Below are 60203 nucleotides of genomic sequence, written 5' to 3'. Positions count from 1 at the left end.
GAGGCTATTTTGGACTTTATGATGTGTAATGAACAGGAATTGATAAGTGATCTAGAAGTAAAGGAGCCATTAGGAAGTAGTGATCATAACATGATAAGTTTTTATCTACAATTTGAGAGGGGTAAAGGCAGATCAGAGGTGTCAGTGTTGCAATTAAATAAAGGAGACTACGGAGCCATGAGGGAAGAGCTGGCCAAAGTTAAATGGGCGGATGCCCTGGCAGGAAAGACAGTGGATCAGCAGTGGCAGATATTCTTGGGCATAATACAAAAGATGCAAAAGCAGTTCATTCCAATGAGAAGGAAGGATTCAAAGAGGGGGAAGGGGCCACAGTGGTTGACAAAGGAAGTCAGAGATTGTATAACATTAAAGAAAAAGAAGTAAGACAGGGCTAAGATGAGTGGGAATACAGATGATTGGGAAAGTTTTAAGGAGCAGCAGATCTTAACTGAAAAAGCAATACGGAGAGAAAAAATCAGGTATGAGCTCAGTCTAGCCAGGAATATAAAAGGGGATAGCAAAAGCTTTTTTAGCTATGTGAAGAGAAAGAAGATAGTTAAGAACAATGTTGGCCCCTTGAAGAATGAATTGGGAGAAATTGTTATGGGAAACAGGGAAATGGCAACAGAATTTAATGCGTACTTTAGATCTGTCTTCACCAGGGAGGACACAAGCAATCTCCCAGATGAATGGATGGGCCAGGGTCATAAGATATCAGAGGAATTGAGACAGATTGACATTAGGAAATAAACTGTGATGAGTAGACTGGTACGACTGAAGGCTAATAAATCCCCGGGTCCAGATGTTCTGCATCCGAGGGTTCTAAAAGAGGTGGCTCAGGAAATTGCAGATGCATTGGTAATCATTTTCCAATGTTCCTTAGATTCAGGATCAGTTCCTGAAGGTTGGAGAGTGGCTAATGTTATCCCACTTTTCAAGAAGGGAGGGAAGGAGAAAACAGAGTACTATCGCCCTGTTAGCCTAACGTCAGTCGTGGGGAAGATGCTTGAGTCCATTATTAAGGACGAAATAGTGGCGCATCTAGATGGCAAAAATAGGATAAGGCCGAGCCAGCATGGATTTACCAAGGGCAAATCATGCTTGACTAATCTGTTGGAGTTTTTTGAGGGTGTAACAAGGATGTTAGTTGAAGGTAAGCCAGTGGATGTTGTATACCTAGATTTTCAGAAGGCATTCGATAAGGTGCCACATAGGAGATTGGTGAGTAAAATCAGAGCTCATGGCATTGGGGGCAGGGTTTCAAAATGGATAGAAAACTGGTTGGCAGATAGAAAGCAAAGGGTAGCAGTGAATGGGTGTTTCTCGGACTGGCTGGAGGTGACTAGTGGGGTACCACAGGGCTCTGTATTGGGACTACAGCTCTTTACGATTTATGTCAATGATTTAGATGAGGGCATTGAAAACTATATCAGCAAGTTTGCTGACGATACTAAACTGGGTGGCAGTGTGACATGCGAAGAGGACGTTAGGAGAATACAGGGAGACTTGGATAGGCTGGGTGAGGGGGCAGATACTTGGCAGATGTCATTCAATGTGAATAAATGTGAAGTTATCTACTTTGGAAGCAGGAACAAGAGGGCAGAGTATTGTCTGAACGGTGTAGAGTTAGGTAAGGGAGAAATGCAAAGAGGCCTAGGAGTCCTAGTTCACCAGTCAATGAAGGTGAATGAGCAAGTGCAACAGGCAGTGAAGAGGGCAAATGGAATGTTGGCCTTTGTTACAAGGGGAATGAATACAAGAGCAAGGATGTACTTTTGCATTTGTACAGAGCCCTGGTGAGACCACACCTGGAATATTGTGTACAGTTTTGGTCTCCAGGTTTAAGGAAGGACATTCTGGCAGTTGAGGAAGTGCAGCGTAGATTCACTAGGTTGATTCCTGGGATGGCAGGGCTGTCTTACGCAGAGAGATTGGAGAGATTGGGCTTGTACACGCTGGAATTGAGGAGATTGAGAGGGGATCTGATTGAAACGTTTAAGATAATTAAAGGATTTGATAGGATTGAGGCAGGAAATATGTTCCAGATGTTGGGAGAGTCCAGTACCAGACAGCATGGATTGAGAATAAGAGGTCAGTTATTTAAAACAGAGTTGAGGAAGAGCTTCTTCTCCCAGAGAGTTGTGCAGGTGTGGAATGCACTACCTCGGAAGACGGTGGAGGCCAATTCTCTGGATGCTTTCAAGAAGGAGCTAGATAGATATCTGATGGATAGGGGAATCAAGGGATATGGGGACAAGGCAGGGACTGGGTATTGATAGTGAATGATCAGCCATGATCTCAGAATGGCAGTGCAGACTCGAGGGGCCGAATAGTCTACTTCTGCACCTATTTTCTATTGTCTATAAATCAGATGTGTAAAGGAACTTTGGGGGTACTAGTGCAGGATTCCCTAAAGGTTAATGTGCACGTTTAGATGGTAGTAAGGAAGGCAAATGCAATATATGTATTCATTCCAAGAGAACTAGAATATAAAAGCAAGCATCTAATGCTGCAGCTTTAGTCAGACCTTATTTGAAGTATCATGAGCAGGTTTGGGTCACTTTTCTAAGAAAGGCTGTGCTGGCATTGCAGAAGCTGCAGGGGAAATTCACGAGAATGATCCCAAGTCTGAAAGAGTTAGGATATAACCATCATTTGATGATCTGGGCAGGTACTCACTGGAGTCTAGAAGAATGAGGGAGCATCGTATAGAAACACATTGAATGTTGAAAGGCCTAGGTAGTGTTGATATGAGAGGATGTTTCCAATAATGGAAGAGTCTAGAACCAGACCACACCCTCAATACAAAGATGCCCCTCCAGAATAGAGATGAGTAATTTCTTTAGTCAGAAGGTGATCAATCAATGGGTTTCTTTTGGAACAGGTGGCCATGAAGGCAGTCGGTAGGTCTATTTAAAGCAGATGTTAGTGGGATTTAGTTACTATTAAGGGCATCAAAGTTTACGGGGAGAAGTTCGGAGAATGGGGTTGGGATGGATAATAAATCAGGCATGATGGAATGATGGAACAGACTGTATGAGCCAAAAGACCTAATCCTGCTCCAATGACTTTAGGTCTTTTGTTTTAATGCTGTGCCATTGTTTAAAAAGGGTACTGGAAACTAGTCAGGAAACTACAGGCAGGATATCTGTGTTGGGGAATATACTGGAGGGGTTTCTGAGGAACAGGATCTACCAACATTTGGTCTGATTCAAGACAGTCAGCACAGCTTTGTGCAAGGGAAATCATGTCTCACAAATATCTTGCAGCTCTTTCAGGAATTTCACAAGTGCGTAGATGAGGTTAGGGTTCTGAGTGTTGTCTATCTGGACATTAGCCAGACCTTTGACTCTGGTCTGGGAGGTTAGTTCTGAGAGATGGAATCCAAGGGAGATAATTGATTGGTTTCATAATTGCCTCAGTATCAGGAGGCAGAGGCTGGTGGGTTGACGGTTATACCTCAGACTGGAGGTCTCTGTTAAGTGGTGTTCCACTGCACACCGGGACCTTTGTTGTTCGTAATTTATATAAACAATAACCATGTGAATCATAGTTCACCGGATCTGACACCTTAAGGAGATACAGTGGTGAAGTTGGTGTTGTTTGACCTGCTGTCCTTCATCATTCATGGCACAAAGTATAAGAGTTGAGAAGATACATTATAGATATACAAGTCTTTGGAGAGGACTGACTGGGGAGACTGACTATAGTTTGGATCACCCTGTTATAGCAAAGATGTTCCTAAACTAGAAAGAGTGCACAGAGAAAAATAAATATCAGATGGTTGCTTAGACCTGGGGAGTCAGAGTTAGAAGGACAGGTTGTATGGACTAGTGTTACGAATGAGGAGCAACTCTGATGGGCAGAAGGGTGCAATGTCGCCCCCCCCCTCTTTTTGACAATCACAAAATCACTACTATTTTGGGTCTGATACCAAGTAAATGAAAGGGTGACAACGCAGAGATTCACAAAAGTGGAATGTCTCCTCCTAACAAAGCGGAACGGAACCACTGATTACTGCTATTGTCTCTTGGAGAAGGATTGTGTATTGAGTACTGTTCTATTCATTGAAACTCCTCAGGGGGCAACCAGAGTGGTCTGGTTGATGGGTTGTATCATCCCAACCTGATTGACACCTGAGACCCCGTGAGTGGGGATAAAAGTAAGGTCTGGGGAAACACCCCTCAGACGCACCAGGAGAGACACTACGAGACCAGTGGGGGCTTGTGTGTGTGTCCACCCTTGCCTGGGTGATGAGTCCGCCACGGAAGAACGGTCTCGCTAAAGGACGGAGGGGTCATACATGAATGCCCACAACAACAACGCATCGACAGATCAAGAGCGAAAAGGGAAGTCAGCAGGTCAATAGCTGTTTCTCTCTCTCTCCAACAATTGCAACATAGTGACCAACAAACCACCGCAACCTGCATGAAAAGAACTGAACTTTATATTTCCTTTGGCCAATTCATTATCCCCTAGACAACGATAGAGCTTATTTCTTATTGATTATTATTATACCCACACTTTTAGGTTTAGTATTGATGACATATATTATCTGTATATTTGCATTGATATTATTTTTGTGTTTTTTTACTAATAAATACTGTTAAATCTAGTATCATCAGACTTCAACGGATACTCCTATCTTTGCTGGTAAGACACCCAGTTACGGAGTTCGTAACACTAGTATTTTATTCCCTGGAGCAGAGCAGATTCAGAGGTGATCCCAGTAGAGGTATGGAGATCATGGGGAGCACAGACAGGGTAAAAACACTGTTTTTTTCACAGGAAATGGCTGGTAAAAACAAGAAGGTAGGTGTTTCAGATCAGACATAATGGGCAGAGGGTAGTCTGTATTTTGAACAAACTGCCAGTGATTGTGGCAGACACATTAGAAACATTTTAAAATCTTGTGATCCGAGCTGGTTGCCACATCTCAGGAACGACAGTTTCAGTTATAAGATGAGGATGTACAAACACAGATTGTTTACAAACTGTGTTTGTTCAATCTCCCTTTATGTCTCTTGATTCAAAGGCCTTGCAGAGACCTTTAAAATGGATAAGGCGGACAAGAGTCTTTTACACAGGCAGCCAATGTCAAATACTCAAGGGCAGAGCTTCAATTTAAAAGTGGGAGAGGGATTGGTTCAAATAGATTGAGCAGGTGAGTTTCTATTTTTCTCAGAGACTGATGGCTGCCAGGGAAAGGTTCAAGCTGATACACTGGTAATGTTGAAGAGGTGTTTAGTCAGGCAGGAACAGGCAGGGAATGGAGAAGCCCATTCCATCCCCTCTCATTCTTCCAAAGGGCAGCCAGTACAGACCGACCCCATTTCAGTTTGGTCCCTGCCACCCCGCTGGGGGTGGGGGGGAAGGAAGCCTCAACGCCACCCCTGGGAACAGGGCGTTCCCCCTCCCTCTCCCGCATCCATTCCCGAGGAAACGAGTCACAGACAGAGTGCAACATGCAACAACCGAGGGAATCTGCAGATGCTGGAAATCTGAACTACACACACAAAATGCAGGAGGAACTCAGCAGGCCAGACAGCATGTATGGGAAAGCATGTATCGGGCTGAAGGGTCTCGGACCGGGTCTTCCACTGTACTTTTTTTTTCCATAGACGCTGCCTGGCCTGCTGAGTCCTCCAGCATTTTGTGAGATATAAAGCTGGAGAGATTTGAAAACTAATGCTGAGACGTTTAATATGAACAGACTGATTGCTGACAATTTTAACTACATTGGTAAGGCACAGTGAGTTTTGGAGATATTGTGGGTATTAATGGCAGAAAATAAAGAGTTAATAGATAAAAGACGTTTTAGGCACCAGCCTGATAACATGTGGGGTTTCACACTGCTGGCGTAGCGTCTACAGGTCTGGTCGACACACTGTAGAAAGAAAATTATCACTGGAATGGGTAACCTGGGGCTCTGGTCCCCGTCCCCTGCCAATCCCAGGGAACAGGAATGAACCTCCCTGACAGTGTGGAGCAGGTTTACTGGGAGGTTCTTTGGGATGGAACCAATCTGATGTAAGACCATAAAATATAGGAGCAGAGTTTGACCCTCTGGCCCATTAAGACAGTACTTCCATTTCATTATGGCTGATCCATTTCCCTCTCAGCCCCAATATCCTGACGTCCCCTTAACCCATCATGCCCTGACAAACCAACAATGTATCAACCTCTACCTGAAATATACCCAATGTCGGCCTCTTCAGCTGCCTTTGGCATGGAAGTCCACAGATTAACCACTCTCTGGATAAATAAATTCCTCCTCATCTCCATTTAAATGGACGTCCCTCTAGTCAGAGGCTGTGCCCTCTGTTCCTAGACTCCCCCTCTATAGAAAACATCCTCTTCAGATCCACTCTACCGTGGCCGTTCAACATTCAACCGGTTTCAAAGCAATCCCTTCTCATCCTTATAAATTCCAGTCAGTTCAGGCCCAGCATAATCAAATGGTCTTCATATGATAACCCTTCAATCCGGGAATCATTCTCGTGAACTTCCTCAGAACCCTCTCCAATGTCAGAGTACCTTTCTTAGATAAGGGGCCCAGAATTGCTCACAGTACAAACGAACCTCAAGGAACCTCCTCTGCTACAAAGTTCCTTTGCACATCAGATTTTCATTTTTCTTTCCCCTTAGAGCAATTGTCTATCCTTTTATTTTTTTTACCAATGTCCATGACCATAAACTTCTCAACATGGTATTCCACCTGCCAGATCTTTGCCTATTCTCACAATCTGTCTAAGCCCTTCTGTAGCCTCTCTGCTTCCTCGGCACTGTCTTCCCCCGACCTATTTTGAACTGAAAATGGCCCCGAAGCCACCATTTCTGTCATCCAAATTATTTACATATACTATAACATAAAATGCCATTAGCCATTGTGTCAACCAGAAAAGGCTCCCTTTATGCCACTCTTTGCTTCCTGCCAATCAGCCAAGTCGTAATCCATGCTCGTATCTTTCCTGTGTCATAGGCTCTTAATTTAAGCAGCCTCATGTGTGGCACCTTGTCAAAGGCCTTCTAAAAATCCAATTGCACAAGACACACCCACCCATTGATTCTCTTGTCTATCCTGCTTATTTCTTCAAGCAATTTCAACACATTTGACAGGCAGGATAATCCTCTAAAGTAGTGGCCACCAACGTTTTTAAGCCCAAGATCCCCTACCTCGGCCTTAGTGAAAGGCAAGATCAACTCCAAATTGATTAGTTACATGCAGTCGCACCGGGGCAGAAAGAATGGAAGTAATACCCCACAACCTGGAAGTAGAAATACACCGCAGACTGGTTTAATATTGACAATATTCTTGTGGACCGGCCGACGGGAGGGTGGACGGGATGGGATGACGGGAATGAAGCAGGTTCCTTATGTCCAGTCTATCCCGCAATTTAGTTTTCGCGAATCTCAGCACTTAGCGGATGTCCCGCGCTGCTCACATTTTTTCCTCTGGGAAAAACTCAGTGGGTTCAGGTTTAAGTGCAGGGTGCTTGGACTCAAGGTACCGAAGCAGTTTTGAGAGCTTCATTGCCTCATTAGACAGCCTCCGGGCCCGAACTCCAGCCTCTGCCCTCCCGCTGCCAGACGCCCTGGCCAGGTGCATCCGGTCGCGGGTTGGGTGAGAGGACAAGTTAAGGGCCCGAGGTCCTCGTGCCGGGGACGCGGCGGTCACAGTTAGAACAGAGCGACCGACCGAGTGAGGAGAGCGACAGGCCCGCGCTCGCCCCCCTTGTAGGATCTATTGGCCGACAAAAATTTGTTTCAGTAGATCGCAGCGAGGTAGCTGTTCTGATACATACGAAACCTTGAGCCCAAATCAGGTTGTCTGCTAATATTTTAGCACCGGGTTCCCCACGAACATTCGGTGTGCTAAACAGGTTTAGAGGCGGTTCCCATCTGTCCGCGCTCCAGGCCAATAGCATCGGCGATTCTCGCTGGCTGTGCTCTGGGCCAGCAGCATCGGCGCTTCCCACCAGCCGCGCGAGGCGAACACTGGCGCGAGGGTGTCACTGCATTTAGGCGACTGATGACCTCATGTGAGTTCAAGTTCAAAAGTCAGTGTGACAGGGACTGAGGGAAGGTGCAGCTGACTCATATTGTTTCCTCACGGCCCGGTTGTTGGGGACCACTGGGGACACTGTGTCGTGCGGGGGAGCTATGCGCATGCGCACTGAGCAGAAAGAATGGAGCTAAAACCCCGCAACCCGGAAACAATCTCTCAACAATATTTATGTATTTATTTTTCTTTTCTTTTTTGGGATCGACTGGGAAAGTCTCAAAGATCGACCAGTCGATTGCGATCGACGGGTGGGCGACCACTAATCTGGATGATGGGGTGGTAAATTGGATTAGTAAGTATGCAGATGATACTGAGATAGGTGGCGTTGTGGATAATGAATTAGGATTTCAAAGCTTGCAGAGATATTTAGGCCAGTTAGAAGAGTGGGCTGAAAGATGGCAGATGGAGTTTAACGCTCATAAGTATGAGGTGCTACATTTTGGTAGGACTAATCAAAATAGGACATAGATGGTACATGGTAGGGCATAGAGGAATGCAGTAGAATGGAGTGGTCTAAGAATAATGGTGCATCAATCCCCGACGGTGGATTCTCATGTGGATAGAGTGGTGAAGAAAGCTTTTGGTATGCTGGCCTTTATAAATCGGAGCATAGAGTATAGGAGTTGGGATGCAATGTTAAAATTCTACAAGGCATTGGTAAGGCCAAATTCGGAGTATCGTGTACAGTTCTGGTCACCGAATTATAGGAGAGATGTCAACAAAATAGAGAGAGTACAGAGGAAATTTACTAGAATGTTACCTGGGTTTGAAAACCTAAATTACAGAGAAAGTTTGAACAAGTTAGGTCTTTATTCTTTAGAGCATAGAAGGTTGATAGGGAACTTGATAGAGGCATTTATAATTATCAGGGGATAGATAGAGTTGGTGTGGATAGGCTTTTTCCATTGAGAGTAGGGGAGATTCAAACAAGAGGACATGAGTTGAGAGTTAAGAGGCAAAAGTTTAGGGGTAACACAAGGGGGAACTTCTTTACCCAGAGAGTGGTAGCTGTGTGGAACAAGATTCCAGTAGAAGTGGTAGAGGCAGGTTTGATATTGTCATTTAAAAAAATTGGATTGGTATATGAACAGGAAAGGAATAGAGGGTTGAGGGCTGTGTGCAGGTCGGTGGGACTAGGTGAGAGTAAGCGTTCGGCACGGACTAGAAGGGCTGAGATGGCCTGTTTCCATGCTGTAATTGTTATAAGTTATATATAACCCTTAGGAGGCAGTGATCACAGTGTCATTGAGCCCAACTTGAAATTGGACAGGGAGAGAGTACAGTTTGACATGGCAGTGTTTTAGTGGAGTAAAGCTAGGAACAGTGTTATGACAAAGGAGTTGGCTGAAGTAAATTAGAAGGAGATGCTGGCAGAGATGGCAGCTGAGCAGCAAAGGTGAGTTTCTGAGAAAAATGAGGGAGGTGCAGGATAAATGTATTGCAGAAACAAATAAATACTCAAATGGCAAAACAGTACAAACGTGGCTGACAAGGAAGTCAAAGCTAATGTAAAACGAAAAGGAAGGGCATACAACAAAGAAAAAAATTCAGAATACAGAGGATTGGGAAGCTTCTAACACCTTACACAGATAAAGAGGATAAAGATTAAATCTGCAAGCAAGCTAGCAAATATTATCAAAGTGATTCGTTGAAGCTTTTTCAAGTATGCAAAACATAAAGGAGAGCTGAGACTGGATACTGGATTGCTAGAAAATCAGGCCAGAGGAAGAATAATGGGGTGGGGGGGGGGAGGAGATGGCAGATGAATTAAATGAGTATTTGTCATCAGTGGAAGTTACTAGCCGTGTGCCAGATTTTGAAGGGAGTGAGGGGAGAGAAGGGAGTGCAGTTATTATTATAAGGGAAAGGTGCTCAAAAAGCTGAAAGACCTGAGGGTATATAAGTCACCTGGACCAGATGAACTGGACCCTAGGATTCTGACAGAGGTAGTGGTAGAGATTGTGGTGCCATTAGTAATGATCTTTCAAAACGCATTGGACTCTGGCGTGGTGCTAGGGGACTGGAAAATTGCAAATGTCACTCCACTCTTTAAGAAAGGAGGAAGGCGGCAGAAAGGAAATTATAGACCAGTTAGTCTGACTTCAGTGGTTGGGAAGATGCTGGAGTTAATTGTTAAAGATGAGGTTATGGAGCATTGGAAACACAGGACAAGAAAGGACAAAGTCAGCATGGTTTCCTTCAGGGGAAATCTTGAATGATGAACCTGTTGGAATTGTTTGAAGAGATTACACGCAGGATAAATAAAGGGGATGCAACGGATGACATATATTTGGACTTTCAAAAGGCTTTTGACAAAGTGCCACACACGAGGCTGCTTACCAAGTTAATAGCCCATGGTATTACAGGAAAGCTACTGGCGTGGTTAGAACATTGGCTGATTGGTAGAAAGCAGCATGTTAGCAAGTGGGAATAAAAGGATCCTTTCTGGTTGTCTGTCAGTGGGTAGTGGTGCTCCACAGGGGTCGGTGTTGGGACCACTTACTGTATATCAATGATTTAAATGATGGAATAGATGGATTTGTTGCAAGTTTGCAGATAACAAGAAGGGCAGGTACTGTTCAGGAAACAGGTCGGCTGCAGAAGTTCTTTGACAGATTAGGAGAATTGGCAAGACAATGGTAAAGGAAATACAATGTTGGAAAATGCATGGTCGTGCACTTTGGTAGTAGAAATAAATGTACAGACTATTTCCAAATAGGGAGAAAATCCAAAAATCTGAGATGCGACGGGACTTGGAAGTCTTTGTGCAGACCAACCCAAAGATAACTTGCAGGTAGAGTCAGAGGTGAGGAAGACAAAAGCAATGTTAGCATTCACATCAAGCGGTTAGAATACAAGAGCAGGGATGTGATGCTGAGACTTTATAAGGCATTGGTGAGGCCTCACCTTGAGTATTGTGAAGAGTTATGGGCTCCTCATCTAAGAAAAGATGTGCTGGCACTGGAAAGGGTTCAGAACAGGTTCACAAGGGTGATTCTGCGAATAAAACGGTTATCATACGAGGAATAGCTCTGGGTCTGTACTCGCTGTAATTTAGGATGGGGGGGGGAATTTCTTTTCGAATGTTGAAAGGCCTGGACTGAGTAGCTGTGGAAAGGATGCTTCCTATGGTAGGAGAGTCTAGGATGAGAAGGCACAATCTCAGGATAGAGGGCTGTCCATTTAAAACAATTTATAGTCACAGGCTGCTGTGGAGGCCATGTCCTTGGGTGTATTTAAGGCAGAGCTTGATAGGCTCATGATTGGACACAGCATCAGACTTTGCAAGGAGAAGACCAGGGAGTGGGGATGCAAAGGGCAAAAAGGGTCTGCCATGATTGAATGGGAGAGTAGACTCGACGGGCCAAATAGCCTAATTCTGCTGCTATGTCGTACGGTCTAACTCAGTAAATCCAAGAAAGACCACACCCAACAGGGTGGCCAAATCACCAATGTGCAAACGATAATAACTTGTGTAAATACAAGAGAGAAAATAATAATGTCATAACTAGATAAATAGAGACCATGAGATGCAGAATCCTTGAAAGTGAATTGGTAGATTGTGGGCACAAGGAAATCTGCAGATGCTGGAAATTCAAGCAACACACACAAAATGTTGGTGGAACACAGCAGACCAGGCAGCATCTATAAGGAGAAGCACTATCGAAGTTTCAGGCCAAGACCCTTCGTCAGGAGTAAGTGAAAGGAAAGATAGCAAGAGATTTGAAAGTAGCAGGGGGAGGGGAAAATGCAAAATGATAGGGGAAGACCGAGGGGGTGGGTTGAAGCTGAGGCCCGTAAAGGAGATTGGCAAAAGGGGTACAGAGCTGGAGAAGGGAAAGGATCATTGGACGGGAGGCCTAGGGAGAAACAAAGGGGGAGTGGAGCACCAGAGGGAGATGGAGAACAGGCAGAGTGATGGGCAGAAAGAGAGAAAACAAAAGGAGGGGGATAAACAACTAAATATATCAGGGATGGGGTAAGAAGTGAAGGAGGGGCATTAACGGAAGTTGGACAAGTCAATGTTCATGCCATCAGGTTGGAGGCTACCCAGCCGGTATATAAGGTGTTGTTCCTCCAACCCGAGTGTGGCTTCACCTTGACAGTAGAGAGTTGAGTATCTCTTACTATTTTCCTTTCAGTTAGTCCTGACGAAGGGTCTCAGCCCAAAACGTCAACAGTGCTTCTCCTTGTAGACGCTGCCTGGCCTACTGTGTTCCAGCAGCATTTTGTGTGCATTGATAGATTGTGGGAAACAGTTCTGCGGTGAGTTAAGTGAAATTAAATGCAGTTATCTCCACTGGTTCTGGTTTAGGGTGACATCAGTGAATCTCTTTTTCTGGTAAACAAATAGCCTGTAACTTCCCTTTCGACTTGGAGGCAATTTGATGTGGCAGGACCGACGTCACAGAAAGTGAGGAAAACCCGAAGTACGGTTGATTAAACTCCGGGCTGAAATGGAAAAGTCAGGTACAGGCCAAATCGAGGTGGCGGGGACCAGGCCCGAGATCGTATCAAAGCAACTGAACCCAGTGTTTGGACAACAATTTAGACAAGGGGCCAGATTGAAAAGGTCAGGTTGTTCTGGCCGAGGCCAGGGACAAGCCGGTTCAGTTCGCTTCTCCACTCTGCACTGAACTAAGCATCTGTGCACAAACTCTCTTTGAGCATTTCAGTTCAAAATGCTACAGAATTTGCTTGTGTTTATTGTTTGCAGGATTTGTCTTTCTTTCTGCACATTGGGTGTTTGATGGTCTTATTTTATTAGTGGCTTCTTTTGGCTTTCTTTGTTTCATGACAGCCTGTTTGAAACAAACCTCAAAGTTGTATAATGTATACGTACTTTAATAATAAATTTACTTTGAACATTGATTCAAAAACCTGATGCTTGAAGGATAAAATAAGGACAAAAAATATAAACAACTCAAAAGTGATTCTCTTCTAATTACAGGCCAGGATGCAGAAGAGCGGAAAATGACAAATATCCTTCACCTTTTTAAGAATTGCAATAGGGACAAGACGAGAAACTATACCCTGGTGACTCTTACATTAGTGGTAGGGATATTATAAATTGCTGATATTACTAGAAAAGATATTTAACGATAGGATCAGCTTGCATCTGAAAAAGCATAAACAATTTCAGAGTAGCCAATATCACTTTACATGAGCAACGTCAACTCTTGCAAACATGGCCGAACGTTTTAAGTGACAAATTCAATTGATGAGAGCTGGGTAGTGGGTACAGGATACAAGGACTTTGGTAAAGCTTTCAACAAGAGTCCCACAACAAGATCCACAGCATGGAGGCACATGACTCAAAAGAAATTTGGTAGAGTATTGTGTTGCCTTTATGGCAGTTATTTAGTTTATAATATTTTCGCTTAGTAATTCATTTGTTAGTATTTTCTAGTTAGAATTAGAATTGTTTAAAGTATATTCATTGCCTGTAAAATATATTGGCATGTGATGACGTCAAATCCGGTTTCGCCGCGTCTTGTGGGAAAATACCGGTTTGGGATCGATGCAAGGGCGGGGGCTCGCACGAGGGAGACCAGAGCCAGAAGTTGTTTGTTCGCATTAGAAATCACAGTGAGAGCAATGCTGTAAGTTAATAGATAATCGATATGTTGAATTAAAATGTTAACGCCGATCCCGTTAAAAGTAACGACGGCCGATGAGGTTTATGTTTTCGTTAGTTAAAGAGTTGCGGATAGTTTGTGTTGAAGTGTATTTAAAATGGTCCAAGGCGTAGGTCGATTCCGACTGTATGCTGCACTTTAATGCAATGTAGTTGTAGTTTACCTTTACAAGTATTTACAATGTAAATGTGATATCAAGAAGGGAACAAATACTGTATCAATCTTGTATTGTTTTATCAACAGTTTTCACCATAAGTTAATGGGAAGAGTGAACAGTAAATGGTTAATCTTACTGCGACCTTGTTTTCTTTGACTACGGTTTATCTCGGCATTTAATTTGGCGTTTCATTACACCGGAGCGAGAACGCTACAGTGAAAAAGCGGCATTATCAGGTGTTTCAAGTGCTGCAATGTCATCTCGATCCAGCATCAAGTCGATGCCACCCAGCGACAAGGGCAGTAGGGCATCATCAAGTAAAGCCGCCCAGGCAAGAGCTAAAGCAGATGACGCCCATGTGCGGGTGGGCTACGTCAAGCGAGCAGCAAAATTGAAAATGGAAGCGGCTGCCAAAGAAGCCAAAATCCAGCAGGAAAGGGCTGCCAGAGAAATGGAAGCGGCCACCAAAGAAGTCGAAATCCAGAAGGAAGCGGCTGCCAAAGAAGCCGAAATCCAGAAGGAAAAGGCTGCCAGAGAAATGGAAGCGGCCACCAAAGAAGTCGAAATCCAGAAGGAAGCGGCTGCCAAAGAAGCCGAAATCCAGAAGGAAAAGGCTGCCAGAGAAGCCGAAATCCAGTTGGAAAAGGCAAGGATATCGGCAGAGTTGGAAGTGCTGGAGCTAGAAGGAGAAGAAGAAGCTGCCAAGGTGGAAGCAGAGTACATAGAAGAAGCTGAAGGATTGCAGAATCTGACCGACGTAAGATCTACTTCAGAAAGGACCAGATTGGAACGCACAAGCGACTATGTCCGATCTCAAATAGACAGGAAGGCTCGTCCTTCCTCTCCATACGTATTCGATAACATCCCATGTCATGAGGAACCTCAGGGAGGCCCGATTGCATCACATCCATACGAGGAAGACAATTTACCCTCGCAACTCCGCGATGAAGTCAAGAATGAAAGAGCTGACGACAAATACTTCTCGACACCAAACCTACAAGATTTAGTGAGAAGAGATGCAGAGGTCGAATTCAGGACAGCAAATTCCATAAGAAATGTACGCCCTCAGTAATATACGCGCCATCGTATTTCCCCAGCCCACATGCCACTTACAGTTGGTCTCATGATGCAGTATTTAGCACGACGGGATCTCGTCACTTCGGGACTGTACCAGTTTGATGATAAACCTGAAAATTACCGTACATAGTACTCCACATTCACCAACGCTATCGATGGAGTCCATCTCAGAACAACCATAAGAAACGGAGGAAATCACATTAACATTTTGGATCTTATGGCAAAATGACTGGGAAAAGAATCATGCGAACAGGTGAGACGCATACGTTCAGTGTACATCAACAAACCCGAGCTAGCCTTAAGCAAAGCATGGGAGAGACTTTGGGAGGCCTATGGGGCTCCCAGAATTATTGAAGTGGCGCTATATCGACGTCTGGAAAACTTTCCTAAGGTGTCAGCCAAAGATCACATTAAGGTAAGAGAACTCGGAGATTTACTCATGGAGATCCAAGGCGCCAAAGAAGATGGCTACTCAGCTGGTCTAGTATACCTAGATACTCCATCCGGGATTAGACAAATCGTGGACAAACTTCCATTTGGGCTGCAGGACAGGTGGCTGTCTGTTGCCTCAGAGTACAAGGAAGACCACGATGGTCGTTTTCCTCCTTTTAAGCACCTCACTAGGTTTGTGTGCAAGGAGGCGAAGAAGCGAAATGTCCCTAGCCTCACGGGTCCAGGAAGCAGTACGATTTACACCAAGCCAGGTAGATCCTCTTCGAATACTTTCAACATCAATAAACCCGTCTCAGTGCTCAAGACTGAAGCTTTTACAACTAACAATGACCCTAGCAAGTATTGTCCATTGCATGACAAACCCCACCCCCTCAAAAGATGCAGAACGTTTAGGGAAAAACCCCTTGCAGAGAGGATGGCCCTTCTCAGGGAGAAAAGAATATGTTTTAACTGCTGTTCCTCAACCTCTCGCCTTGCCAGAGAGTGTACGATCGTCCTGAAGTGTCCGGAATGTGATAGCACTAATCACGATGGGGCCATGCATCCCGGCCTGTCAACGCAAACTGACAACGCTCCTTCACCCTCACAACAGGACGGTGGGGAGGGAGAGGCTCACTCCAGGACAACAGTTGTCAGCTCGAGCTGTACAGAAGTTTGTGGTCAAGCTCAGTCAAGCCGTTCTTGTTCAAAGATCTGCCTCACTAAGGTGTACCCTTAAGGAGCCAAAGACAAGGCCATCAAAGCCTATCTAATTCTGGATGATCAGAGCAATCCCTCACTAGTCAGTCCAGAGTTCTTTAAATTGTTCAACATTGAGAGTGAGCAATTCCCATACTACCTTAGAACTTGCTCAGGCAACGTGGAAACTCAAGGAAGGAAGGCAGAAGGCGTCCAGATCGAGTCCCTGGATGGTAAAGTCGTCATCTGTCTCCCTCCGCTCTTAGAGTGCAATGAAATCATGAATAACCGCACTGAGATCCCGACACCAAGTGCGATGCTACACCAGCCACATCTCCACCACATCGCAAAACACATCCTAGAACTGGACCCAAAAGCAGAAATACTCCTGCTATTAGGGAGAGACGTTCTCCGGGTGCACAAGGTTAGGCAGCAGGTCAATGGACCACACGGCGCCCCCTTTGCGCAACGCCTGGATCTGGGCTGGGTGGTGATAGGAGAGGTGTGGCTCAGCAACGTACACAAACCGACGGTTAACACACTCAAGACCAATGTGCTAGAGAGTGGCCGCCATTCAATTTTTCAACCCTGCACAAGTTCCATGTGTATCAAGGAAGCACAACAAGGCGTTAACAAGCGCAAAGTAATCGACAAGACGCTGGGCCAGTCAGTCTTCGCTCAAACGGAGCATTATAATAAACTTGCTCCATCAGCTCAAGACATCTCCTTCTTAAAAATGATGGACACCAAAGTCTTCAGAGATGAAGCAAATAATTGGGTCGCCCCACAACCCTTCAGAGAACCACGCCAGCGCTTGCCAAATAACAAAGAGAAGGCGGTCAAGTGGTTCACGTCCTTACAAAAAACCCTGAAAAGGAAACCCGAGATGCAACAACAATACATAGCATTTATGGAAAAGATCTTCGCTGATGCACATGCCGAGGCAGCACCACCACTGCCGGAAGGCGGGGAGTGCTGGTACCTCCCAACATTTGGAGTTTACCACCCACAAAAACCCAATCAGATCAGGGTGGTCTTCGACTCCACTGCCCAGTGTGCCGTCGTCTCCCTAAATGACGTGCTTCTTACAGGCTCCGACCTTAACAATATTCTTCTCGGGGTCCTGCTGCGCTTCCGGAAGGAGAAGGTCGCAATCTTAGCGGACATCCAGCAGATGTTCCATTGCTTCTTAGTACAGGAAGACTATCGTGATTTCCTCCGTTTCTTATGGTACAAGGACAATGACATTAACAAGGAAGTTAACGAGTACCGGTTGAAAGTCCACGTTTTCGGCAATAGTCCGTCACCTGCCGTGGCCATCTATGGGCTGCGAAGAGCCATCAGAGAGGGCCCACAGGAGCACGGTGACGACACCGTTGAGTTTGCAGAAAGGCACTTCTACGTCGACGACGGCTTGATATCACTACAGACAGAAGACGAAGCAATCGATCTGCTCCGACGTACACAAGCCTCACTCGCGGAGTCAAACCTCCGCTTGCATAAGTTTGCATCAAACCGTCAGGCAGTAATGGAGGCCTTTCCACACGACTGTGCTCCAGCAATCAAAGATCTAGATTTAGATGGAGAAACCATACCCACACAAAGGAGCTTGGGTCTCCTCTGGGAGATAACGACCGACTCATTCACATTCTCTGTGCCGACCGTGATCAAACCATTTACCCGCCGTGGAGTCCTCTCCACTGTCAACAGTGTTTTCGATCCTTTGGGTCTACTGGCACCAGTTACGATTCAAGGAAGAGCCCTTCTCAGAGAACTTACATCTGAGCCCTCTGACTGGGATACTCCCCTACCTGAAGACAAGCTAAGCAAGTGGGAGGCTTGGAGAGATTCACTTCCAGATCTAAAACAGCTTCATATCCAACGTAGATACACTGCGACCTCACCCACCGAGGCAACGCACACAGAATTGTGTGTGTTTTTCGGATGCGTCCACCAAGGCCAACGGTGCTGTGGCTTACTTGAAAGTGGTCGGAAAGGACGGCCAAGTCGAAGTGGGATTTGTAACTGGTAAGGCGAAGCTCGCTCCTCAGTCCGAGCCGACAATTCCAAGGCTTGAACTGTGCGCAGCCGTCTTGGCCGTGGAAATGGCAGACCTTATCCAGGATGAGCTAGACCTAGAGTTCAACGATATCAAGTTCTACACGGATATCAAAGTCGTGCTTGGTTATATTTACAACGAATCAAAACGCTTCTACGTGTACGTTCATAATAGAGTTCAACGCATCCGCCTGTCATCAAAGCCCGAACAATGGCATTACGTACGTACCGAGGATAACCCTGCAGACCATGCATCGAGATCCTTACCTGCATCCCGCCTGGCTCAGACAACCTGGTTCACCGGACCCCCCTTTCTGTATCAGCCACCATCGGAAAGGACTCAAATGAGCGAGACATTTGAACTGATCGAACTTGAGAAAGACTCGGAAATTCGGCCGCAAATACAAACAGGAGCCACCTACCTCGAAGAATCGATACGTACTAACGAACGCTTTCGGCGGTTCTCCACTTTGAATTCTTTAGTGAGAGGACTTGCGTTCCTCATTCACATGGCCAGATCACACAAACATTCATCCCGAAACAGTAAATGTAGGGGATGGCACAAATGTACTTTGCCTTGCACCGCGGACGAATTGGCCCAGGCAAAGGACGTCATCTTTAAAACAACGCAAAGAGCGGCTTTTGCAGGGGAGTTTTCAGCTCTCCAAGTCAACAAACCAATACCAAAGGACAGACCTTTGAGGAAATTCAGCCCGATCCTGAAGAACGATATTATCTGCATTGGAGTCCGGTTAATACACTCCCAACTTCCGGCCGCAGAAAGGAGTCCAGTAATCCTGCCCAAAGACAGCCATGTATCCTTACTGCTCAATCGCTATCATCATGAACAGGGAAAGCATCAGGGCCGTCACCTGACGGAAGGAGCAATAAGGACAGCGGGACTGTGGATCTTGGGAGGTAAAACACTGATCAATTCAGTACTTCATAAATGTGTAACCTGCAGGAAACTGCGAGGTAGATTAGAAGTTCAACGCATGGCGGACCTCCCACCTGAGCGCCTCGAAACCTGCCCTCCCTTTACATATGTGGGGCTTGACGTATTTGGCCTCTGGTCTATCACTACGAGACGCACCAGAGGAGGACAAGCAGAGAGCAAGCAATGGGCCATCATGTTTAGCTGCATGAGTTCAAGAGCGGTACACATCGAGGTAATTGAATCTTTGGATACATCCAGCTGCATTAACGCTCTCAGGCAGTTCTTTGCGATAAGAGGCCCTGAAAAACAGTTAAGGTCCGATTGTGGCACGAACTTTGTAGGAGCATCAAAGGGGATGGACAAAACGGTGCAAATGTACCTCAGTCAGCAGGGATGCAACTGGGAGTTCAACACACCACACGCCTCCCACATGGGCGGCGCATGGGAGCGGATGATTGGGATCGCTAGAAGAATTCTTGATTCAATGTTTCTGGAGCAATGCACCCGATTGACCCACGAGGTGCTGAGTACCCTAATGGCAGAGATCACAGCCATTTATAAATGCACGACCACTCCTACATGTGTCTTCTGACTCAGAGAACCCCTTCATACTCTCGCCATCAATGCTCCTTACACAGAAGGCAGGAGCTCCCCCTCCACCAGGAGACTTCTCAGACAAGGATTTGTACACAAAGCAATGGAGACAAGTCCAAGCTCTGGCAAATAGGTTCTGGTCTCGCTGGAGACAGTAATATCTACCTTTGTTGCAACACAGACAAAAGTGGACAGAACCCCGCAGGAATCTTCAAGTTGGAGACTTAGTCCTGCTCAGGGACAAGCAAATCGCCCGCAACAGCTGGCCAATGGCCAGAATCACTGCTACATTCCCTCGTGGGGATGGACATGTCAGGAAGGTCGAGCTGAAGACTACCGACCAAGGCGATGTGAAAATTTATCCAAGGCCAGTTACAGAAATCATTCCACTTCTACCTAATGACTGATTTAGAGACTAAGTTTTGTATTCTGTTCATTGTGACCTTACGAAGGTCAAGCGGGGAGTGTGTTGCCTTTATGGCAGTTATTTAGTTTATAATATTTTCGCTTAGTAATTCATTTGTTAGTATTTTCTAGTTAGAATTAGAATTGTTTAAAGTATATTCATTGCCTGTAAAATATATCGGCATGTGATGACGTCACATCCGGTTTTGCCACGTCTTGTGGGAAAGTACCGGTTTGGGATCACCGCGAGGGTGGGGGCTCGCACGAGGGAGACCAGAGCAAGAAACAGACCTGTGCAAGAAGTTGTTTGTAAGCATTAGAAATCACAGTGAGAGCAACGCTGTAAGTTAATAGATAATCGATATGTTGAATTAAAATGTTAACGCTGATCCCGTTAAAAGTAACGACGGCCAATGAGGTTTATGTTTTCGTTAGTTAAAGAGTTGCGGATAGTTTGTGTTGAAGTGTATTTAAAATGGTCCATGGCGTAGGTAGATTCTGACTGTATGCTGCACTTTAATGAAATGTAGGTGTAGTTTACTTTTACAAGTATTTACAATGTAAATGTGATATCAAGAAGGGAACAAATACTGTATCAATCTTGTATTGTTTTATCAATAGTTTGCACCATACGTTAATGTGAAGAGTGAACAGTAAATGGTTAATCTTACTGCGACCTTGTTTACATTGACTACGGTTTATCTCGGCGTTTCATTTGGCGTTTCATTACACCCGAGCGAGAACACAGCAAGTATATTCAAAATGCAGCTTGGTCAGAGAACACAGAAGGTAATGGTTGAGGGGTGTGATTCTGACTGGACACCTGTGAACAGAGGGGCCCACAAGGAATTCTACTCTTTGTGAAATGATTTGGATGAAAATGAAGAAGAGCTGATTTGTTGGTCTGCAGAGACACAGAAACTGCTGCAGTTATGGATCGTGAGGAAAGTTGCCAAAGGATTCAGCAGAACATAGAACGGCTGGAAATGTAGGCAGAGAAATGGGAGATAAGTCGGTGTACTCTGGGAAGTCAAATGTCAGAGGATTTCTTTGAAATTCCTCTCCCCATCAGAGTGGCTGGAATTACAGTTACGGCAGTGACATGCTCCACCTCAGGATGTGGGAGTCACTCAGTGTCCCCGATAACTTCACATGAGGGAAGAGCACCGAGGTGCAGCTCCTGACTGACCGTGTGAAGGAAATGAAGATGGAGATGGACAGACCGAGAGTTTCCAGGATGCTGAGACCAGAGATTCATGAGTTGGTCACAACCGACATCAGGCTGCAGATTGCTGGGTGACCACCATGACGGAAAGGGGAAGAGACACGCGGTGCAATGTCTCCCTGTGGCCGTGACACTCAGCAACAAGTAGACTCCTTAGGATACCCCTGGGATGACAAACCAGAGACAGCAGCCCGCCAGGTCGGTGGTACTGAGACCCCAGACCGATGCTCCGTGGGAGGAAACGTCAAGCAGAGCAGTGATGACAGCAGACTCACAGTACAGTGGATGTGCAGGAGATTCTGTGGCAGCCACAGAGATGACACGATGGTGTGTCGCCTCCTGGGTACTGGGGTCAGGTTCGTCTCAGATGTGCAGGATTTCCTAAAGATAAACTTCCCAGTCGAGTCAGTGGTAAGGAAACCAAATGTCGGCATTCATTTTGAGAGGACTACAATACAAAAGCAAGGATGTAAGCATTGGTCCGATCACACTTGTAGTATTGTGATCTGTTTTGGGCCCCTTATCTAAAAAGCTACATGCTCGCATCGGAGAGGGTCCAGAGGAAGTTCACAAAAAAGATCCTGGCAATAAAAGGGTTAATGCACGCGGATTGTTTGATGGCTCTGGTCCGGTTGTCTCTGGACTTTAGAAGAACGAGGGAATCTCATTGAAACAGATCAAATATTGAAAGGCCTAGAATGGAGTGGGGAGGGAGCTTCCGATAGTGGAGCCGTCTAGGAACACAGGGCACAGCCTCACAATACTAGGACATACTGTTAGAACAAAGATAAGGAGCAATTTCCGTAGTAAAGAGCAGTGAATCTGTGTAGCCTATGTCAGGATGTTGCTCATTGACTAGAGCTCAACGTTTAACACCATCATTCCCACAGTCCTGATCAATAAGCTACGGAACCTGTTCCCTCTGCAAATGGATCCTCGACTTCCCAACCGGGAAACCACAGTCTGTGCGGATTAGTGATAATTCACACAGATTGTGTGGAGATATGGAGATGGGCTTACCCCTATTGACATCGATGGATCTGGGGTTGAGAGGGTAAACAGCTTTAAATTCTTCGGCATCAACATACCCGAGGATCTCACGTGGTCTGTACGTACCTGCTGTATGGTGAAAAAAGCACAACAGCGCCTCGTTCACCTCCCAAATCCTAAGAACGTTCTACAGGGGCATAATTTGGAGCATCCCGACCGGCTGCATCACTGCCTGGTATGGGAACAGTACCTCCCTTAATTGCAGCACAGCCCAGCGCATCTATTGTTGTCAACTTCCCATGATTCAGGACATTGACAAAGACAGGTGTGAGAAAAGGGCCCGAGGGACCATCATGGACCCCAGTCACCCCAAGCACAATCTATTCCAGCAGCAACCATCCAGGAAACGGTACCACAGCACAAAAGACAGAACCAACAGGCTTCTGGACAGCTCCTTCCATCAGACTGATTAACTCACGCTGATTTGAGGGGACCTCTCTGTTACACTGGCTTTTCTATTTATTATCAATTATTATAAATCACTATGATTGCACATTGCATATTTAGATGGAGACATAACGTAGATTTTTACACCTCATGTATGTGAAGGATGACAGAAATAAAGTCAATTCAAATTCAACTATCTCCTCTCCTCTGAAGATCAACACTGCTCTGGTGCACCTCCAGGACGTGTGCTTAGCCAACTGCTCTACTCTCTCTAAACCCATGACAATGTGAAGAAATCTCACTCAAGTGCAATCTATAAATATGCCTCATACAACCATTGATAGTAGAATCTCAGACGGAGATGATTGGACATACAGGAGTGGGATATACCAGCTAGTTGAGTGGTGTCACAGCAACAACCTTGTGCTCAATGTCAGTAAGACAAAACAGCTGATTGAAGGAAGGGTAAGACGAGGGAACACGAACCAATCCTCATACAGGGATCAGAAGTGGACAGAGTGAACAATTTTAAGTTCCTGGGTGTCAATATCTCTGAGGATCTATTGATGCAGCTACAGTATAAAGAAGGCACGACAGCATGTATATTTCATCAGGAGCGTGAAGATATTTGGTTTGTCACTTTAAAACACCCAAAAACCGCTGAAGATGTATTGTAAATATAATTTATAATATTTCTGTTTTTGCACTATTTTAAATCCACTTAATATTCATATCCATATACATATATACAGTAATGTATTTATTCTTTCTATATTATCATGTCCTGCATTGAACTGCTGCTGCTAAATTAACAAATTTCCTGACTCCTGCCGGTGGTAATAAACCTGATTCTGCTCCTGACTCTGAATTCATCCCCACAGACGGATGTGACCAATTCATTGGGTACATTTAATGTGGAGGTTCTCGATTGTGTGTGTGGGGGGGGGGGGGGTGGGGGGATAAGAGTGTTTGAGAGGGTTAAGAGATCTGTCATGATCTCTTAGTCCTGGCAGAATGGGGCAGCAGACAGGATGGGCCAAATGGCCTACTTCTGCTGCTGCGTCTTCTGGTCCGATGGTGTCGGAGCAGCTGCAGGACATTTCAAAGGGAAGGCTGAGCAGCCGGACATCGTGGTGGACGGTGCGTGTTGGTAATAGCAGCGTAGGGATACGGAGGGTTGTGTCCTGTGCAGTCAGTTTAGAGAAATCAGACAGAAACTAAAAAGTAGTAAGCTCTGTATTACTCCCAGTGACACTTGTTAGTGGGGGGAGATATAGAGAGATTCCAGTGATGAACGTGTGGCTCAGGAGCTGGTGCAGGGGACAGAGTGCCAGTTTCATGGATCAATGGGACATCTTCTAGGGATGGGTAGGCAGAAACTGTTCACTCCCCAGGGTCTTTTAGAGAAGCAACAGTTTTCTCCGTCCTAAAACTGCACGAGATAGTTTTGATGTGACAGGGTGGAGTTTCCCTCCCGGGGCTGACTCCGGAAGTTCGTTTCACTACTCTGCACCCAGTGAACACGCTGACTCTCTGCAAGGGGAGAGAGCTGCATTCGGTCGGCTGAGAAGGGAAAACGAGCCGGGACTGAAACGAACAGGTTTCTGTGCAGATTTATATAGGTTTATTCGCGGAAGAAACAGGTCGAGACACTAACGGATGCAGGATATCAAAGGGACGGAAAGCACCCGCCGCTCAGCCCTTCCACAGACATTGTGAGTGGCTCTGAAAAGAGCCTTTGGGTAAATAGATTCAGCTTACGTCGCTTCACTTACTGGCAGCGCCGGTTTTCTTGGGCAACAGGACGGCCTGGATGTTGGGTAACACACCGCCCTGAGCGATAGTCACCCCTCCCAGCAGCTTGTTCAGCTCCTCGTCGTTGCGGACGGCCAGCTGCAGGTGTCGGGGGATGATGCGGGTCTTCTTATTGTCCCGGGCCGCGTTGCCGGCCAATTCGAGGATTTCGGCCGTCAGATACTCGAGCACAGCAGCCAGATAGACCGGGGCTCCGGCACCCACCCGCTCAGCATAGTTGCCCTTTCTTAGGAGTCTGTGAACCCGGCCGACCGGGAACTGTAGTCCAGCCCGAGACGAACGAGATTTGGCCTTGGACCGAGCTTTGCCAGCGCCGCCTTTTCCACGTCCAGACATTTTCACAGTCAGGATATTACTCCAGTGAGAATGAAGGAATGTTCACCCCGCCCCAACTCGCACTTTTTATTCCCTCTTTGAGAATGCAAACTGATGTTTGTGATTGGTGTGATCCTGCTTATTCTCATTGGTGAAGAGAAATGCCCCAATCGAAGAACTGCCTTAATCACCAATCAGCAGTCCGTAAAAGTAGAAGCGGGAAAAATAAACGTCTCCTCCCCAAAGTGCATTGAAATCTGGAAAAAAAAACCGCCAAAAAATAAATCTATTGTTCAAATTTAATTTCAAGTTAAGTAATTGCAGGTCAGTTTTAAGATTGGGTCTTCGCATTTCCCTCTGTTACTGAAACCGGACACATTTGATTTAAGTGTAGTTGATATTGGAGTGTCTGGGAACTCAATTCTCTAATTTCTTTCAACCCGTAATGGAACCGAATAAAACTGACCCTCAGCTTCTGCCTGCGGTCGGTCCCTGTGTGAACGTTATAAGGTTATGGAAAACGGCTGTTCTCAAACTTTGACCAGCGTCTAGTCTGCAATTTTATAAAGTTATTATATGAAAGAGCCATCACGAGGAAATCTGCAGATGCTGGAAATTCAAACACACACAAAATGCTGGTGGAACACAGCAGGCCAGGCAGCATCTATAAGCAGAAGGACTGTCAACACTTCTCCATATGAAAGAGTCATGGGGTCTTTCAGGCTCGAGTTGAAATGAGATTGAGTTACCCAGCTAAAACCAATAAACCCCGAACCCACAAATAAAACGGCAGCAATCCTCCGCTTGGCATGGATACCGAGTGGGCGGACTGATGGGGAAGGGGGGGGGGGGTGCGGGGGTAACAATTCCTTGTCAGTTCAGTGGGAGCTTATTCCAACCGTGATTTCGCTCTTGTAGAAGTCACCAGACAAAATATGTGTAATTTAATACCCAAATGCTAATACAACTCTTTCATTGAAATTGTGAGTGGCTCTTAAAAGAGCCGTTGTGTTTTCGATCATCTCACTGGACAGCTTTACTTGGAGCTGGTGTACTTGGTCACCGCCTTTGTCCCTTCGGACACGGCGTGCTTGGCCAGCTCCCCGGGCAGCAACAGGCGCACGGCGGTCTGGATCTCCCGGGAGCTGATGGTGGACCGCTTGTTGTAATGGGCCAGGCGGGAAGCCTCACCCGCGATGCGCTCGAAAATATCGTTCACGAATGAATTCATGATGCTCATGGCCCTGGAGGAGATGCCGGTGTCGGGGTGAACCTGCTTCATCACTTTGTAGATGTAGATGGCGTAACTCTCCTTCCTCGTCCTCTTGCGCTTCTTGCCAGACTTGCTCGCCGGTTTGGACAGAGCTTTCTTGGCGCCCTTCTTGGGAGCGGGTTTCGGTGCATCAGGCATTTCCTCGTCGGTTTCAAATACAATAATAAGCAGAAGTTGTCCGGAGCGCGGATTAAATAGGCAGCGCCCAAAGTGGAATGTTAATGAGGATGGGAATGCAGAGCATTTCCATTGGTTGTTTGGAGAAGGGAATCACCAATCGGAACGCTGGGGGATGGGAAGCGGCGCCAATGTGTGGCGGTTACCGCTGTCGTTTAATGCGGGAGGAAGTACAGAAGGGCAGAGACAGGCGGGGGTGCGGGCTGACATTGAAAAGTGAAACGCAAATTTCAAAAGCAGAATGAAAATTAAATCAGATGAAATGTTGTTAAATTAAACACTAAGATGTTCAGTTCATGACACAGGGCAGCAGCAGAGCGAAGGAGAGATTTGGACATTTCAATGTAAAGTTCAAATCGAGTTTATTTATGCACAGGTGAGAGGAACAACGAATTTGTAGCAGCATCACAGACACATTGCATCAGACACAACATTGACAAGAAACACTGGAATTAAATATTAATTATACCAAAATATTCAAATAGACAGAGAACTATCAGAACAAAATCAAAATAACAAAGAGATTATGCAGGCAGTGGGAGAATCACCCTCTTGTGCTTCTTCATCTCGTCACTCTCGATTCAGAGTCACGCAACGCTGCCACTTTGATCTGACCCATGCCTTCATTCACCAGGGCCAACACTTGCCTTTATTGGATCTTCCTCCTCCTGACACTAATCATCGTGTTTGTGGGGCTGTGTGTCCCCTTGGACCTCTGGATTAGGTTTGAGGGTAGGGCTGGTGGATGTATATGTGGGCCTGGGAGAGATAAGGCTGTAGATTGTGTATGGTGAGATATGTGGGGCTACGGTGGATGGGGTAGTGTAGTGGAGCCACACAGTGGCTGATGCCTTTTATTATCATGTTTCAACACCTCTTGGGTTAGGGAACTGGGTGTGCAAAGGGACATATCATCAAATAATACAACTTAGTGTCATTGGGTGTTTGTGATTTATACAGAACTGAAAACGTCCCTTTGGTACAACTCATCGACGCCGACCAAGTTGTCGAGCTGAACTCGTCCCATCTGCCTGCATTAGGCCCATGTCCCTCTCAAAATTTCCTATCCATGTTGAGTGCATGGAATGAGCTGACAGTGACCGTGGTGCAGGTGGAGACGATAGGGTCTTTTAAGAAACTCCTAGATGGATACATGGAGTTTAGGAAATTAGCGGGCTATGGATAATCCTAGTTTGTTCTAAGGTAAGGACATGTTTGGCACAACTTTGTGGGTCGAAGGGCCTGTATTGAGCTGTAGGTTTTCTATGTTTCTATGTTTTTAACTCCGTGGGGTCTGACCAAGGTCTTTACCTCACAGCTCTTGAACAAGTAAATAACACATATGAAATAACAATATAACAGAGTCCATAAATGAGTGTAGCTATCCCCTTTTGTTCAAGCCCCTGATGGTTGATCGGTAGTAAGTGTTCTTGAACCTGGTGGTGCGAATCCTGAGGTACCTGTACCTTCTACCTGATGGTAGCAGTGAGAAAAGAGCATTGTCTGGGTGGTGAGTATCTTTGATGATGGACACTGCTTTCCTACGGCTGTGTTTCATGTTGATGTGCTCAGTGGTTGTGAGTGATATACAGGGCCAAATCCACTACAGTTTGTAGGATTGGTGTTGGTGTTTGTTACCAGGCCGTAATGCAGCCAGTCACCACAAGTATATAGAAGTTTGGCAAAGTTTACAATGACATGCTGAATCTCCGAGCCGTGAGGAAGCAGAGACACAGTTAGGATTTCTTCACAATAGTTTTTATATAATCAGTCTGGGATAGGTTCTCAAAGAGTGACACACAGAAATTCAGTTACTGATCCTTTCCACCACTAATCGTCCTTTGATTACAGGTACATGGACCTCAGGTTTTCCCCTCCTGAAGCCACAATCAGTCCCTTGGTCTTATTGACATTGAGTTGTCATGATGGCACACAGCCAAGTTTTCGGTGTCCCTCCTGTATGCTGATCAATGCAGCCCTTTGGTACAGCCCACAACAGTGGTGTCATACGCAAACTTGTAAATGGTGTTGGCAGTGTACTTGGCCACACAGTCATACTGTAGGTGAAAAGTGAGTAGGTGGGGGAGGAGGGGCTAAGCTCACTTCCCGGTAGTGCTCCTGTGCTGATCGAGATTGTGGAGGAGATGTTTTTGCCAATCTGAACTGACTGGGGTCTGCACCTGGGGAAATCCAGGATCCAATTGCACACGGGGGTATTGAGGCCCAGTCTTGGAGTTTACTGATTAGATTTGAGGGTAGGACAGTGTTCAATGCTGAGATGTAATCAATAAAGGGCATCCTGATGTTTGCATCTTTCCTGTCCAGATGTTCCAGAGTTGTGTGAAGAGCCAGTGAGACACATCTGCTTTTGCTTCAGTTGGTGAATTGGAGAGGATCCAAGTCACCATTCGGACAAGAGCTGATATGCTTCAACACCAGCCTCTCAACACACTTCATCATCGTGGATGTAACAGCCACTGGGCAATAGTCATTTAAACAAGTTACCATGCTGCTGTTGGGCACCAATATGATTGAAGCTTTCTTCCAGCAGAAGGCTACCACACACTGCCAGATAGTGAGGCTGAAGATATCAAGGTCAAAGATATGAAGGCATTGAGCTCATCTGGAAGCAAATGTCTGCTGTCCCCTTTGTCACAGGATTTACCTTTGCAGGAGGTTCTGTCATTCAAACCCTGCCACAACTGTCAAGAATCCCTATTTTATTCCAGTCTAGTCTGGAATCTCCACCTTGCCCAAGAGGCTTTCTGGAGATCACACCTGCACCTCTTGTAACACTCCTGATCTCCAGACTTGAATGCCACTGATCTGGTGCTCAGCAGGTTCTGGATCTCAGTGCTTATCCAGAGCTTCTGATTTGGGAAATCCTGAGTGATTTTGTGGGGACACACACCTCCACAGATGTTTTAATGAACTCTGTAATGACCCTGGCCTTATCGATCAGATAGTTAGTTGAGTTGATGAACATGGCTCAGCCTGCTGACTCAAGGCAATCCTGTAACCGATCCTCTGCCTCTCATGACCAACACTTGGTTATCTGGATCTCTGGAGCCTTGTTCCTTAGGCTCTGTCTGTATCAGGTATCAGGAGTGCAGTCAAATGATCCGACATTACAACAATAAGCATTCCTTATCCTGGTGTAGCAGTGGCCTAGTGTGTTGGGACCTCTGACGTAAAAGGTTACTACTTCAGATTAATTTTCTTTCAGGTATTTACAGGAAAGTAAATACCATGGAATTGATGAAAAAATATAAACAGCAAAGACTGACAGACAGTGCAAAAGAAGACAAATAGTGGAAAAATAAAAAAATTCAGTTGTATAATACGTGAAAGTGACTCTGCAAGTTATGGAATCAGCTCAGAGAAGTTATTTACTCTGTTTCAAGAGCATGACCTGTGTAGGGTAATAACTCATTCTGAACCTGGTGCTGTGGGAACTGGGGCTCCTGGTCGTCCTTCCCGATGGCAGCTGTGCAGAGAGGGTATGAGGTGGATGAAGGATGTTGTTGATGATGGGTGCAGTTTGCTTGTGGAAGCACTTCCTGTAAATATACTGGATGATGGGGAGGGCTTTGCCTGTGATGGACTGGGATGTATCTAATATTTCTTGTAGACTTTTCCATTCCTGATCATTGTGTTTCCATATCAGGCTGTGATGCAACAACCAGTCAGGATGCTCTCCACTGTGCATCTATAGAAGTGTGTCAAAGTTTTCAATATCATGCTGATTATAGGCAAACTTCTAAGTAGTCACTGCTGTGCCTTCTTTATGATGGCACTTACTGCTAGTCCCAGGACAGATCCTCTGAAATGATAACGACAAGGAATTTAAAGTTACTGACTCTCACCAACTCGAATTCCCTGATGATAAGAGACACATAGACCTGCACTTCCCTTCTCCTGTAGTCAATGATTAACTCTTTGATTTTGTTGATGTTGAGTGAGTGATTATTGTTGAGGATCCATTCAACTAGATTTTCCATCTCCCTCCTGATGGCAAATTTGTCACCACCTTTGATTCATCCAACAACAGTGGTGTCATCTGCAAAGTTAAATGTGGCATTGGAGTTGTACTGAGCCACACAATCAGAGGTTTAGAGTGAGTAGAGTAGGGGCCAAGCACACAGCCTTGTGGTGCACCAGTGCTGATGGTAATTGTGGAGGAGATGCTGTTGAGTTTGAAAGCAAATTTCTTCACTGTGGAAGTGAAATAAGAATTACAACTGAGGAAGAATGTTACTTTAAAATAAGCAAAATGTAGGAATTGAAGTTATATACTATTTCTTATGAATGTGAAAATACAGGGTGAAAAATGCATTGTATTGTGACAAGTGTGTTTGATGCTATAGGGTTTCCAGGGATATGGTTGCAGGCAGATTGGGACTGGGAACTCAGTATTCCAGCATATGCAATGTTCCACACAAGTCTGCAAAAGTGAAATGAGGAGGGTGCCTTTGTTCATTGATAAGACTAATCAAACTGGCACAGGAAAAGGAATTTGTGGAGTGGCCAGAGTCTGCTTCCTGCAGCATAATGTTACAGAACTTACCCAGGAACTGGACATTTCAGACATGATGGTGTGGGATTAATAAGAGATCCTGTGGTCAAGGATACCTGAAGAAGTCAACAATACATGGGAGGATTCAAGATACAATTTGAGGGTGAACACCCATGTCCGCAGCCAATGTCCTCAACATAATTAAGGACAATTACATTAGATGTGAAGGTGGGGCTGCCTGGGGTTGACAGGGAAAATAAGAACATAACAGCTCAACAGATGAACAGTAGTGGATGTTTAAACCACTGGTTCATAACACTCAGCAGATATTGATCCCAATTAGACAGAGGGACTCAGGAGAATGATGGACCAATGGGGTCAAGGGAAACATTAAATCAAAGCCTAGAGCACAGATAGTGACAAGGCCTAGAGATAGACTAACAGACTGAGAATAATTCAGGAACCATTGGCAAGAACCTCAATAGCTAACAAATATGGAGACATGGGACACATTTCACTGATATATTGATTGACATTTCAAAACTGTGCAATAACTTACAACACTCAACATCATGAGAAAAATATCGAATGAGACTACAAGTTAACATCACCAGGTCACAATGACCTGCACTCGAGAGTTTAACAGGGAAGTGGCTGGAGAGAAAGTGCAGGTAGAGGTTGCTGTTTGCCAGAACACACTGTGTTCCAGGAAGGTCCCACTGGAGTGAAAAACCTCAACTGCTTCCATTGTTCAAGAAAGTTAGAAAACAACAGAAGGTAATTGTCGACCTGTTAATTTCACAAGTGTTAAGGGCAAGATGCTGGAGTCTGATGTATGAAGAAATTACAAGTCATTTAAAGAACTGAAATGTCATCAAACCGAGTGAACAATGTTCAGATTTGCAGCGACACACTGCATGAAAATGGAACTTTCAGTCCATCTGGTCCAGGCTGAGGAATGCTCTCTTCCAGGAGGCACCCATATCCGATTGAACAAATTGGTTCAGATCACTGCTCCACGATGTTTACTCTGCCCTGCGCTGAACTTTGGGATCTCTGTCTGTTTGCATGTTTTTTTCTCTCTGCACGTTGAGTGTTTGACGGTCCTCTTTTTTTTTTGTTTTGTTCCTTTTATGTTCCTTTGTTTCATGGCTGCCTGTTAGGAGAGGAATCTCAAGGTTGTATAATGTCAGCATAATTTTAGTTATAAATGTGCTTTAAACTTTTGAACATTGACCACTGACTGGGAATTCCACGGAGCACAATATTCGATGCGGCAGAATTTGTTAGCCATGTCTAAAAGGGGTTCTTTAAGCAGTATGTGTGTGGTCCAACTAGTTGGGAGGTCTGTCCTGTTCTGAGAAGTGAGCCAGGTTGACTGACTTTTCAGTGGCTGAGTCAGCTGAAGTTGCAACAAGGCTAGGGTACAGCTACTGCTCAGGCATGGATAGTTTACAGGTAGTGTGCAGTCAACCTGGGCAAGAAAGGGCTTCGAAGAGCAGAGCTTCCCTTTGCACAGCAGGGGATGGACCCATTTCACATTCCAAGACAAGATAATGATTCAGGTGACAGATTGCCATGTAACAGTTGCTTTACTAATTCTGGATTATTATTGGCATTTAATGTGCAGATTGTTTTGGCTATTTATACTGTATTATCGTAGTTTCAATGTGGATTAAACAGACAAATAAGGAATTTGAACATAAATAAGTTCCATTTCAAACATGAGAAAATGAGCAGATGCTGGAAATCCAAAGCAACACACACAAAATGATGGAGGAACTCAGCAGGCCGGGCAGCATCTATGATAAAGAGTAAAGATTCAATGTGCGTTTGAGCAGAGACCCTTAATCATGATTTGAAAAAAGAAGAGAAGTCCAATTACGAAGGTGGGGGAGGGAAGGAAGAAGTGAAAATGGTAGGTGATGTGTGAAACTGGGAGAGGGGAGGGGCTAAGGAAGGAGCTGGGAAATAGATTGGTGATAGAGATGAAGCGCTAGAGGAAGCAGAGAAGAGAAGATCTTGGAAGAAAGGGAAGAAGGAGGGGATGGACAGGTAAGGAGATTAAGTAGGAGAAGGAAAAGGAATGTGGAATGGTCAAGGAGAGCAGGGGGCAATTAGTGGAAGTGCAAGAAATTGATCTTCATGCCATCAGGTTGGAGGCTACCCTTTTGGAATATAAGGCGTTGCTCCTCCAACCTGTTTGTGGACTCATTGTGGCAGTAGAGGTGGTGATGGACTGACATATTGGAAAGGGAACAGGAAGTGGAATTGAAATAATAGCCACGGGGAGATGCCACTTTTCCTGGCAGACGGAGCGAAGATGCTTGACGAAGTGTTCTCCAATCTACATCAGGTTGCTCTGATATACAGGAGGCCACACCGGGACCACTGGATACAGTTGACATCCCCATCAGAATTGCAGGTGAATTTTTGCCTCACCTGGAAGGACTGTTTAGGGCCCTGAATGGTAGTGAGGGAGGAGGGGTAGGGGTGGGTATGACACTTTGCAAGTGTAAGTACCAGGAGGGGGATCAGTCGGGAGGGATGAGTGGGCAAGGGAGTCACATAGGGAGCAATCGCTGCGGGAAGTGGAGAGTGGGGGTGGGCGAGGAGATTACCATTTGGTCATTACCAGTCTCTGAATAAACAACTCTGTAAAAAGTGATATTTCTTTGTTGAAACTTGAGAACAGATTGGTTCAGAGGCCATGTTTTTCTCCTTGTGCACAGGTAACTAAGGTTTGATTGAAGAACGAGTGCGAGTTTTCAGATTCCAGCTACTGGGTGATGGTGGAAACATGGAGTTTCCTCTGAGAAACTGAACCCTTGGCTTTGTTTTACAGGAGAAAGGAATTCAGCCCCTGTAGCCAATCGGTCCTCAAACAGAATTCCTCCTGTGTGGAGTAGTCCATCACCTTTGTCCACTGTCGGAAGGCTGCAACAGTAAAGAAGGAGCATTAGGTGGGTTTGAATCAGCTGAGGGAATAGAGGGAAACTGTGGCTGCCTCGGGCTGGGCTAGGTCCCATGAACCGATGGGAAAAGAGGATGCCTCATGCTGGATTGAATCCCATTGGTCATCATGCATATGCCTTGGGGTGGATTTGACCCCAAGATGCACGAAAGAAAGGGAATTCTGAAGTATGAGTGAGTACCTTGATTGTGTGTCTGAATGGTCACGTGAGAGTCCCTTACTGGACATCTAAGACGACTCGGTGGCTTGTTTATTCGTACATTGTGGAGCAGAAAGAATTAAGTATGTTGAGAAGGGGGTGGAATGGAAGAAGGGAGTGCTTGCAGAAGTACAGATAAAGGAGAGAGGAAACTTTCAGGTGCCCTGTGGTGTTCACCTGCAGAGAAATGCAAAAATAATTGGTTGCTCCTCACAGTAAGAGCAGAGAAGATGAAAAAAAAGTTAGAGGAATAAAGTCAGAAAGAAGAGGAAAATGTAATCGAGTCTATCTCAATGCTTAAGAGACTACTAGACAGGTATATGGATAAATTTAAGATGGGGGGAGGTTTTATGGGAGGCAGGGTCTGAGGGTCGGCACAACATTGTGGGCTGAAAGGCCTGTAATGTGCTGTACTATTCCATGTTTAACAAGACACAACTCTTACTAATGTCTGAGTAGGAAGTAGTAGGAACCTGTTTTACCCCTGCCCCCCACAGGTACAGTTACAACAAAGCCCACCCCAGTAGTGTCTCCTGTGATCTTGATGAGGCTGGTGTAAATCTCTCAAAAGCTCGATGGGAGGATGAGCAATATGGAGACTTTTATGCACTTTGAACTAAAATGTCATGTTATACTGAAATGTTTCCTTCACACTCCAGAGTGACATATGATACACCGCATTGCACAAAAAGCAGCTGGGCACCATAATAAATTTGTAAAGTAGATAAACAAAGTATTTCAGAAAAAACACAGATTTACTCGATTGTAATGAATGTTATTGCAAATGATGATTAAGTGAGTCCAGGTTAAAGGAAATGTAGATTGTTACTTGTGTTAGATGAAAAGAGGTAAGTAAAATTCTGAGTGGTTTACAATAATTTCAGATGAAATCAAATGTTTCAAGCTGTTAAGGGAGTGGATAATATTTGTGTGAGGACTGGAGACTCCCTGGACTGCTCTACCATTGTCTCATTAATATTGACCGTTGTATAAAAATATTGTGACAGCTGCCCTGTATGATTTGAATGTTATTTTAACTTGTATTCTGTTTTATATTTAATAAAGATGATTGTGACCACATTGTTGCTCATCATTACTATATTAAAGCTGTTTACAATTTCATTCTAAATTTTGTTTGAACGTTACCTGCTTTAAATGCATTTGACTTGTCACCCACTTGTGACTGGTATTTATTTTGTTCTGAACATTGTATAGTGTTATTTAGAGGGGGAAAAAACAGCTATTCTAATTTATGGATTTTGCAGTTCTTTGATTCACTTCAGGAAACATGGGGAGAAGGCGGAGGACAGTTACTGGCAGTCTCGCCACTGAGTTCAAAGATGCCCTCAGCGCCAAAGCAACTTTGATAACAGTCAGTTTCACCCTCAGCCGCCACAAACACCATAGACCAAGTTTACTTTAAATAATCCTTTCCCAAACTGTACTGTAGAATTTGTACAATTGTAATTCTGCCCGCTGTAAAATGCCTCCTGATGTAAGCCGGTGTCTCAGTTTTTGGCCTTGATGGCTTTTTCGCCTGATATGATGCTGGAAACAATGTTAGTGGATACGTGGTTTGTGCACCTCATGTCAAAGATGAGGCGGCACAGCTCCTGTTCCACTCAAAGAACATGACCCTTACTTATGAACGCATGTTGGTACTAAACGCTCGAGTTTTTGAGTGTGTTTTACGGGGCCCATACATACGGAAGGTGGGTTAACAGTGAAGTCTGAACCCCTCAATTGTACTGAGTGATTCTGTTATAATGAACTCCCCCCCACCGCCCCCGCCCCCGATTAGCTTCATTCCTTGCTGGGATGCTCTACTGTCCCGGGCTCACAGCAGTCCGAACTATATTCCACCTTGCCAATGCCGAATGAACTGATTCAGCTTAAACACAAATTCTTTGTTACTTTAAATTTGTCTTAATTCAAAATTCCCCTTGAATGATGCAGTAAAATTTGTAACTCCCCGTCGGGGAATTGAACCCCGGTCTCCCGCGTGACAGGCGGGGATACTAACCACTATACTAACGAGGAATTCATACCCTCATTTTATGCACGTGTCAGAACACACCACGGTGAACAGAATCATCTTGATGTTTGGTCGCTGCGATACTGGAGCCTTTCACACGTGTCCTTCCCACAGCAGAGTCTCACTTTTCTCCAGCCATTCAGTCACCTATTATCTTCTAGGATTACCAAACCAGGTGCTCTCATTCCAGCCCAACTCCGTCTTCCAATCAACATTTTCATCACCGTTATACATTTATGTTTCTGCTTTCGTAATGCCACAGGCGGGACACGAAATGTACCTCATCCAATTTTTAAGCCATCACTCCCACTTCAATCAACTTCACTCAAACACGGCTTCTGTATCTCCGCTCTTTCGGACGATCGCCACCTCAACTGGACATCACACGAACTGCACCACACTGAAGAATCCGACCGACAACATTCACAATCACCTCCAGCCACACTGATGCACATCCAGCGTCCCACTGCTCCTACCCTCAAAACTCGACTACCAATTCCAAAAGTCATGTCAATCCATGGGTCACTCGAAAATTATTATGGGCTGGCCAGGCCAGTCCATCAACGATGGAATTGCTCTCCCTCACATTTTCCCCGGTCAACCGATCACTGCAGCTTCCTGCTCTCACTCTAACCCAGCTTCCCACAATGTCCTTGTAATATTTCCCTTCACTCTTTCAAACTTATTTGCATTCCTGTGAGTTGGCAAACAAAACTGCACACAATACTTCAAATTATGCCTCACCACTGACTTATTCAACTTCAAAAAACTCCCCATCTCCTGCACTCCATACTTTGATATGCCAAAAGCTTTCTTTATGACACTATCTACCTTGACACCTCTTTCAACTATTATGGACATGTAATCCCATTTCCCTTTGTTCTAGCATGCTCCCTACTTCCCCACTGTTCACTGTACCCCACGGGAGTGTAAGAACTCACGCTTCTCAGCATTAAGTTCCATCTGCCATTTTCAGCCCATTCTACCAGCTGGTCCAGATCCCAGTGCAAGCTATGATAGCGTTCCTCGCTGTCCACAGCAGCCCTAATCTTGATATGAGCCGTATATTTGTGATCCAGTTCACCACGTTATCACACAGATCATTGATATAGATGACAGACAACAATAGACCCAGCACCAATCCCTGAAACATCTTATCCAGCCCATTATGCAGGACCTTGACAAATACCTTGCTGAAATTCATGTAGACAACATCCACTTCCTTCCCTTTGTGAACTTTTCTGATAACTTCCTTGAAAACTCTGTAAAATTAGTTGGCATTAACTACCACGCTCAAAGCCATGATGAATATCCTTAATCAGTTCATGTTTATCCAAATACTTGTAAATCCAGTCCCTCTAAACACATTCCATTTACTTTGCAATTAATGATGTCAGGCTTAAGGGACTATCATTTCCAAGTTTAATCTTTGAGCCGTCCTTAAAGAGCGGAACAACATTGCTACCCTCCAGTCCTCTGGTAGCATATTTGTTGCAAAGCATGATTTAAATATCTCTGGTAGAGTTCTGGCACTCCCTGCACTTCCCTCCTGCAGAGTCCGAGGGAACATCCTGGGGATTTATCTATCCTAATTTATCTGAAGAGTGCAAACATCTCCTCCTCGGTAATCTGTATAGGGTCGATGAAATAGATGCTGCTTTGTCTCGCTTCTATAGACACTGTGTCCATCTCCTGACTGTGCAAAATACAGGGCGTAGCTGGATGATGCAGCGTGGATAACTTCACTCAGTTCAACCCCGAGCAACCTCTGCACTCACTAGAAATTACTCTTTAACTCAGTATTATTTGTTTGTTGTAAAATAAAAATTGTGCTTGAAATGGGGAGAGGAATAGATGCTGGAAGTGAAAGAGAAACAGACAACCGTAAGATACAAAATAGATGAGAGAGAGAGAGAGAGAGAGAGAGAGAGAGAGAGAGAGAGAGAGAGAGAGAGAGAGAGAAAGAGAGTTGCAGATAGACCATCCAGCTGGACTTTGGTCTACAAAAGGAAACCAGTGCGGTCACTTTCAATTCCCACCATTCAATACTTCACCTGTGGGCCCTGGTGTCCAAGATCTTCAATATCAGGGCGCAGTAGTTCATAAGCCAGTTTCTCTTGCTGACTTTTGTCTCTACCTGATTCTATGAAATTCTTTTAAGTTCAAACTGAGACTAAGGAACGCTAGGAATGTTCAGGAGGCTACACCGAATGCCTGGAGAGATAAAGTTATCAGTTGAAAAACCATCCTCTGAATGGCCCAAAACGATGCTGTTTTTTCAGTGTTATTGAATATAATATGAGGTCCTGAGATCAGATGCGATTCACAGCCGTACGATTGTGGGTAGGAATTGCTATTGAAGCAATTCTGTTAAACTTGAAAGCAACCTTGATTAACGTTGTTACGTACCCTGTAACTAGGTCACTTACCAGCGAAGATAGAGAGGTCCGTTGAAGTCTGATGGTAATATTTTTTTAAGTCTTTATTTATAAAGGGGCACAAAAATAAGATTAATACAAACATTCAGATAATATACGTCGTCACTACTCAATCTAAAAGCATGGGTCTAATAATAACCATCAATAAGAAACAGCTCGATCGTTTGTCTAGGGGATAATATTTTGTCCGATGGAAATATAAAAGTCACTCAGTTCCTGCAGGCTTCAGCTTTTGGGGACCGCTGGGTTTTCACTTGTTGGAGTGAGAGAGAGAGAGAGAGAGCTTTTGTGAGAAAAGAAACTTGCCCGGCTCTTTTATGAAGCAAATTCATTGAATCAGGAAAGTTGGTTCCCCGTTGTTAGTTCAAGAACATCGGTTCTGTGGTACCTGCCACTGGCTCCCAAGCAAAGGGGAACCGAACGCACATGGCTTCCTTCAAAATACTTCCCGCTACTACGGGATCATTAGCGTTTCTTCTGGTGCGTCTGAAGGGGTTGTTCCCCAGACCCTCTTTTATACTTCCTCACGGGGTCTCAGATGTCAATCAGGTTGGGATGATCCAATCTCTCTCTCAACCAGCCCACTTTGCCCGAGGGCTTGCACGTAGCATAGTCCCCAATCCACAAGTGCGGTCTCCAGGAGACAATGGTCAATGTCACGTTATTTTGCATTCGGTGGGCAACGAGGCATCCGGCACGTCTCTCTCCCATTTCCTGGGTCTACTGACCCCACCCCCCCAACTAGTGCTCTTGCGATTCTCACAAAGGAGGGGGCTGCGGGCATAACAACGTAATGTAGCATTTGCAAACCTGCCAGTGAACATGGAATTTCCTATTTCAGTAGAATCGGGCTGATTTCGTCCTGGACTTATATTGGGAAGGAAAGTGAGCGAGTCCTGGACTTATATTGGGAAGGAAAGCGAGGGAGTCCTGGTGAGTACGTCCTTTTACACACTGTGGTGGTAGTGCGTGGGGTTTGGGGTTGTGTGACAGGTCAAGGTGTTTTGGGTTGTGTGGAAGAAAACGAACGTGAAAACCGCAACTGACAGTGCGGAAGATGCACGTCACTCAGCAGACAAGAGTACCTGAATTAACGACTCCATACGCAACATTAACTTTACACAGATGCCGCCTGAACTATTCAGCATTTTCTCTGTTTCTCAGAGTATTGGGTTCATCTGTGGGTTCCATACATCAGTAAAGACATTAATTCTAAGGTGTGATATATTAGTGATCCGATACATTGTTGAAATGGGGTTTGTTTTGTCACCCTGGTTTGGATATGGCCAAAGTGCAATGTGAGAGACACTGAAGTGGGTTGATAGTTCACAAATCTTCCATGTGAACAGTGTTCAAATGAAAGTAAATCAATAAATGCTGGGCAAAAACAGGACTAGTAACCAAAACTCTCAAACAGGTAACGGGCTCAAAAGAACATCAAATTATTGAACGAATAGCGCGAGTCTTCAAAGTCAGTTGACTCCAAAGTCCAGGTTCTCAGACAAGGCTGATGCAAAACAAAATCGAACCGTTGCTGTGCTCTGACCAAGTCTCAAGAAGTGAGTCTACATCAGTGTTTGGTAAGTGGATGGAGAAGATACTGAGAGGCAGGATTTATGAAGGCATCATATGATTAGGAATATTCAGCATGGCTTTGTGAAAGGCAGGTCGTGCCTTACGAGCCTGGTTGAATTTTTTGAGGATGTGACTGCACACAGTGATGAAGGCAGAGCCGTAGATGTAGAGTATATGGAATTCAGCAAGGCATTCGATAAGGAACACAATGCAAGGCACATTGAGAAAGTAAGGACGCATGGGATCCAAGGGGATGTTGCTTTGTGGATCCAGAACTGGCTTGCCCACAGAAGGCAAAGAGTGGTTATAGATTTGGTATATTCTACATGGAGACTGGTGAACAGTGGTGTGCCCCAGAGATCTGTACTGGGACCCCTACTCTTTGTGATTTTTATAAATGACCTGGATGAGGAAGTGGAGGGATGGGTTAGCGAATCTGCTGATAACATAAAAGGTTGGGGGTGTTGTGGATAGTGTGAAGTGCTGTCAGAGGTAACAGCGGGACATTGATAGGATGCAAATCTGGGCTGAGAAGTGGCAGGAAGTTATGATGTGGTTCATTTTGGTAGTTCAAATATGATGGTAGAATGTAGCATTAATGATAAGACTCTTGGCAGTGTGGAGGATCAGAGGTCTGAATCCATAGGACACTCAAAGATGCTAAGCAGTCTGACATTGTGGTTAAGAAGGCATACGGTGCCTTGATATTCATTAATCGTAGGATTGAGCTTTGGAGCTGAGAGGTATTGTTGCAGCTATATAAGATCCTGGACAGATCCCACTTGGAATATTGTGCTCAATTCTGGTCGCCTCACTACAGGAAGGATTTGGAAACCATAGAAAAAGCTATGTACATGGAAGTACATGGAGCTTAGAGGGCTATGGGTAAGCCTAGTAACTTCTAAGGTAGGGACATGTTCAGCACAACTTCGTGGGCCGAAGGGTCTGTATTGTGCTGGAGGTTTTCTACGTTTCTATTAACTTAATTTGGATTAAACTGTTGACTTTGACTTATTTTTCCATAACGTTCTGTTTTCATGAAGAGGTCCAGTGATCCAGATACAACGTTATTTCACCCCAAATTATAAAAGATTATATACACAAGATTATACAAACTACAAACATTAACTATTTATAAGACCGAAAAGTCAAATTAAAATGAGAATATTACTGTCTATAACACACTCAATTCCTGTGGGTGGGGGGTGGGGTCACTGTTCCCGGAAATGCCCCTCTGTACCCACTCTGTTGTAATGCCCGCAGTTTCTTAGTGGTACCACTGATTGACAGGTCTCTCTGCCCCGCCTTCCGTCACGTGACACCGTGTTGTGATGATACCGTGTGGCGATTATGACGAGCTGAGACGCCACAGAGGTCCCATCGTCACCGACGTCGTTTCCATGGGAACGATCCGGGATGGTGGGCACGGGGTTGTAGTAAAGTGGAGTTGGTCTCTACTTTGGGTTTCGGCTCCACTGTGGGAATCGGCCTCTCCTCTTCCTGCCCACGGAACAGTGAGTGCCTGTCAGCGCCTCACCGCACCGGCTCTCTGCCTCAGGTACAATATTTAAACCATATTTGCACAGTTACATGGATAGGAAAGGTTGAGAGGGACACGGGCCTAATGCAGGTGGATGGGACGAGTTCAGGTCGACAACTTGGTCGGCGTGGATGAGTTTTACCGAAGGGACGGTTTCAGTTCTGTATAAATCACTGACTCTATTCTGGGCGGTTCAACCAGGGCAGGATGTACACAGTGAATGTCAGGTTCCTGGGAAGTTTTAATGAACAGAGACTTCGTGGGTTTCTGCCCCCACACCTCCTCCGGCAGCTGATTTAGGATAGCAGCTATTCTCTGTGTGAAGTATGTACCCTTCAGATCCCCTTTAAATCTGTCTTTAAAGAGTTTTGTGCAATTCCAATGAGAGGCAGTTCTTTGGCTGGTAAGGCAAGTAGACCACACAACCCTGTCGACCTGTGATGCCACATACAGGGAACTGTGTAACAATATTAGAGACACATGCACAGGCAGTTCAGGGAGCAAGGCCTGGAGGGATATGAAACTAATGCAGGAAAGTGAGATTAGTATAGCTGTGCGCGATGGGGAGCATAAATGTGATGGGCCAGAGGGTCTGTTTCTATCCTGGCCAACCCTGGCAACAGCAGTCCTCCACTGCTGTGGGGTTTGTTACCTTCATTCTCAGCTGTGAGCTTGTTCCACTGAACCCCTTGTCCTCTGAGAAGATATTTACATCCTTCCATTGTGACCAAGCTGTCCGCCATCTCTCCTGCTATTAACCAGTGTTCCTCACCGAATTCCCATTTAAAAGTACTGTTACTGGTGCATGAGGAATGGGTGCATTTTGATAGCCTTTTGAGGGGGTTGATTCACTACTAACCCTAATGCATTAATACCTTTAATACCTTTGTCCAACAAAAATCCATTGTCCTGGGTTCTGAGTCTTTTAGGTGAGTCCATCCTGAAGTTCTGTGTTCCAGGTTCCCACTGAACTTTCACAGTCAGTGGTTTCTCCATGTCTATACTGACCATCGAGAATCTGACTCCACTAACTCAGCACTTGGTCTGTCTCCTACCCTGACCTAGTGATTCAAATGTTCAGCCAGATGTTCCTTAAATACCAGCCTGCACCTCTCCCTCAGGCAGTGTGTTCCAGATTGTAACCAACTTCATTTTGCAAACCAGTTCACCTCCGACTTCAAGATTTGTTAGCCGCCTTTGCTGTCCATCATACCCCTAATCTTGTTGTCATCTGCAAACTTGCTGATCCAGTTTACCACATTCTCATCCAGATCGTTTATACAGATGCAAAACAACAACGGACCCAGCACCGGGACGTTAAACCAGGGCAGGATGAACACGGTAATGACAGGTTCCTGGGAAGTGTTCATCAACAGAGACTTTGTTTTTTTTTCCTCCACCACCTCATCTGGCAGCTCATTCGGGATACCAGCTATTCTCTGTGTCAAATATTTACCCTTCAGATCCCCTTTAAACTACCCCCCGTCACCTTACAACTATAGCTTTAGACAGCCACACCACGGGAAACAGTCTCTGACTCTCTAACTTTTGTATGCCTCACGTAATTTTATCCACCTCCATCAACTCACCCTTCAGATTCCCTTTCAACCTCCACCCTGTCACGTCTTAGTTTCTGTCTGATTTCTCTAAATTCACTGCACAGGACACAACCCTCGTATCCCTACATTGCTATTACCAACATGCACCGTCCACCAGGACGTCCGGCTGCTCAACCTTCCCTTTGAAATGTCCTGCAGCTGTTCCGAGACCATCGGACCATAAGACACAGCAGCAGAATTAGGCCATTTGGCCCATCCAGTCTGCTGCCCCATTCTGCCAGGAGTAAGAGATCATGACAGATCTCTTAACCCTCTCAAACACTCTTATCCCATTCCCACCCCCCCCTCACAATCAAGAACATCCACATTCAATGTACCCAATGAATCGGTCACATCCGTCTGAGGGGATGAATTCAGAGTCAGGACCAGAATCAGGTTTATTACCACCGGCAGGTGTCAGGAAATTTGTTAATTTAGCAGCAGCAGTTCAATGCAGGACATGCTAATATATAAAGATGGTTGCTGCTGGAATAGATTGTGCTTGGGGTGACTTGGGTCCACAATGATCCTTCAGGCCCTTTTCTCACACCTGTCTTTGAAACTGTCCTGAATGATGGGAAGCTCACAACTACAGATGCGCTGGGCTGTCCGCAACACACTCTGCAGAGTCCTGCGATTGAGGGAAGTACAGTTCCCATACTAGGCAGTGATTCAGCCAGTCGGGATGCTCCCAGTTGTGCCCCTGTAGAAAGTTCTTAGGATTTGGGGGCCCAGAGCAAACTTCCTCAGTCGTCTGCAGTGAACGAGGCGCTGTTGTGCCTTTTCCACCACTCAGCAGGTACGTACAGACCTCGTGAGATCCTCGGGTATGTTGATGTTGAGGAATTTAAAGTTGTTTACCCTCTCAACCCCAGATCCATTGATGTCCATAGGGGTTAGCCCATCTCCATGAACAATCTGTGTGGATTATCACTAATCCGCACAGATTGTGGTCTCCCAGTTAGGAAGTCGAGGATCCATTTGCAGAGGGACCAGGTTCCATTGCTTATTGATCAGGACTGTGGAAATGACGGTGTTAAATGCTGATCTCTTGTCACTGAACAACATCCTGACATAGGCAGCACAGATTCACTAGCTTTTTCCAAGGAATTTGCTCCTTACCTTTGTTCTAACCACTGACCACTGACTCGACTGGCAAGTTTATCTTTAGGAAATCCTTCACATCTGAGACGAACCTGACCCCAGTAGCCAGAAGACAACAGACCATCGTGTCATCTCTGTGGCTGCCACAGAATCTCCTGCACATCCCCTGTACTGTGAGTCTGCTGTCATCACTGCTCTGCTTGACCATTCCTCCCGCGGAGCGTCGGTCTGGGGTCTCAGTACCACCGACCTGGCGGGCTGCTGTCTCTGGTTTGTCATCCCAGGGGTATCCAAAGGAGTCTACTTGTTGCTGAGGGTCACGGCCACAGGCAGACATTACTCTGTCTGTCTCTTCCCCTTTCCGTCGTGATGGTCACACAACAGTCTGCATCCTGACCTCAGGTGTGACCAATTCACTGCACCTCTGGTCTCAGCATCCTGGAAACTCTCGGTCTGTCCATCTCCATCTTCATTTCCTTCACACGGTCAGTCAGGAGCTGCAACTCGGTGCACTTCCCTCATGTGAAGTTATCGGGGACACTGAGTGACTCCCACATCCTGAGGTGGAGCATGTCACTGCCGTAACTGTAATTCCAGCCACTCTGATGGGGAGAGGAATTCCAAAGAAATCCTCTGACATTTGACTTCCCAGAGTACACCGACTTATCTCCCATTTCTCTGCCTACATTTCCAGCCGGTCTATGTTCTGCTGAATCCTTTGGAAACTTTCCTCACGATCCATAACTGCAGCAGTTTCTGTGTCTCTGCAGACCAACAAATCAGCCCTCCTTCGTTTTCATCTGAAGCATTTCACAAAAAGCAGAATTTCTTGTGGGGCCCACTCTTCACAGGTCTCCAGTCAGAATCACACCCCTCAACCATTACCTTCTGTGTTCTCTGATTGAGTACATTTTGAATATACTCAATCAGATTTCTTTTGAGCGATGTGCTTCCATGCTGTGGATCAGCCCACCATGGGGACTCTTGTTGAAAGCTTTACCAAAGTCCTTGTGTCCTATACCCACTACCCATCTCTCATCAGTTGAGTCTGTCACTTAAAACATTCGGCCAAGTTTGCAAGAGTTGACGTTGCCCATGCAAAGTGATATTGGCTACTCTGAAATTGTTTATGCTTTTTCAGATGCAAGCTGATCCTATCATTAAATTTCTTTTGTCTCTGGCCTCGGGCAGAACAACGTGATCTTTTCATTCTGGCCCTGCGTCTAAATCGTCGTCCAAACATTGGTTTCAGTCGCTTTGATACGATCTGGGGCCTGGTACTCACCACCTCGATTTGGCCTGTACCTGACTTTGCCATTTCAGCCCGGAGTTTAAATCAACTGTACTTTGGGTCTTCCTCACATTGGTTCTGCCACATCAAATTAGGAAAGTTACAGGCTATTTTTTTCCAGAAAAAGAGATTCACTTGTTTCACTTTAAACCAGAACCAGTGGAGATAACACTATTTAACTTCACTTAACTCACCACTGAACTGTTTCCCACAATCTATCACTTCACTTTCAAGTATTCTGCATGTCATGTTCTCTATTTATTTAATTATGACTATATTGTAGCGGTGTGCTACACGCAGCGCTGAAATAAAGACACGTAGTCGGTAAGCTGCAGTTGCAAAAGAGGTTTATTCAAACTTGGCGGCCTAGCTTAAAAGCCTTCCTGTTCCTGCCCTCCCCAGGCGGGAATACTGTAGGGGGCGCATATTCACAGACCTGTCCCGCGTGCGGGCTCTTCCTCTTGCTGGTGAAGCAGGCTTGGTGCCCTTTTTGGGACCGGCCTCAATGCCCGCGCTCACAACTTTGTGAGCCAGTTCGAGTGCGCTGGGAAGTGGGTCGCCACATAACCCCCCCCCCCAACAGAACCGGCGATACACCCCCCAATGTCCTCAGTCTGGGTCGGACTCTGTTTGGATGGTCTGCCTCTGCGCTGCGGTGCCTGAATTTCGACCGGCTGCACCAAGTTCACATGGGCCGGTTGGAGTTGGTCCACCGTGAAAACCTCCTCTCTCCCCACAACGTCCAGCACGAATGTGGACCCGTTGTTTCTGAACACCGTAAACGGCCCCTCATAGGGCCGCTGTAGCGGTGCCCAATGTCCGCCCTGTCGTACAAAAACACAGTTACAGTTTTGCAGGTCGTTGGGAACGCAGGTCGGGTTCTGCCCATGCTGTGAAGTGGGTATGTGGGCCAGGTTACCAAGCCTCGCGTAGTCTGCCCAGGACTGCTGCGGGTTCTTCCTCTTGCCCCCTTGGGGCTGGTATGAACTCTCCTGGGATCACCAAGGGTCCGCCGTGCACCAACTCAGCCGACGAGGTATGCAGATCTTCTTTGGGCGCCGTGCGGATTCCGAGCAGGAACCAGGGAAGCTCGTCCACCCAGTTAGGCCCTTTGAGGCAGGCCATGAGAGCTGACTTCAGGTGGAAACGCTCCACTAGTCCGTTCGCTTGTGGGTGGTAGGCAGTTGTGTTTGGCAGCTGTGTCCCCAAAAGGCTGGGCATAGCTGAGCATAGGCTGGAGGTGAACTGGGCGCCTCTGTCGGAGGTAATGTGGGCCGGTACACCCAAGTGAGATACCCAGGTTGCAATCAGTGCTCGGGCGCAAGATTCGGAGGTGGTGTCGGTGAGTGGGATTGCCTCTGGCCATCTTGTGAACCGGTCCACGATAGTCAGGAGGTGCCACGCTCCTCGCGACACTGGCAGGGGCCCACGATATCCACATGAATGTGGTTGAAACACCGCCGGGAACTGCTGCGGCAGGGGTTTGGTGTGCCGCTCAGCCTTGGCTGTTTGGCAGTGCATTCACGTTTTGGCCCATTCACTGACCGGCTTGCAGAGTCCGTGCCAAACGAACCTGTTGGCTACCATCCAGACGGTTGACCAGATGGAGGGGTGAGCTAAGTTGTGCATGGAGATGAAAATGTGCCGCTGCCAGGACGACGGGGCGGGGTTGGCCAGTGGCGACGTCACAGAGTAGGGTCCTCTCACCTGGGCCTGCAGGGAGGTCTTGAAGCTGCAAACCGGAGACTGCGGTTCTGTAACTAGGGATCTTCTCGTCTGCCTGCTGTGCCTCCTCCAGCGCTTCATAGTCTACCCGCAGGACAGGGCTTGGATGTTAGGGCGTCTGCAACGACATTGTCCTTTCCCGAGACATGCTGGACACCCGTCGTGCATTCGGAGATGTAGGACAGATGTTGCTGCTGGCGGGACGACCATGGGTCGGATGCTTTTGTGAACGCAAACGTAAGAGGGTTGTGGTCCGTGAACGTGGTAAAGGGCCTACCTTCTAAGAAGTACCTGAAATGCCAGATTGCCAGGTTATCGCGCCAACAGTTCCCGGTCGAAAGCACTGTATTTGAGCTCGGGTGGTCGTATGTGTTTGCTGAAAAACACCAGGGGTTGCCAGCGACCCTCGATGAGTTGTTCCAGCACTCCATCGACTGCCGTGTTAGATGCGTCCACTGTGAGGGCGGTAGGCACGTCCATTCTGGGGTGCACTAGCATCGCGGCGTTTGCCAAGGCTTCTTTGGTTTTAATGAAAGCGGTGGCGGACCCCTCATCCCAGGTAATGTCCTTGCCCTTATCTGACATCAGGGCGAACAGGGGGCACATGATTCTGGCTGCTGAAGGGAGGAAGTGGTGGTAGAAATTTACCATACCCACAAATTCCTGAAGGCCTTTGATTATGTTGGTTCGGGGGAAATGACGGACCGCGTCTATCTTGGCGGGCAGAGGGGTTGCCCCGTCTTTAGTAATCCTGTGGCCCAGGAAGACGATGGTGTCGACCCGAACTGGCATTTGGCCATACTCACTCGGTCGGGTGTAGAGTTGATGAAGGTGGGACAGATGCTCCTGACGACTACTGCTGGCTATGAGGATGTCATCCAAATAGATGAAAGCGAAGTCCATGTCGCGTTCCACCGCGTCCATTAACCGCTGAAACGTCTGTGCGGCATTCTTTAGGCGGAACGGCATGCGGAGGAATTCGAAAAGGCCGAAAGGGGTGATGAGTGCCATTTTGGGGACATCGTCCGGATGCATCGGGATCTGATGGTGTCCCCGGACGAGGTCTACCTCGGAGAAGATCCGTGTGCCATGCAGGTTTGCTGCAAAGTCCTGAATGTGCGGCACAGGGTAGCGGTCCGGTGTTGTAGCTTCGTTCAGCCTGCGGTAGTTGCCACATGGTCTCCAGCCCCCTGTTGCTTTGGGCACCATGTGCAGGAGGGAGGCCCATGGGCTGTCGGACCGCCGGATGATCCCCAATTCCTCCATCCTCTTGAACTCCTCCTTTGCCAGTCGGAGCTTGTCTGGGGGAAGCCTTCGAGGACGGGGTGGTCCTTGTATCGGGATGTGGTGCTGTATGCCGTGTCTGGGCATGGCTGCCGTGAACTTCGGCACCAGAACCGATGGGAAACCTGCCAGGACTCTGGTGAAGTCGTTGTCGGACAGCGTGATGGAGTCTAGGTGTGGGGCCGGCAACTGGGCTTCACCCAGGGAGAACGTTTGAAAGGTCTCAGCGTGGACCAGTCTCTTCCTTGGCAGGTTGACCAGTAGGCTGTGAGCTCGCAAAAAATCTGCTCCCAGGGGCGGTTGGGCTACAGCGGCCAGTGTGAAGTCCCACATGAACTGGCTGGAACCGAACTGTAGCTGCACCGTATGGCTGCCGTAGGTCCTTACTGTGCTGCCGTTCGCGGCCCTCAGGGTGGGACCCGATTCTCTGTGGCGGGTGTCGTAACATGTCGGAGGTAAGACGCTGATGTCGGCTCCGGTGTCAACCAAAATGCAGCGTCCCGACTGCTTGTCCCAGACATGCAGGAGGCTATTCTGATACCATGTCTCTATGTGGCATTCCCTGGGAACTTGCAGGGCGGGCTACAGCAACGGGCTTCTGCGCCCCACCGCTGGTGGTAGAAGCACCATTGTCCGTTGGTCTCCTCACCCCTGACTCTGTGGTTAGTGGGCTCTGCGGCCAGGCCCAGTCTGGTCTGCTGCTGGGAGCCTGGCCTGGTTATCAGTGCGACGGACGTCCCACTCTCCTTGGCTTTCCACAGCACGTCTGCCCGGGCCGCCACCTTCCGGGGGTGGTGGGAGGGTCACTGAAATCCACGTTAGACAGCAGCAGACGTATGTCCTCGGGCAGCTGCTCCAGGAACGCCTGCTCAAACATGAGGCTGGGCTTGTGACCTCCGGCCAGGGACAGCATCTCGTTCACCAAAGCTGACGGTGGCCTGTCCCCCAAACCATCCAGGTGCAGTAAGTGGACAGCTTGCTCCCGTCGTGAGAGTCCGAAAGTCCTTATGACCAGGGCTTTGAATTCTGTGTATTTGTCCTCCTCCAGGGGCGACTGTATGAACTCCTCAACCTGAGCGGCTGTCTCCTGGTCGAGGGAGCTGACCACGTGGTAGTAACAAGTGGCATCCGAGTTTATCTGCCGAATGTGGAATTGGGCTTCTGCTTGCTGAAACCATAGGTGAGGTCGCAGCATCCTGAAGCTTGGCAGTTTTAATGAAAATGCAGGAACAGATGTGGAGTCGTTCATCTCCGGTCCAAATATCGTTTGGGCCATCAGGGTCACCAATTGTAGCGGTGTTCTACACGCAGCGTTGAAATAACGACACGTTGTCAGTGAGCTGCAGTTGCAGAAGATGTTTATTCAAGCTGCACGGCCAAGCTTTAAAGCCTTCCTGTTCCCGCGCTCAGTCCCATCCCGTGCGCGGGCTTTTCCTCTTGTTGGTGAAGCAGGCTTGGTGCCCTCTTTGGGACCAGCCTCAATGCCGGTGCTCGCCACTTTGTGAGCCGGTTCGAGAGAGCTGGGAAGTGGGTCACCACAATATTATTATCTTCTCTCTTGTATTTACACAATTTATTGTCGTTTGCACATTGGTGATTTGGCCACCCTGTTGGGTGCGTCTTTCTGTTGTGGTTCTTGGATTTACTGAGTAAGATCGTACGACATAGCAGCAGAATTAGGATATTTGGCCCGTCGAGTCTACTCTCCCATTCAATCATGGCTGACCCTTTTTTCCCTTTGCATCCCCACTCCCTGGTCTTCTTGCAAACCTTGATGCCATGTACAATCATGAGCCTATCAAGCTCTGCCTTAAGTAGACCCAAGGACATGGCCTCCACAGCAGCCTGTGGATATAAATTGCATTAATTCACCACCCTCTGACTAAAGAATTTCTCTGCATTTCTGTTTCAAATGGACAACCTTCTATCCTGAGATTGTGCCTTCTCGTCCTAGACTCCCCCACCATAGGAAGCATCCTTTCCACATCTACTCAGTCTAGGCCTTTCAGCATTTGAAATGAGATTTCCCCCCCGCCCCATCCTTCGAAATTCCAGCGAGTCCAGATCCAGAGCTATCAAATGTTCCTCGTATGATAACCGTTTCATTCCCAGAATCACCCTTGTGAACTTTATCTGAACCCTTTCCAGTGCCAGTACATCTTTTCTTGGATGAGGAGCCCATAACTCTTCACAATCCTCAAGGTGAGGCCTCACCAATGCCTTATAAAGCCTCAGCAACACATCCCTACTCTTGTATTCTAACCTCTTGATGTGAATGCTAACAATGCTTTGGCATTCCTCACCCCCGACTCTACCTGCAAGTTATTTTTTGGCTGGTTTGCACGAAGACTCCAGGTCCCTTTGCATCTCAGATGTTTGGATTTTCTCCCTATTTGGAAACTAGTCTGTACATTTATTTCTACTACCAAAGTGCACGACCATGCATTTTCCAACATTGTATTTCCTTTGCCATTGTCTTGCCAATTCTCTTAATCTGTCAAAGTACTTCTAGAGCCTACCTGTTTCCTGAACAGTACCTGCCCTTATTGTCATCTGCAAACTTGCAACAAATCCATCTATTCCATCGTTTAAATCATTGATATACAGCATAAACAGAAGTGGTCCCAACACCGACCCCTGCGGAACACCACTACTCACTGGCAGCCAACCAGAAAGGATCCTTTTATTCCCACTTGTTGACTTGCTGCCTTCTACCAATCAGCCAATGTTCTAACCACGCCAGTAACTTTCCTGTAATACCATGGGCCATTAACTTGGTAAGCAGCCTCATGTGTGGCACCTTGTCAAAGGCCTTTTGAAAGTCCAAATATATGACATCCGTTGCATCCCCTTTATTTATCCTGCGTGTAATCTCTTCAAAGAATTCCAACAGGTTCATCAGGCAAGACTTCCCCTGAAGGAATCCATGCTGACTTTGTCCTTTCTTGTCCTGTCTTTCCAATACTCCATATCCTCATCTTTAACAATTAACTCCAGCATCTTCCCAACCACTGTGGTCAGACTAACTGGTCTATAATTTCCTTTCTCCTGCCTTCCTCCTTTCTTAAAGAGTGGAGTGACATTTGCAATTTTCCAGTCCCCTAGCACCATGCCAGAGTCCAATACGTTTTGAAAGATCATTACTAATGGCACCACAATCTCTACCGCTACCTCTGTCAGAATCCTAGGGTCCAGTTCATCTGGTCCAGGTGACTTATATACCCTTAAATCTTTCAGCTTTTTGAGCACCTTTCCCTTATAATAACTGCACTCCCTTCTCTCCTCTCACTCCCTTCAACATCTGGCACATGGCTAGTAACTTCCACTAATGCAAAATACTCATTTAGTTCATCTGCCATCTCCTCCCCCCCCCCATCCCATTATTCTTCCTCTGGCCTGATTTTCTAGCAATCCAGTATCCAGTCTCATCTCTCCTTTATGTTTTACATACTTGAAAAAGCTTCAATGGTCCACTTTGATAATATTTGCTAGTTTGCTTGCATATTTAATCTTTATCCTCTTTAGGTTGCTCTCTGTAAGGTGTTAGAAGCTTCCCAATCCTCTGCATTCTGACTATTTTTTTCTTTGTTTTATGCCCTCCCTTTTGGTTTTACATTAGCTTTGACTTCCTTTTCAGCCACAGTTGTACTATTTTGCCATTTGAATATTTATTTGTTTCTGGAATACGCTTATCCTAGACTCAAGTTGAACTCAATGATACTGTGATCACTGCCTCCTAAGGGTTCTTTTACCTTAAGTTCCCTGATTGCCTCCTGTTCATTAAATAACACACAATCCAGTATAGCTGATTCCCTCGTAGGCTCAACGACAAACTGCTCTAAAAAGCCATCTCTTAGGCATTCAACAAACTCACTCTCTTGAGATCTATTTCCAACCTGATTCTCCCAATTGACCTGGTTGTTGAAATCTCCCATGAAATCTCCAATAACATTGCCTTTTGACATGCCTTTTCTATTCCCTGTTGTAATCTGTGGTCCACATCCAAACAACTGTTGGCGGCCTGTTTATAACTGCATCAATGTCCTTTTACACTTGCAGATTTTTTTAACTCTACTCACAATGATTCAACATCTTCCGATCCTATGGTTCATCTTCCTACTGATTTGATACCATTCTTTACCAGCAGAGCCATGCTATCCTCATTGCCTACCTTCCTGTCCCTCCGATATGTCTAACTTGGGCATTTAGCTCTCAACTATAAATATTTTTCAGCTGTGATTCAATGATGATGACATTATACATGACAATCCGTAACAGGGCAATAAGATTATCCACCTTATTTTTTATATGCTGTGCATTGAGGTATAACACTTCAAGTATTGGATTTGCTACCCTTATTGATTCTGCATCCCTCTGCTGGCTGTAGTTATGTCCTACCATCAGCTCACTCTTCCTGACAGTGTGACTGCATGCTATCTTTTCTTTCTTTACCAGCTGTACAGGGGTTCATTCTGTCCCTGTCATTCTCTGGTATAGTGAGAGAGTGTGGTTTCATTCTGTACCTGTCAGTCTCTGGTACAGTGTGAGAATGTGGGGTTCTTTCTGTATCTGCTAGACTCTGGTACAGTGTGAAAGTTGGGGTTCATTCTGTATCTGTCAGTCACTGATACAGTGTGAGAGTGTGGTGTTCATTCTGTATGTCAGTCTCTGATACATTGTGAGAGTGTGGGGTTCATTCTGTATCTGTCAGCCTCTGGTACAGTGTGAGAGTGTGGATTTAATTCTGTACATGTCACTCTCTGGTACAGTGTGAGAGTGTGGGGTTCATTCTGTCCCTGATAGTCTCTGGTACAGTGTGACAGTGTGGGGTTCATTCTGGACCTGTCAGTCACTGGAGCAGTGTGAGAGTGTGGGGTTCATTCTGTACCTGATGGTCTCTGGTACAGTGCGAGAGTGTGAGGTTCATTCTGTCCTTGTCAGTCCATGATACAGTGTAAGAATGTGGAGTTCATTCTGTCCCTGTCAGTCTCTGGTACAGTGTGAGAGTGTGGGGTTCATTTTGTCCCTGTCAGTCTCTGGTACAGTGTGAGAGTGTGGGGTTCATTCTGTACCTGTCAGTCTTTGGTACAGTGTGAGAGTGTGGGGTTCATTCTGTCCTTGTCAGTCCATGATACAGTGTAAGAATGTGGAGTTCATTCTGTCCCTGTCTGTCTCTGGTACAGTGTGAGAGTGTGGGGTTCATTCTGTCCTTGTCAGTCCATGATACAGTGTAAGAATGTGGAGTTCATTCTGTACCTGTCAGTCTCTGGTACAGTGCGAGAGTGTGAGGTTCATTCTGTCCTTGTCAGTCCATGATACAGTGTAAGAATGTGGAGTTCATTCTGTCCCTGTCAGTCTCTGGTACAGTGTGAGAGTGTGGGGTTCATTTTGTCCCTGTCAGTCTCTGGTACAGTGTGAGAGTGTGGATTTAATTCTGTACCCGTCACTCTCTGGTACAGTGTGAGAGTGTGGGGTTCATTCTGTCCCTGTCGGTCTCTGGTACAGTGTGAGAGTGTGGGGTTCATTCTGTACCTGTTACTCTCTGGTACAATGTGAGAGTGTGGAGTTCATTCTGTACCTGTCAGTCTCTGGTACAGTGTGAGAGTATTGGGTTCATTCTGTACCTTACAGTCTCTTTACTTCACCCGTCCCCTTTCAGGATTCACATCGCATCTTGTTTTCTTTCTCCCCTACCCCCAACTTTTACATCTACTTTTCAGCTTTTCCTCTGCAGTCCTGCTGAAGGATTTTGGCCTGAAACATTGACTACTTTTTTCCGTATAGATGCTGCCTGGCCTGATGCATTCCTTCAGCATTTTGTGTGTGTTGCTCGGATTTCCAGCATCTACAGATTTTCTCTTGTTTGTGACACAATGCTGTATATTGGTATCTCAGGGATGATGTATCTGGTTACGTTGAACTTCTCTGAATTGACTCTGCAGCAGAGCATCCAGACCAACAAGACCAGACCATCGAATCCAACTCTGGCCTTGTGATAAACATGTAACTTCCCTCGAGTCTCTGTGTGGGAGTGTTTGAATGGGGTGTATTGTGTAGCAACATTCAGACTGATGGAATTGAGAATGATTTTGACTGTAGATCTGTAACCAGATCTTGTTTGATCTGTGATCAGTGATGGGGCCTCTGTCTGATCCGATTAAAATACACACGGGCTGATCAGATCACTGATGACATGAAAGTTGGTGCTGTTGTGGGTGGTGAGGAAGGTTATCAAATGGACAGAACTGGATGCAGACCAGTTGGAAACAGGTACGGAGAAATAGGGGACAGAGTTTAATCTGGACGTGTGAGGAGTTTTACAGGTCAAATGTTGGAGGAAACTCCATAGTAAATGGCAACACCCTTCGAAGCGCTGATACACTGAGGGACCTTGCTGTGTCTGTACATATCATCCTGCAAGTGACATTGAAGGGAAATAAACTGCTAAGATCAAAGAGGGGGAGCAGTGAGAGGATGGGGGTGTGTGTGTCTGGTAATATCATGGGTGGAAATCTGCATAATTAACGACCACCGACATTGAGTTGTGTTTCTCTTTAGGAAGCTGGACTGATGTTATGATGCAATTACATGAAGTTTTATTTAAACTGTTTATTACATTTCTGTGTTTGGAGGACAATAAATGAGTTATGATGTTCCTTGAACAGAAAATGCCTCATCTCATTTTATCTGTGAAAACCCATAGTAACATACTGGGTAACAAGTAACCAGTAGTTTTCACACCGCAAGAATACCGCAGTGTCAGTCTGCAACGAGGAAGCCCGATCACATTCTCTTCAGGTTCAATGGCATTGCTGACTCTGAGTTTACCACCGTCAAATGCCAGCAGGGTCACAATCAGCAGAAACTCTTATAAAGTAACCCTGTAAGTATTGTGTGTCTTCGGAGGTCTGTGGGACATACCCAGAGTATGAAGCTTATATTAATGGAGAGAAACAAACTGAGCCAAGACACGGCTTGATGGGCAGAGAGGAAAACAGAATTTGATGTTGTTTCCTTATGTCTGAACTCTGGCCGGTTAGAAGTCTCTCTCCTCTGAATAGTGTTCAGCCTCACTGTAACAGTGACATCAGACATCAACACAAAAACTGAAATAATCTCAGCTAAAATGTTGTCTTTTACCTGTTGATCTTCTTTGCAAATATTTCACAGGATAGAAAAAGCAAAGAATTTCTGACTGAGAATCTCAAACACAACGGTGTGTCAGGTCTGATGTGTCTGCCAGTTCTCCAGCATTTGAAGGCTACCAATCATTGAATGTGAAGGAGGAGATGGTTGAGAAGACAGCACACCAGTCTGAGCAAGGAGAACCCCAATACACTGACATGTCCTTGATCTGACCTGATAAATGGCCACAGAGTTGATACCACTGAGCTGACATTCACTTCCTCTCATTTTGCCAGGGATTCACCAGACCACTGAACCTGCAGACACACAGCAAGTTCACATGGGGAGAGGCATTTCACCTGCTCTGTGTGTGGAACAGGATTCATTGAGTCACATGAGCCCATACAACACCAGTCAGTTCACACGGGGAGAGGGCATTCACCTGCTCTGTGTGCGGGACGGGATTCATTCAGTCACATGAGCCCATACAACACCAGTTAGTTCACACGGGGAGAGGGCATTCACCTGCTCTGTGTGTGGGACAGGATTCATTCAGTCACATGAGCCCATACAACACCAGTCAGTTCACATGGGGAGAGGCATTTCACCTGCTCCGTGTGTGGGATGGGATTCATTCAGTCACATGAGCTCTTACAACACCAGCCAGGTCACACCGGTGAGCAGCTAGACTTGGCTCAGTTGTCTCTGTCTCTCAGTGTAGCTTCACACCTGTTCCGAGCGTGGGACGGGATTCATTCAGTTCACCCACTTTGTGAGGCTCCAGTGAGTTTATCATACATAGAGGACAAACTTCGGTCTTGTGTCAGCAAAGAAATTTACTCAGTCATCCCACCTGCTGAGACACTGGCAACTTCACATCAGGGAGGAAGTTGAAATAAGCTCTAGGTGAACATTTTAACCATCATGGTGACTGACTCTAGTTGGAAGTTCATGTGACACTCTTCATGTAATATTCAGCAGATACTGTGGCTGTTCATCACACCCAGGACTGAACCCTGGTTACTGAGCATTGGAGGGTTGTTCTGCTGATGTTAGTCTGAAAATACACAGTCATTAATACTGTGGATCTGTGACAAATTAATCAGCTCTATTTCAAATCCTGTGTCTCACACAGCTAATGTACAGAGTAGAGGCCACTCAGTCCATCTGGTACCTGCTCATGTTCCTATTCCACACCAGAGCTTTCAAATCCATCCCTGCTGTTCACCTCTCACTCACCATATAATATTCAGTTTGCAACTGGTCACCAGTCTGTGGATGAAGAGGTTTACTTTGAGTTAAATCCATGACTTTCTGAAAACTGCAGAAGAAGAATTCACTAGGGTTTTGTCCCAAATAGTCTTCATTCCTCACAGCTCTGAACCAAGGATGAAGTCTTGTGTGGTTAAAATGTTCCTGTCCTCCTCTATTCATTGTTTTGTGTCATTTTCACTGATTTTGAAGGGCTGTGCCTCACACAGCCAGGCTGTTGCAAAACAACGCTCTCCTCTAAAGTATGACAGCAGAATGGTGGATAAATATTTGATGGAGCAGAAACGAGGGGTCAGCACAATGAGGGCCTTGGGGCTCCATATGTGATGGAGGCTCGAGTTTATGGGGAGTAGAAGGAAAGAATCAGACCAGGAGGATGAGGCTACCAATGAAAGTTCAGCAACATTGGCAGAAAACAGAGGGTTATCTTTGCAAAATGCTGGAGGGACTCCGTGGCCCCGGCAGCATTTATGGAGAGGAATAAATAGTCAATATTATGGGACAAGACACTTCATCCTATCCAGACTGTTTATTCCTCTGCTTAGTATCTGCTGACTTCCTGCAGTACTTCGTGCATTTTACTTTACAGTTTATCCCCAGCATTGCTGAACCTCGAGTTACATACCTGCATTTCTAAGTGAGTGAGACTTACAGTTGACATTTTGGGCCAGGATTCTTCAGAAGGACTGGGGAGAAAACAATGAGGAGTAAAGATTAAAGGTGGGGGAGGTGAGAGAGAAACACAAAGTGATAGGTGGAACTGGGAGAAGGAGAGATGAAGTAAAGAACTGGGAAGTTGATTGTTGAAAGAGATACAGGGCTGGAGTAGGGGAGTCTGAGCGGAGAGAACAGAAGTCCATGGAAGAATGAAAAGTGGGGAGGAACACCAGAGGGAGGTGATGGGCAGGTAACGAGAGGGAAAAGAGGATGGGAAATGATGAAGGGGGGGGGGGAGGCATGTCAGGAAGGTCAAGAAATTGATGCTCATGCCATCAGATTGGAGGCTACCCAGACAGAATACAAGGTGTTGTTCCTCCTAACTGAGCGTGGCCTCATCGCGACAGTATAGGAGGCCATGGATTGACATTTCCATTGAGTATATGGTTTGTGCAAGCTCGCTGTGTTGAAGTAGCTGTGTGAGTTTTCTGCATTCAAGCATTGACTGCTTTTGGGACATGTGGCACTTGCCCCCTCAAATTAATCCAGTATGTTAACACCTCCCTATTCCAAAATATAATTCAACTACTCTATTACCGTACATTCCATAAATTTACACAAATGGGACATTTAACTAGAAGGATCTAACTGGGGTTTACAAGGTTTTAGAATAGATGTTACAATTGTGATTATCCATGGGGACGGAAGATGGCCATTAACTCCAATTATGATTCACAAAATCTAATATTATCTCAGAGTTGCTGGCCATGTGTTTAAACATACAATAACATGGATCATCCTGTCCTGGAGCCATCTGACCTGTACTATTAATAGTTTTCTTAAATTCACACAAAGCAAACCTTGCATCGCTATCATTGCTACAGCCGGTTTCCAACACATTGAGGTATTCTCTTAAAGCTTTATCCCTACATTGTTGAGTCTCTTCATTATTTTGATAATGAATTGCAGCAAATGACCGACCCAGTACTCAGCCTTCTCTCTTTCAGTAACAATTATATTACCTTCTTCCATCAATACTGGGTACCCTATGAATCCCACACCCCAATTTTCTTAATCATTCCCCAAGTACCTCCAAGTTTAATAGTCCTTCCAATACTCTCACAATATGACCTCTAGTAAATCTTTTTCACAAGCTTCATTACTTTCCTCATCACGGCCTGTGACCTGCTACTCTTAATAAGATCACGTGGAGAGTGATACTTCATAACTTTCCAAAATGCCACATTTCTTTCAATAATTGCCTCAGCACACTGCTCCATGCACCATGGTACAGCCTTTCTCCTATTAATGCACTTCTTAATATGAATTTCTTCCACCAGTTTGATGAATAATGTGACCTTTCTTTGTAGAAATCCACATCATCCTCACCATTCAGCCCAGACAGACGTTCTGTTCATCACATAAAATATTAAAACTTCTCCCAATTTGCTTTACCGAAGTTCCACCTACTGAAAGTGGCCTCTTGACCCCGATATAAATCTAAACCCAGACTTATAAATAAATCACGCTTAATAACGATATGATTCTGGAAGGAAGAAATTAAGTGTGTTAACAACAGGTTTCCTGAATACTCACAACTTCAGATAGATTTGATAAATCAGAAATCAACTTGGAGTCTTGATCATTAGAAATCAGGCTTCTGGAAAAGAGCGCAGCAGCCCTTCTTGTACCGTCTGCAGGAAAGTAGCGGGGCGTTTATGACTGGTGAAACAGTGCCGAATCTGATTGGACAGAAAATACTCCTATCAGAGAATTGCTTTATTCACCAATCAAGAGACAGAGACGGTAGATGCTCGGAAAATAACCGTCCAACCGCCGAAATAAACTGAAATTTGTAAAAGAGCGCCAAAGAGCCTTTGTTGCTGAAATTAATCTACAACAGGTTTGTTTGTTGACCCTTTACCCCCGTTACTGAAATCCAACACATTTAAACCGAGTGTAGTTAATATTGCGATGCTGTCTGGGAATTTAGTTCACCGATTTCTTTCAATTGATGAACAATTGGAATAAAACAGATTCTCAGCTTCTGTTCGCGATCGGCCATTGTGTAAACTGTCAGTTTACCAACGGGTCGCCCTTCAGAAAGTGGAGCTTTAAACAATACTCTGATCGAACCGTGAGTGTTCAGCTCTCGCGTTGGAAAGGGGTTAAGAGAAGTAACCAAAATGTGACAAAGCTTAAAGAACCGCATTCCCCACAGTAATTATACCAGAAACAATAATTGGTGTCACGTCAGAGAAATCTGATGACAGAGAGGGAAATGATGGGGAAGGGTGCGTAACGATTCCGTGTCTGTACACAGGAATGTAACAGAGAAATCGGGATTATACTGAGAAGCGGACAGAAAGAGCTGATTGACGGAGATAAGATTCTGAATGAGCTCATCAAGAAATTTCCAACCTTACCTCAAATCCATGTCTCAACATTTAGTAACTCTTTTAATGAAACCGTGAGTGGCTCTTAAAAGAGCCTTTGATTTTCGGTTTGTTTTGTCAGCAAACTGGTCTTCACTTGGAGCTGGTGTACTTAGTCACCGCCTTTGTC

General features: G+C 45.8%; 3 protein-coding genes and 1 non-coding gene across 4 annotated transcripts in view; all 4 read right to left on the bottom strand.

Moving 5' to 3' along the window:
- Positions 1-24412: 24412 nt before the first annotated feature.
- LOC132383782 (late histone H2A.L3-like) lies at positions 24413-24876 on the bottom strand. The gene has a single exon (XM_059954987.1). It carries the CDS (start codon positions 24874-24876, stop codon positions 24493-24495), a length of 384 nt encoding a protein of 127 aa, XP_059810970.1. The 3' UTR covers positions 24413-24492.
- Positions 24877-25891: 1015 nt separating this feature from the next.
- On the bottom strand, positions 25892-26267 carry LOC132383805 (histone H2B 1/2-like). Its single transcript, XM_059955012.1, has one exon. It carries the CDS (start codon positions 26264-26266, stop codon positions 25892-25894), a length of 375 nt encoding a protein of 124 aa, XP_059810995.1. The 5' UTR covers position 26267.
- Positions 26268-35962: 9695 nt separating this feature from the next.
- trnad-guc (transfer RNA aspartic acid (anticodon GUC)) lies at positions 35963-36034 on the bottom strand. The gene has a single exon. It is a non-coding gene; the product is annotated as a tRNA-Asp (tRNA).
- A 24132-nt stretch (positions 36035-60166) lies between these two features.
- LOC132383790 (histone H2B-like) overlaps positions 60167-60203 on the bottom strand; it is a 375-nt gene continuing 338 nt past the window's right edge. The window contains exon 1 of the mRNA XM_059954996.1: positions 60167-60203. This exon is cut by the window's right edge and continues 338 nt beyond it. Coding sequence (XP_059810979.1) covers positions 60167-60203 — 37 coding nt within the window.

The sequence above is a fragment of the Hypanus sabinus genome, chromosome 31 (genome assembly GCF_030144855.1).
Source record: "Hypanus sabinus isolate sHypSab1 chromosome 31, sHypSab1.hap1, whole genome shotgun sequence".
Classification (NCBI taxonomy): domain Eukaryota; kingdom Metazoa; phylum Chordata; class Chondrichthyes; order Myliobatiformes; family Dasyatidae; genus Hypanus; species Hypanus sabinus.
Note: the sequence above shows the minus strand (reverse complement) of the source record. Positions and strands in the feature narration are given on the sequence as shown.

What these genes read in the sequence shown, in the direction of transcription:
- LOC132383805 (XM_059955012.1), bottom strand. Translation starts at nt 26,266, where the DNA reads ATGCCTGATGCACCGAAACCCGCTCCCAAGAAGGGCGCCAAGAAAGCT.
- LOC132383782 (XM_059954987.1), bottom strand. Translation starts at nt 24,876, where the DNA reads ATGTCTGGACGTGGAAAAGGCGGCGCTGGCAAAGCTCGGTCCAAGGCC.